This window comes from Capra hircus, unplaced genomic scaffold, assembly GCF_001704415.2.
Source record: "Capra hircus breed San Clemente unplaced genomic scaffold, ASM170441v1, whole genome shotgun sequence".
Taxonomy (NCBI): Eukaryota; Metazoa; Chordata; class Mammalia; order Artiodactyla; family Bovidae; genus Capra; species Capra hircus.
Genome location: NW_017189940.1, coordinates 43,035 through 115,123, shown reverse-complemented (window position 1 = coordinate 115,123; position 72,089 = coordinate 43,035). Strand labels below are relative to the sequence as shown.

Here is a 72,089-nt window from a genome sequence, read left to right as displayed (position 1 = left end):
TCTCATTATTTAATGTTACTATTCTTAAATTTTGATGCAATTCTAATCCAGAGTAAATCACTAAACTCTCTTGGTAAAAAGGCAAATTCTTCCAGACTATTCAATTCTTTCAGGATCACAGCAATACTGTATGTTAGTTTTTGAAATGGGAACTGTAAACAGAGAGATATATTGATGATAGAGTCTATGAATTCTCTGTCCAGACAGGTTTCTATTCGGAGTGAAGGGATGAGCACTAAATACTTTCACAGGGACTGACACTGCAAACCATTCTTTTGTGTTTTTTTTTTTAAAGGGGGAAGCATTTTAGTAAAAAGTATGATCTCCACTCTCAGGTCCTTCTGTTCTCATCACTACTATGAATATCAAGCATCTGGTTGTACTGACACTCTTATTCTCAGGACACAATGTTCTGAATGAAGTGGAGGGTGTTCAGCACTTATAGAAATGTACTGAGATGTTCTCCCTACTAGAGCCCTCTTCGTGTCAGCTGTTTCTCCCATCATGACCATTGGCATTTCTGAGAGCACCCATCAAATTTTATTATGATATAAATTATACATCGTATTTCCTATTAGACTGTGAACTTCCTGAAGGTAGGGATATGTCTTTTAAGTATTACCTTAAGTGTTTTCTAACACAATGCCTCAAACATTGTTATAATGATAATAACAACTCATTGTGCCCTTACTATGTGTTATTGTTCAGCCGCTAAGTTGTGTCCAACTCTTTGTGACCCCATGGACTGCAGCACGCCAGGCTCCTTTGTCCATCACTATCTCCCAGAGTCTGCTCAAACTCATGTCCATTGAGTTGATGATGCCATCCAACCATCTTATCCTCTGTCACCCACTGCTCCTCTTGCCCTCAATCTTTCCCAGCATCAGAATCTTTTCCAATGAGTCAGTTCTTTGCATCAAGTGGCCAAAGTATTGGAGCTTCAGCTTCAGCATCAGTTTTTCCAATGAATATTCAGGGTTGATTTCCTTTAGGATTCACTGGTTTGATCTCCTTGCTGTTCAAGGAACTCTCAAGAGTCTTCTCCAACACTACAATTCAAAAGCATTGATTCTTCAGTGTTCAGCCTTCTTTATGGTCCAACTCTCACATCCATACATGACTGACTACTGGAAAAACCATAGCTTTAACAAGACAGACCTTTGTCGTCAAAGTGATGTCTCTGCTTTTTAATATGCTGTCTAGGTTTGTCATAGCTTTTCTTCGAAGGAGCAAGTGTCTTTTAATTTTGTGGCTGCAGTCACCATCCACAGTGATTTTGGAGCACAAGAAAATAAGCCCTTATTATGTACCAGGTCCTGCATTCTAAGCACTTTATGTGCTTAGATTAACTCAACTGATTTGTCACAGTGACCCTATGTGGGAAGGACTATCCTGATTTTACAAATGAGGAAACAACAGGTTGAGTAACTTGTCCAAGACTATACAGGTAACTTAGGTACAGACACAGGATTAGAACCTAAGCAGTCCAGCTCCAGAGTAATGCTCTTAACCTCTAAATAGCACACTCTGCTCCCTAGAGTAGATGTTCAATAATTTTCAAGAGAAATATTTGAGTTTTCTCTAAACACATTTTCAACTCAAACATATAAATGAACTGGTCTTTCAAAGATACTGCCCTGGGACGCTTCTATTGCTCAAAACCTTTTGTAATTCCTTCTTTGGAATTGTTTTCAAAGCTAGTTTATGAATTTCAGAAGAAAAGTAATCAATACATTGTGATCACTGGTCATTTTAACTAAAGACATTGTCATTCAGTATGATGAATACCTTATTTTCCCAACAAATAACAAAGATACACTGATCCAAGCAGGGCTTGCTCTGTTCTTGAGGCTTACCTGCCCTTAAAAACCAAACAACCCCAGGATCACACAAAACTGTCCTCAGAAAGAGAAAAAGGGGCTTAGGAGGTGGGCAAGTACTGCTCACCATGGGTGGGCTCAGTGCTTAAAGAAGATGAGAGATGGAGGAAAGTGCTATGGATACCCAAGTTGCATGCGGAGGCAAGAGTTTGAAGGCTCTCTTCTCTGTAATGCTCATTGGCCAGGTGGCCTAACCCTAATTTTGCGAAACCTTTGAAGAATGCAAGATAAGGGACACATAATGAGGAAGCTCAAGTGAGGTATGCGATGCTGCCTAGGAAGAACAGGCCTTTCTGGGATTTGAGAGTGAAACCATCATGAGTCAGAGGACACAATGGGCACTGAGGAGACAGGACCACCTGCTCAGCAAAGAGCACCAAAGGCAAACTTGATCTATTTCACAGGTCTGTCTAGAGCTGGGCCCAATGAGCTCAAAAAGTAAGGGGCAAGAGATGGTAGGATGGAAAAAATATTTGCTCATGTACCATTTATTTATCCATTGAGCACATGAAATGTTTAAAGAAATGTGAGAGACAGCTGGAGGAGCTGCAGAAAAGAAAGTAATACAGTTCCTGCCCTCAAGCAGTCTGTAATCCCAAGGGACTCCAGGGCTGTGCAGAACTTCTGTCTTGTTGCTAAGATATAGAACAGTGAGAGATGTCTTCTCTAGACTTGCCACATCCTCGCTCTAGCACTACCATCCCTGGGGGTGGAAGGTGACAGAAATCTTCTCTGGAAAGTTCCCTCTCAGTCTTACAACTCTACTTAAGAGGCTGAGAATCAGTGGGGTTTTTTGTTGGCTTTTGTTTGTTTTGGCCGTACCACACTTCTTGCAAGACCTTAGTTCCCCAGCCCAGGATTGAACCCATGCCTTAGGCAGTGAACGTACACAGTCCTAACCACTGGATCACTAGGGAAATCCCAGAACCTGCGTTTTCAAGCATGGCCTCAGAATCCTTTAGCTTTTACAAAGGATGTAGGAATAGTCTTTCAAAAGATTTCCCTATGTGTTCCTAGTTCATTGGAAAATTTATTATTTTTTTAATATAAATATTTATTTTAATTGGAGGCTAATTACTTTACAATATTGTATTGGTGTTGCCATACATCAACATGATTTATGTGTCAACTTGACTGACCTAAGGGGTGCTCAGATTAAACATCATTTCTGGGTGTGTCTATGAGGGTGTTTCTGGATGAGATTAACATTTGAATTGGTGGACTCAGGAAAGGAGACTGACCTCCCCAATGTGGGCATCATCAAATCCATCAAGGGCCTGAATAGAACACCAGGTAGAAGGAGGCACTCATCCCTTTTGCTTCTTGTATGCTTGACTGAGCTGGGACATTGATCTTCTGCCCCTGTACTGAGATTCACAGCACTGGCTTCCCTGCTTCTCAGGCCTTCGGACTTGGACTGGAATTCATCCATTCTCTAAGAATTATACCACTGGCTTTCCTGAGCCTCCAGTTTGCAGACAGCAGATCTTGTGACTTCTTACTTCCCTAATATTGTGAACCAATTCCTCATTATATTATATACACACACATATCTATCTATCTATCTTATTGGTTCTATTTTTCTGGACTAATAGAATTTGCCTGACTAATACATTTGCCTATTGTATAAGGTAGTGTCATTCAAACTTTTTTTTCTTATTAGGAGTTGAATTCATTTTGTAAACACATTTCACAGAGAAAATCCGCACTTAAAACATAAAACAGAACAACTCTGACTAAGGTAAGGTCTAAAGCCTCCACTTCTCAGCTCTTTCATCTATTACTGATAATAACTTTCAGCAAGCTAGGAATACAAAGGAACTTCATCAACCTGATAAAGAGCATCTATGAAGAACCTATACCTACCATCATACTTAATATTGAAAGACTGAGTTCTTCCCCTATAAGAAGATCAGTAATAAATCAAGATGTCTAGTGTCACTGTTTATATTAGCACTGACTAGAGGTTCTGGTCAAAGCATTTGGGCAAGAAAAGATGTGCAAAACTTGTATGCTGAAAACGATAAAGCTTTGCTGGGAGAAACTACAGAAAATCTAAAAAGTGCTTTATACCTTATTTATGGGTTAGAAGACTCAATATTGTTCAGACAACAATTCTTCCCATATTGATTTATAGATTTAATACAATCCCTTTCAAATTCCCAGTAGGAACTTTTATAGAAAATGACAAGTTGATTTGAAAATTCATATGTAAATGAAAATGACTGAGAACTGTCAAAGCAACTTTGAGGAAAGAACACATTCAGACGGTTTACACTACCTGATTTTAAGGTGTATTACAGGGACTTCCCAGAGTTTACTCAAACTCGTGTCCATTGAGTCAATGATGCCATCCAACCATCTCATCTTCTGTCACCCCCTTTTCCTCCTGCTTCAATCTTTCTTTTATGGACATCCATAGGCAAAGGTATTAAATATAATAATAAAACGAGACCTAAACCTCATACCTTACATATAAATTGACTCAAACTGGATCACAGATTTAAATATAAAATTATAAAATTTTAGAAGAAAACATAGCAGAAAATATTCATGACCTAGGGTTAGGCGAAGAGTTCTTACACATTACACTAAAAGCACAACACATAAAAGAAAAAAAATCAACAAATTGAACTTCCTCAAAATGAAAAACTTTTGCTCTGTGAAATACCCTGTTAGGAAGATAAAAAGACAAGCTATGGACTGGGAAAATATATTTGTAAATCACATCTCGAACAAAGGATTTGTATACAGAATATGTCAAGAACTTTTAAAACTCAACTGTGCCTTCACAAGAAATTGCAAAAAACAGCCAGAAAATACTACAGACAGGTTGCATGTACTGACCATCTAGCGTCCCTCATTAGTGATATTTTCCATAATTAGAGTCATTGTCAAAACAAGACAATTAATTGGCACAATACAATTAAGTAGAGGCACAGTTATTTCCAAATAAAAATTACAAATTGATACTCAATTAAATTATTAGAAAATTTTGACATATGTTTGGAACAACTTGACCTGGTGAATCTATATTTTCAACTGTAAATTTTATGAACTCTAAGTATAGATCAAATATTCCTGGTGAAATTTATCCTCCACATTGAAATGTGCTGTAAGTATAAAAGACACACCAGATTTCAAAGACTTCATATAAAAATATCTCATTAATTTTACAGTGATCATATACTGAAATGAAAGCAGATCAGATTGATATACACGATACATCATTAAAATTAATTTCACCATTTTAAAAACTTTTTTAACGTGGCTACTAGAAAATTAAAAACTAGTATTCACATTATATTTCTATTGGATAGTATTTCTCTAAGGTATCACAGAGGTAAAAACTGCAGGGAGCAGCTATCACCCTGGAGCTTTGGGGGTGTGGGAAGAGAAGAGTTTGTAATTACTAGAACTTGGGAGAAGGGCTCCCTGGAGCTAAACCTCAGGCTTCTGAAAAGGAGATACTTGCCAACTGGTGCCAAGATGTCTGAGTTTGGAGGAAGGTGCCCGTGTTGCTGGAACCAAGACTTCTGAAGAGAGGGGACAGATTGTTGGTAGTGTCTCTGAGAAGACATGATGAGGCAGATTCTTCCAAGTGTTGGAAAAACTGCAACCAGATTCAGCTGATGCTACAGGAAGGCACTGCTGTTTGCAGGGTGAAACACACAAGGCCTCAGTGATACAGGAACCACAAACAGACAGGAAAATCCACTGTAAGCAAATAGGCAGGAAGTCTCTACCTTCTCCAGCTTTGCGGTCTCTTTCTACTGCCCCCTATTGGCAGAACCTAACAAAGCTACAGTTTTTCCAGTAGTCAAGAAGGGATGTGAGAGTTGGACCATAAAGAAGACTGAGCGCTGAAGAATTGATGGTTTTGAACTGTGGTGTTGGAGAAGACTCTTGAGAGTCCCTTGGACTGCAAGGAGATCCAATACAGTCAATCCTAAAGGGAATCAGTCCTGTATAGTCATTGGAAGAACTGATGCTCAAGCTGAAGCTCCAATACTTTGGCCACCTGATGCAAAGAGCTGACTCATTTGAAAAGACCCTGATGCTGAGAAAGACTGAGGGCAGGAGGAGAAGGGGGCAACAGAGGATGAGATGGCTGGATGGCATCACTGACTCAATGGGCATGAATTTAAACAAACTCTGGGAGATAGTGATGGACAAGGAAGCCTGGCGTCCATGAGGTCTCAAAGAGTCAGACACAACTGAGCAACTGAACAACAACAACATAGAGTTGGCCAACAAAGCAGAAATGTGGCTTGTGGTGCCTTACTGCTGGCATTACAAAGCAGAGTTTGGAGTTGAGATAAGAACTTGGTTACTACCACAGTACAACTTCGACAAAGTCACTTAGCTAGCCTCCAAATATCTGTATTGTCCTTCCATCATTCCTGAGATGTGACTGGGAAGTGACTCCACAGACAAGAACTACCATTTCTCAGTTCCCTTTGCATTTAGGTGGGGCCTTCCTGACAAGTCCCTGCCAATGGAATGCTGGTGGAAGGGGTGTGGGTGACAATTAGGCCAATCCAAAAAGCTCACCTCCCTTCTCTACTCTTTCTGTTTTTCCCATCTACTGGCTGGTTGTCAGCATCCAGGGTGACCTTGGATGCTGTATGTTGAAACGACAAAGTTAATGTTACCTTCAGTTCAGTCACTCAGTCGTGTCAGACTCTTTGCGACCCCATGAATCGCAGCACACCAGGCCTCCCTGTCCATCACCAACTCCCAGAGTTCACTCAAACTTACATGCATCGAGTCAGTGATGCCATCCAGCCATCTCATCCTCTGCCGTCCTCTTCTCCTCCTGTCCCCAATCCCTCCCAGCATCAGAGTCTTTTCCAATGAGTCAACTCTTTGCATGAGGTGGCCGAAGTACTGGAGTTTCAGCTTTAGCATCAGTCCTTCCAATGAACACCCAGGGCTGATCTCCTTTAGAATGGACTGGTTGGATCTCCTTGCAGTCCAAGGGACTCTCAAGAGTCCTCTCCAACACCACAGTTCAAAAGCATTAATTCTTGGGCACTCAGGTTTCTTCACAGTCCAACTCTCACATCCATACATGACCACTGGAAAAACCATAGCCTTGTTACCTTAATGGATACATAATTCTGCAGACACTCTTACTTTGGCACATAGGTAGAAATGGGCATAGTATCCCTAGTTGTCATGAGGTCACCAAGGAGGCATTTAAAAATTTTTTTAATTAGGGGATAATTGCTTTACAATGTTGTGTTAGTTTCTGCTATACAACACCATGAATCAGCTATAAGTATACATATATCCCCTCCCTCTTCAGCCTCCCTCCTACCCACCCCCCATCCCACCCCTCTAGGTCATCACAGAGCACTGAGCTGAGCTTGCCAAGGAGGTTTTTAAATCTACCAGCATGGAATTCACAAATGCTTATCAAAACTCTACTCCCATATATATCCATTTCCATATAAGAAGAAATATTTCTTTTACCTTTTGAACTTAAAGATTATTTAGCTGGGAAAATGCATACTCTTCTCAAGAGTTTTAGAGAATTTATTCATGTATTCTAAATTGGAGAGTACTTAGCATTGATAATGCTTCTGGTATTATATTGCAATTATGTTATAACAGCATACTATTAAACTTGTTAGAAAATCTGAATAATTTTATGTAAAATGCACATTCAGGATGAGGGGATGAGGGTGAATTCTAGCACCTCTCTTCACCACAACAAAAGTGTTTTGTTTTTCAAATGATTCATATGCCAAATTATTAACATGGGTTCATCTTCAGTCTCTGATTAAAGTCATATGTTAACATGCATTTGAACTCCCACCAACCCCTTCATTTAACCCAGGTGTAAAAGGTGGGATTTCGCTATGGGAATGGCCCTTGGGCACCAGTGTTATGGTGCACCAGTGCTGTTGTGGCTCAGTCCCTAAGTTGTGTCCTACTTTTTGTGACCCCATGGACTGCAGCACACCAGGCCTCCCTGTCCATCACCAACTCCTGGAGCTTACTCAGACTCATGTCCATTGAGTTGGTGATGTCATCCAACCATCTCATTCTCTGTGGTCCCCTTCTCCTCTCACCCTCAATCTTTGCCAGCATCAAGATCTTTTCCAATGAGTCAGCTCTTCACATCAGGTGGCCAGTGTATTGGAGCTTCAGCTTGAGCATCAGTCCTTCCAGTGAATATTCAGGGTTGATTTCCTTTAGGATTGACTGGTTTGATCTTGCTGTCCAAAGGACTCTCAAGAGTCTTCTCCAGCAACACAATTTGAAAGCATCAATTCTTTGGCGCTCAACCTTCTTTATGGCCCAACTCTCACATCTGTACATGACTACTGGAAAAACCATAGCTTTGACTACACGGACTTTTGTCAGCAAAGTGATGTCTCTGCTTTCTAATACCTTGCCTAGCTATCTCATAGATTTCCTTCCAAGGGAGCAAGCATCCTGTAATTTCAGGGCTGCAGTCACCGTCTGCAGTGATTGGAGGCCAACAAAATCTGTCACTGCTTCCACCTTTTCCCCTTCTATTTGTCATGAAGTGATAGGAGCAGATGCCATTGTCACGTAAATTATAATCAGAATTCTCTCAGATATGCAGACTAGATTCAAGGAGATGGAGAAGGACTTCCCTGGTGGTGCAGCAGGTGCGGGTTTAATCCCTAGATGCGGAGTGAAGATCCCACAAGCCTTCCATCCAAAAAACCCAAAGAACATAAAACAGAAGCAATATTGTGTGCTGTGCTCAGTTGTGTCCAACTCTTTGCAAACTTACGGACTGTAGCCTGCTAGGCTCCTCTGTCCATGGGGTTCTCCAGGCAAGAATATTGGAGTGGGTTGCCATGCCTTCCTCCAGGGGATCTTCCCAACCCAGGGATTGAACCCAGGTCTTCCACATTGCAGGCAGATTCTTTACTGACTGACCCACCAGACCATTGGCCTAAACTGGGCTCATTTCAGCAAGATGCTGATCTAGAAACCTTGGGCTAATGCTACCAGTTTCTCAGTGTGATGGAGTCCTCACTGAGGCCACATCTGGAAAACATCCATCAGTGAAGCCCACCTTAGGGCCTTTGTATTTGCTATTGCCATTGTCATGATATACCCATGACTGGCTTATATTTTCACTGCCAGTTCCTCTGGACTTTCCCAATCTTTGTTTTTTTAAAGATAATTAATTAATTTTTATTTTTGATTGCACTAGGTTTTCATTGCTGTGCTCAGGCTTTCTCTAGTTGTGGTGAGCAGGGGCTGCTTTTTATTGTGGTGCTCAGGAAGACTATAAAAATGGTCCACATTAAAAAAAATCTTAAAAAACAGGAGATGGAGGAAAGAGGACTTTTTGAGCTAGTCAAAGAGAACACTTGCTTTAAAACCTTCCATGCATTACAAGAGGAAGCCTGGAACTTCCACAACAATGTCATAAGATTGCCCTAAATTCCTTTTTAGATGGTTATAAAGTTTAGAATTTCTACTTTCAGATTTTGAAATAGCATGAAGAAACTGGTTAAATATGTTTCTAGAAAGACAATCAGCAACCTCTCATGATATTCATGTTGAGTGTTGGCTAAAGAGGCCAGAGAAAATGGAAAGAGGATCTATACCAGTGTCTTCATGGAGTAGCCCAAAGGTCTTCCAGAACTGTACAACTCTGTTTTGGAAGATAATGAAAATGTCTCTGTCTTTCTCCTTCTCACCACTAGTGCCATGGACAGGCTCTCTTGTATAGACCTGAATTCCCACTCTGCTCATTGATCCCCTGGAGTGCGGATCTTCTCCACGCCAGCTCACTTTCCTTTCACTTGCTTTCTCTCTGCGAGACCTCACTTCAGAAATACTTACTGATTTAAAGGGATATTGCCACTTTTTTCAGTGTTATCAACTCCCAGTTCCTTCTTCCAAGTGAGGCTGAAAAGGAGTGATACATATTTCATACGTACTGCTGCTGCTGCTAAGCCCCTTCAGTTGTGTCCGACTCTGTGTGACCCCATAGATGGCAGCCCACAAGGCTCCTCTGTCCCTGAGATTCTTCAGGCAAGAACACTGGAGTGGGTTGCCATTTCCTTCTCAATGCATGAAAGTGAAAAGTGAAAGTAAAGTCCCTCAGTCATGTCCCACCCTTCACGACCGATAGACTGCAGCCTACCAGGCTCCTCCGCCCATGGGATTTTCCAGGCAAGAGTACTGGAGTGGGTTGCCACTGCCTTCTCCGTCACACGTACTAGAGATCTATGAACCTCTAGTTCTAGGGGTCAGAGTGGATTAAGGCACACAAAAAGATTAAGCTACCTGTACCTGAGATCAGCTGCCAACCTCCAAAGCACTGCCCTCACTAGTTCTCCACTATTCCTGAAATTCTCACCAATTCTCCCTCTTAAAGGGCCTGCCAAAGGAATCCAACTAGGTTTTCAGGCTCTGAAAACAAAGCAGTGAAGTAGTTCACTTTTGGCTTTAGCACAGTTCCTGCTCAATAACTGAGGAGTGATTTAACCTCTCTGAACTTTGGCTTCTTCATTTGTTAAAAAGAATCCTTTCTCTTCAGTGCACCTGACACCTATTTCTTGGAGTCTCTGAGCAGCTGGCATTTATTATTAAATAACATGCAAGATGGCAAGGCTGAAAGTGGTCTCTCTTCCTGTGGTATCTACATTTTCATAGTAATATCTCAGTAACTTATATCTGATGGATATTTGTAAGTTTCCACTGAATCCTCCCACCAGCTCTATGTGATAGTCTGATTACATATCTATCTCTAATTAACTGTCAAGGAAATGGTCTAAAATGGGTTTATATGACCTGCCCACCATTACGGGACAAACTGGTGGTAGAACCAGAATGAGGGACCGTATCTCCTCATGTCTGGCCCAGCGCACTTTTCTAGAGATGAACATTTCTGATCTCTGTGTTTCTGGACCCTCCAGGATTTATTTCTGATCATTTGGACAGAAAAAGAGAGGGGAATCCCAGGTTTTGCTCTAAGCATAAAACTGCTAGCCTCACCTCTAGTTTATTACATGCTCTGTGGTCTCTGACTCATGCCCAACGCCTTTTCCTCAACTTGGGAAGCCCCTGCCATCAGAAATCTACCAACCCTTCACCATCTGCCTGGAGACCTTCTTTGGGCAGCCTGCCCTGACCAAATCCACACTCCAGGCATTATTCCCTTAGCACCTAAGAATCCAGAATCCTCAGTTAGTTGCACATTTTTTTGTGTTAATGGGTGAGGTTCTTCTAAAAAAGAGAAAAATGATAGTGTAACAATCAGAGATTTAATCAAACTGTAAGATTTTAGGTTATGACCAGGATTAATACTGATGAAATAAAAATTCACATTTTAAGGCAAATCAAGAAAAGCATAAACATAAAATTTTTCTCCACCTTCTGACCTCCTCCCTCACATCTAGTGTGCATTATGCACCAACCAGATCTCCCCAGTGGCAGAAATACCTGTTCAACAGTAAAGAACAATGTTCTCCTGGTGTGGGCAAGATCACTTCTTAGGAGACCAGCATTCCTTCTTAATCTTGTAAGGGGTCATGATGACATATTACTTGATAACTCCTTTAGGAGATAATATTCCTTCTTAATGCTGGCAAAATCACTTTTTAGGAGACCAACATTCCTTCTTAATCTTGTAAGGGGTCATGATGACATATTACTCGATAACTTCTTTAGGGGATAATATTCCTTCTTAACACCGTAAGGGGTCACACTAACCCAGTACTTAATAGGTACACATCCGAATTATGTAAACCATCAATACATCTGATGTATAACCCTTCGTCTCAAAAATGGATATAACTGTTCTTTGACCTCTAATGGGCAGAACAGTTCTCAGAGTTCTCTGAGAGAGACTGTCTCCCAGGTTATAATCCTCAGGTTGGCTTAAAATTTTCCATTCTGTTCATAGATTGACTATTGGATTTTTTCATCAACAATTCAAATCTCCGGGATACTGGGAAGGAAATTTACATAGTAATTTCAGAAGCCAAAAAGGTCAGAGATTTGACAAGAATGGATAGCCCTGGGAAGTTCTGAATCTCTTGGTCTTTTTCATTTTAATTTTTTAGCTGTACTGGGTTTTCATTGCTGCACGCGGGCTTTCTCTAGCTGCCGTAAGGGCTACTCTCTAGTTGTGGTGTGCAGGCTTCTCATTGCGGTGGCTTCTCTTGATACTGAACACGGGCTCTAGAGCATGCAGGCTTCACTAGTTGTAGTGCTTGGGCTTAGCTGCCCTGCAGCATGTGGGATCTTCCAGGACCAGAGATCAAATCCATATCCCCTGCACTGGCAGGCAGATTCTTATCTACTGGCCCATCAGGGAACTCCTGAAGCCTTTTCTAAGAAAAGGAAATGAAATGGAGTTCTCTTTTCAGTTTGAAAGATGATGAGATGACTTAGGATAACAAGACTCACTTCAAGGTGATGAGCTATCCTATCTGAGCTTTAGCTACAATAAAACTGATGGTTGCAAGGACCAGAATGGTATGCTTGTTCATTATATGACTGGAGAGTTCCAGGGCTATCTATCCTTTGGAGGTAAAACTCATAAATTCCCTAGCAAAGAGAGATGGCACATTCTGTTTTAACTACAGGGGAGCAATTCTGAAGTCGTACACACAAGATATACTTCAGATATCTATGTCAGTCTACTGATTTCCATAATAGTTCAACAAATATTTCTCAAATGTTTATTTTTCAGGCACTGTGCCAGTTGCTAGAGATGCAGAGATAATAACTATTTGTAATAGTTAAGCATTACCAAAAGTTTTTCTTTTTTTTTTAAGCTATGTCAGACCCTGTGCTAGGTGCTTTAGAGATATCATCTCACTTCAATTTTTCCATTGCCCCGTTAGGTATTCTTATTCTCAATTTACAGATAAGGAAAAGGAAGCATAGAAAGGTTGAGTAAGGTTAGACAGCTTAGTACAGAGCAGAGGTGGGACTCAACCCCAGGTACGGCTAATTCCAAACTTCATGATCTAACCCTACACCATACTTCAGAGACTATTAAGCGTTAAGGTCCTGATGGCAAAGCCGCAGGCACATACTCAAAGAAAGAACGTCAAACTACTATGCTAAATGCTGAGATAGAGGTATGTATATGGTGCTATGAAAATACAGAGCATTGCTTATGGATTTCTATACACACAGAGTCTGGAGCCAGACACCCTGGGTTTGAAGTGTGACTTGCCACTCATCAATTATGTGAACTTGGACAAGTTAAACCTTCATCTACCTCAGTTTCCTTATCTAAAAAGAGGGATAATAATAGAACCTAATTCACAGAGTTGTTTTGAGGTTGAAAAGTGCTGAGAATAGTTCCTGGCATATATAAGTGCTATTCAAATGTTAAATGCATTTGTGCATGCTAAGTCACTTCAGTTGTGTCCGGCTCTGTGCTTAACTCCATTAGGTTCCAGGGAAGACTTCTTAAAAGGGCTAATTGCCTGAATTGAGTCATAGAGGATGAGTGAGAATTAGCCAGGTGAAGGAAAGTGCGAAGGTGGGCTAGGCAGGTGGGGAGAGCATCCTGGGTGGGGCTTCACTACACGTGGCTTGGTAATTCTAGACTAGAGTGTAAAGTACAGAAAAGAAAGTGGTAGAGGGTTGTCTGACAAGGCCTTGCATGTCACTTGAAAGAGTTTGGACTTGATTTTATAGGCAACAGGGAACCATGAAAGGGAAGGGTTTTATGCAGGGGAACAATATGGACAGATGTCCACGGGAGGACAGATTTGTTATATAGCCTGAAATTTACCTTGAAAAAACTCAGCACAGGGACGTCCCTGGTGATCCAGAGGTTAAGACTGCGCTTCCACTGCAGGGGCTGTAGGCTTGATCCCTGGTTGGTGAAATAAGATCCCACATGCCATGCAGCCAAAAAACAAAACAAACAAAATAACAACAACAAAAACCTCAGCACAGACAATGCAAGATACACACACACCTATACATGTACATCAACATATAGATAAACTCTAGGGACAGTTACTGTCTGAAGCACCTCAAAGAGGAACACATTCTAGCAGTGCTTAGTTTGTATCTGAAGGACTCTAATTATGAGTTCATGCTCCAGAAGCAGCTACTGGAAAGCTTCAACCACTCTACCTAAATCTACACTAGAGGGTTTGCTCATTACATACAGGATGGTGGAAATAAACTTTCAGTTGTTAAATAAATAGTGTTCCAGATTTATGGACTGTTGCTTTTGTCTGCCCTTGCATCAAGGGGGCCTAAAACACTGGTACTTCCAAGTGGCATTCTAGGTCTAGAAATCCATTCGGTCCTGGCTCCTGACACTTGATGGATGAGTCTGCTGCCTGATTTGGCCAGAAGTTTAGCTAAAATGCTATTACTGGAGAATTGCTCAATGTGCTTCAAATGAACCTTTCCTGCATGGGGCTTCCTGGAGCTTATGAGGACAGGTTGCAGGGCTATGCCCAACTGCTAATAAATGTGTGCTTGGCAGAATTGGGTCGAAGTCCTGTTTTCAGTGGAACATACCACCTGGTATGGATGAAGGGGGATGAAGACTACAACCCACAGATAATTCTAGACATTGGAAACTACCGATATTCACTGAAAAGTACCTGATGGTGCTAGAGGCTAAACTGGCCTAGATCAGTTTGCAATAGAATTAAATGAGGGCAAGAATGGAGGCAGGGAGACAAGTTAGGAGGAGGCTGCTGCAAGTGGTTCAATCAACAGATGATGAAGATCTCAACTAGGGCAGTGAGTAAGAAGAAAAGAGAATGGAGTTTAGAAATATTTCAGAGGTAAAATCTGGAAGTCTTGGTGAGCCATTGGATGGTAAGGTCCAGGAACAATTTGCGATAACCTCCAAGTTTCTTTGTTATTATTATTATTAAAGGATAATTCCTTTACAATGTTGTGTTAGTTTATGCCTTACAACAAAGTAAATCAGCTATTAGTATACATATATCCCCTACTTCTTAAGTCTCCCTCCCACCCACCCCTTCCCACCCCTCTATAGGTTTCTTGTTTGAGTTATTGGGTAGACATTAGTGACATTCACTGATGAAGGGGCATTATAATAACCAGAGGAAGAGAAAGTCTGGGTAAGGGCAGGGGCAAGCATTTTATTTATGCTCTGCATATGGTGAGCTTAACATCCACATGGAGATGTCCAGTAAGCATTTGGATACTATAAGCCTGAAGCTCAGGGGAAAGTGAGGGCTGGAAATATAGATGGGAAGTCATCAGCACACAAGGCCTAGAGAATACTTTAAGAGTGGATGGATCTTCAGGTACCATAACACAAAATCAGTAAATGATGTTTAAAAAGTGTTTGATAAGAAAACAGTAGAATGTGGAAAACAACACCAGTGCTGCTTAGAAAAGCAAACACTGAATTACCATATGATCCAATAATTCCATTTCTGGAGATATAGATATGTCCCAAAGAAATGCCAGCAGAGGCTCAAACAGATATTATACACTTGAGTTCATAGCAGCACATTCATAATAGCCAAAGATAGAAATAGATCAAATGTCCATCAATGAATGAAAAGATAAATAAAATATGATGTTTTATGTATACAAAATAGAATATGTTTCAACCTTTAAAAAGGAATGAAATTCTGATATATATTACAACATAGACAACCCTGGAAGACATTTGCTAAGTGAAATAAGTGTGACAACAGAGGACAAATATTGTATGATTCCATTTATATGATGTACCTAGAATAAAATTTATAGTGACATGACCTAGAAGAGTCATTACCAGGGGCTGGGCAGGAAGGGAATGAGAAGTTACTGTTTACTGGATACAGAAGTTCAGTTTGAGAGAATGAAAAACTTCTGTAGATGGCTCGTGGTGATGTCTGTACCACAACGCAACTGTAGTTAATGCTACTGTACACATAAATTAGTCGAAATGGTAAATCTGTGCAATGTATATTTTACTGGAATAAAAATAAAGAAACAGTGGGATAATCATATTATTTTCAATGACTGAGGTAAACACCATAAGGAATACTTCAAAGAGATATTGCTTTTGGGAAGCATGAAAGGGATGGGCATAGGGTCTTCTGCTTATCACTTTGTATAAGCCTTTTGTATAAGCCTTTGGTATGCTTTTTTTTAAAAAAAACTATATGCATTGAATAAAAGCATTTTAAACTGAAAAGAGTGGAGGAGATCACTCAGGGTGAGGTTGAGGAAGTGGTGGAAGAGATTGTTGTTGTTGTTCAATCGCTAAGTCATGTCTGATTCTTTGAGACCTCATGGATCCCAGCACACCAGGCTCCTTTATCCTCCGCTATCTCCTGGAGTTTGTCCAAGTTCAGGCCCATTGAGTTGGTGTTGCCATCCAACCATTTCGTCCTCTGTGGTCCCCTTCTCCTCCTGCCTTCAATCTTTCCCAGCATCAGGGTCTTTTCCAGTGAGTCGGCTCTTCACATCAGGTGGCCAAAGTATTGAAGTTTGAGCTTCAGCTTAAGCATCAGTCCTTCCAATGAATATTCAGGGTTGATTTCCTTTAGGATTGTCTGATTTGATCTCCTTGCAGTCCAAGGGACTCTCAAGAGTCTTCTCCAGCACCACAAAAGAAGAGGTACATTAAGATAAAAGTGGCAAGAAACAAAACCCCACTAAAATAAGATAGTGAGACGAGAGAGTCATTACAAGGATCCAGGGAGTCATGTGGCAATGTAGTACAGCCAGCACCACAGCCCCTCATGGAGAGTCAGAACTCCCCTGGGTGCCCTCTCCCACGCTTCCTCTCCTCACTCCCGTCTCCCTCCTATTCCTCTCACCATGCTTCCCCTCTCTTCTCCTCTGCACTCCTCCCTGTTTCAGGATCTCTCCCCTGTTTCTCAGGCAGAATTGCCTTTATTTCTCATGCTGCCTCCTCTGCCCAGAAGTGTCTTCTAGTCACTCATCCACTCACACAGTCACAACCATAGGGTCAGCCTCTGAGCCGGTGTGACCTCTCAGCCGAGTTCCCTACCGTCTGCTTCCTCTATCTCACTGCATTCTGAGGGAGAGAGAATGGACTCCCACAGGTACGGTATCCACCTCCCATTAGAGAGCCATCACTAGACCTATTGACTGTGTCGGGGGCTTTACCATCCCTTCCTGAGAGATGATGGGTTGGGAAGTACTGCAGTAAAGGAGATGTAAACTGGGTGTGAACCCAAGATATAACTACTGTAACTACTATCGATTAAGACCCTTGAGGGACAGAGGAGTAGAAGAATCCAAAGAAAAGTCAGGAAAAAGAGTTTCAGGCAGACAAATACAGTGAGAAATGCTGCAGAGCAAATCCTGTAAAATAAAGACTTAAAAGGTACCTGTTGAGTTTGGGCACTGGGGTTAACGAAAAGGAAGGACTTAGAACATCAAATACAAGCCATTCTTTCAAGAAGCTTGGCTGGCAAGGCTTGGAGGGCAGGGAGACATAGGTTGAAAAGATTTTTGCTTGTTTTTATTCAAACAAAACAGAGGTTTTGTTGCAGTTACAAGTACAGCAGGGTATACGGGAAGAGCAGAGATTTGTAAAGAGATGGACAGGTGACACGGTGGGTGTTGAGCTGGAGAAGGGATGAGTTATTCGCTGAGACAGGTAGAACAGCCTAAGAATTGCAGTAACATTTTACAGAAAACCCAAATGAAAGTTTTGGCCAACCCAACAGAAGACAAGCAGGCCAAGGACAGTACCTAGTACCTAGGGGAATGCCAACACAACACAAACGAGGGTCAACTCCAGATCTGATGGTCCAGGGTGAATGTTTAGTTTGGGTCTAGGTTTCCCTACCATCATACAGCTCTGTACCACTCCTTAACCTAATTGGCCTTGTGCCCCAGGAGTGCCTAATAATAACTTTTACAAACTATAATTAGAAAGGCAAGTATGGAGCACTAAAATCATATATCGCATTCCAGAAAGAGGACAGAAATGGGAATTATGACCCACCTTCCCTCTCTGGGTCTCTGTTTCCCCACCATGAAAGGGAAGGGCTGGGACTTCCCTGGTGGTTCAGTGGTTAAGATTCTGAGCTACCACTGCAGGGGGTCAATTCCTGGTAGGGGAACTGAGATCCCACATAATAATGAAAGCGAGTGAAAATGAAAGCGAGTTGCTCAGTCATGTCTGATTATTTGCGACCCCATGGACTATACAGTTCATGGAATTCTCCAGGCCAGAATACTGGAGTAGGTAGCCTTTCCCTTCTCCAACGGATCTTCCCAACCCAGGGATTGAACCCAGGTCTCTTGCATTGCAGGCAGTTTCTTTACCAACTGAGCTATGAGGGAAGAGCGGCAAAAAACAAACAAACAAAAAAACACACATAAACAAGTGAAGGGCTGGTCTCAGTTGTTTCTATGGTTCCTCTGGGGCTGGAACACTGATTCTTTGACTTCTGGCTTATCTCTGCTTTTCTTGTAGCTGTATTAATATTCTCCTACATTCATACAAATGGGGGAAGCTGACCACATTCTTTTACAAGCTAATGATAACAGGGATGACAGAGGATGAGATGGCTGGATGGCATCACTGACTCGATGGACGTGAGTCTGAGTGAACTCCGGGAGTTGGTGATGGACAGGGAGGCCTTGCGTGCTGTGATTCATGGGGTCGCAAAGAGTCGGACACGACTGAGCGACTGAACTGAACTGAACTGATAACAGGGAAAAAAAATCCAAGGAACCTGAACAATCACAAAATACCATCAGTAAAAGAAAAGGAGAGTCAAAAGGAAAAAAAATTTGATTGGCTTCTTGCTACTAATGTCAGTGCCCAGCTGTGCAACAGTAAGGCTGTGTTCCCTGGAGATCAAATCAATGGCTCAAAAGTGGAAAACAAACCACCTTTTTTCTCTGGTCAAATCAAGACTTTCTACTCCAATATAAAATAAAATTAAAAATAAGTAAAAATAGAGAATAACTAAAAAAGAAATCAAGACTTATTCCCTGTCCCTGCTAACTTTTGAGGACACAATGCATATGTTCCTCTCTCTGTAACATCCTTCACAGTTGTCATAAGCGTTAAGAATATTTTAACATATATAAAAGAATAGATGCTTAACTATTATTCTAACTCACCAGTTATTCTCACCAAACTTTCAGAACTTCATGGGCGGGGGAGATTAGACTAGGGACCGTATGCCCTGTCCACCTTCTTCCATGCTGCCTGCTTGCGACAATTTACTAGTGTCAACGCCTGGGTTCCTCACTCCTATTCTGAAGTTTAAAAATACTTTGAGTGGGATTACAAAGAAAGATCATGCTGCCATTTCCACAAAAAGATGGTACAACTGATTTGTGTATACATCAGATCCTTTCAGTTCTTTTCCCAGGGTCAAGGATGGGATTATTCAGTCTTGTCTACACCCTCAACCCTCTTGTGACCAGATGGCTTTTAATTGTGTCCAGGTGGCCAGGGAGAGAGGTAAAAGTGGTGGTCAAGAAATTCACTTATTCATTTAGATCAGACCCAGGCCCATGAATCAATCACAGGTGCGTGGACCCACACAGGAAGGTAGTTTAGCCAAATATTTCACTGTAAGGCCCGTGTCACCTGCTCCACCACCCAGGCCACATGTACACACAGGCTGAGTCCCCCAAATTCAGTACTAAACATCATAGGCAAAGGCTCCAGTCTGGAGCATGGGTCAAGTTCTCAGTTTCTGCTTCAATCTGTGAAGCTGAGTCAGTCCCCTGAGTAGGGCACAGGGGACAGTACACTGCCTTCTGTTTCATGTACCAGGGCAGGTAGAGGCAGGAAGATGGTAATGGCTCAGCTGCCAGCCTTTTCAGCAGATGGTATCACCACCATGAGATAATTAGTACACAGTCCCACAGTGGGGCTGGGAATAGAGAATGAACAACTGAAATTGAAAATCAGATGAACAGAAATGTAGGGGCGATTGCTGCCCAGCTGTAAATGTTCATGCCTCAACATGAAAGGCTCCAATTGCATCAGCTCTAAAGACACAGAGCTTTTTCCATTGGCATTTGGGTCTCAAAAACTTAACTAGCTTCCTTTTGTTGAGTCGCTAAGTCTTGTCTGACTCTTTGAGACCCCGTGGACTGTAGCCCACCAGGCTCCTCTGTCCATGAGATTTCCCAGGCAAGAATGCTGGAGTGGGTTGTGATTTTAGTCTCCAGGAGATCTTCCTGACCCAGGGGTCAAACCTGCACCTCCTGCATTGGCAGGCGGATTCTTTACCACTGAGTCACCAGGGACGCCCAACTAGCTTCCTAGGTCTACTTCATCTCTGCTCTTTCTCAGAAAGCACTGTCTCTGTGATTCTTTCTTTGCAAAGGTTTGAACCATCTTGCAACTCAGTTCTCCTGCTGCCTGGGCAGCCCCTCAGCACACCTGCCTAGAGCCCCCGGTGCCATGGCCAGAAGCCCTTAGGAAGGAGCCTGCACTTGCCCCAGCACTTCCACCCTCTGCCTGTGTGCTGCTTTGCTTATTTGACCAAGGGCTGCCTTGAATGCTACCGAGATGATAAACTGTGCTTTTGACTATTCCTTTGTTGTTTTAAACATCCTTTTGATGCACTGAGAGCCACTTATATATACATAAAATAAGCAGCCCTCTGTTTTATGAACCGTTAGATTGAAAATGTGTCAGCTCAAGTGCAGTCTACCAATTTAGTGATTGTTGGTCTATGACTAATCAACAGAAATGAGCTGTGTTACTGGCAGATGCGCCAACAGTTACTTCATTAGTTGTACATGTCTGCGTGGAGCAAGAGGTTGTAAAATAACAGCAGTGAAGAAGACCAAGGCCCCAGCTAACCCCAGGCTAAGGCGGCCCTGGCTTCCTAAATAGGTGTGCAAGGGTCGTCCTACTGCCCTCAGTTCGGGGTAAGTCTGACCACTCGAGGCTGACTCCCCTCCCTCACAGGAAATGACTTGGTTTACCCTCCACCTAGAGTCTCTGATTCTTGGCCATCGAGTTGCTTTTATTAATACAGGCAGGACTTTCAGAGTGACCTGCCTTTGGGGAGAAGGGGAAAAGACTATAAACACAAAAGAAGGGAAACTGAATAAAAAAGGAAAGCCCTCCCGCAGTTGGAAGGTGGCTTCCTCCTCGCACTGGCTAAGTACCCTGGATTCATAAACACTCTTATTGAATTGGGTTTCAGAGCTTCAACTTCGTGTTGACTTAGTAGACAGATAAGACAGAAGCAAACACAGCATCTAGCAATCTGACTCCAGAGTGGGGCCACCAGGCCATGGCCTGGCTGTACTGAGGACACAGGCAATGTTTGTTCTCAGCATGTCCCACTGCCTCTTTGACACATTACCCCCACCCCTTTTCAGCCCACTTCCCTGGGTCCCAGTGTCTCCTGCTGTTAATGCAAGTTCGTGCACCTGACAGTGAGGTTAAACAAACTGAAAAGGTGGAGTTTGGAATAGGGAAAGGTTTACTGCAGGGCCATGCCAGGAGGCAGGTAGCTCCTGCCCTAAAAAGCCTCGAGCTCTCTGAAGGGTTTCTGCAAAGCATTTTTAAGTCAGGTGGGGCAGGGTATCGACAGGTACGTGATCAACTCACACAGGATTCTCTGATGGCAAGGGAAGAGGGTAGTGTCACAGGGGTTAAGTCCTTAGGCTCTGGGAGGCCTGGGGCTATGTGCTCCTGGTCATCAAGTAGTTAATATTTTCAATTTGGTGGGGGATTTTCACATCTGCATGAAAAGGAGTAGGTCAAGACTGTATACTGTCACCCTGCTTATTTAACTTACATGCAGAGTACATCTAGACAAACGCTGGGCTGGAAGAAGCACAATTTGGAATCAAGATTACCGGGAGAAATATCAATAACCTCAGATATGCAGATGACACCACCCTTATGGCAGAAGGTGAAGAGGAACTAAAAAGCCTCTTGATGAAAGTGAAAGAGAGTGAAAAAGTTGGCTTAAAGCTCACATTCAGAAAACGAAGATCATGGCATCTGGTCCCATCACTTCATGCGAAATAGATGGGGAAACAGTGGAAACAGTGGCAGACTTTATTTTGGGGGGCTCCAAAATCATGGCAGATGGTGACTGCAGCCATGAAATTAAAAGACGCTTACTCCTTGGAAGGAAAGTTATGACCAATCTAGATAGCATATTAAAAAGCAGAAACATTACTTTGCCAACATAGTTCCGTCTAGTCAAGGCTATGGTTTTTCCAGTGGTCATGTATGGATGTGAGAGTTGGACTGTGAACAAAGCTGAGCGCCAAAGAATTGATGCTTTTGAACTGTGGTGCTGGAGAAGACTCTTGAGAGTCCCTTGGACTGCAAGGAGATCCAACCAGTCCATTCTAAAGGAGATCAGTCCTGGGTGTTCATTGGAAGGACTGAGGCTGAAGCTGAAACTCCAATACTTTGGCCGCCTCATGCAAAGAGTTGACTCATTGGAAAAGACCCTGATGCCGGGAGGGGTTGAGGGCAGGAAGAGAAGGGGACGACAGAGGATGAGATGGCTGGATGGTATCACCGACTCTATGGACATGAGTTTGAGTAAACTCCGGGAGTTGGTGACGGACAGGGAGGCCTGGTGTGCTGTGATTCATGGGGTCGCAAAGAGTCGGACATGACTGAGCGACTGAACTGAACTGAACTTTCACATCTGCAAAACAACTCAGGAAATTTGCATCAAATCCTATCATCTAGGTAATTCAGAGAGGAGCTAAAGCAGAGGACATGGGGGAAGAGCTCTCCTGGGAAGGCCTCATAAAGCCCTGCTTGTTACACCACTGCCACTTGGCCTTGCAGAGTCATCTGACCTCACCTCTAATTTAAGCTGGGGTCCCAGCCCTTAGCACTGAGCTCCACTCCAAATCTGGCCTCTGCCTCAGGTCTGAAGGTTTTGTTTCAGCCCTTCAGGGCCCAACTTCATAACGGGATATCCTCCTATGTGACATGTTTGCATTTTTAAAAGAGAGGTCTTCTGGAACTCCTTACCCTAAATGAGTGATTCTAATGGTAGAAGTTTCTGGTATGACAAATCTTTAGTAAAAGACATTTGGGGTTCCTCAGAAGGGCAGTTCAAGAATTTCTTAAAATGTCACCTTAGGGATTTCCCTGGCAGTCCAGTGGTTGAGACTCCATGATTTCACTGCAGGGGATGTGGGTGCGATCAGGAGGTATGGGTGTGATCTGTGGGTGGGTGGGTGGGGGGATGTTACTTTCTAGACAATTGTACTCATTCTTTTGTGTGAAGCTGGCTCGAGAATCAACAGGAAGGCTCCTGGGCAGGAGGCATATATCTAGAAGTCCAGTGGCCACTACTGTCCTGGTAGGTTTCTTAAGTGGTGAGAGAAGTGGTTTGAGAACAGTTCAGGCAGTCAGGGGTGCTGCTTGCTGGTTTTAGAACTCTATGATGCTTGTTTAGAAATTATTATCTACTTCTTGCCTCTCTGCTTTTTTTTATCAGCAGAAACAGACGAAGAATTGGATAAGAAAAACCTTGGTAACTGTCAGTCATTTTACCAAAGGTGATTTCATTGCACACAGATTATATTGTTGCTACACTATTACAAAGCCTGCTTAGAAAACTAATTAATGAAATTGGGGAGTAATTCTTAAGTAAAAAAGGATCTTAAATGAACTACTGATAGATACACCAATGTGATGAATCCTAAAGACATGATGCAGAGAGAAGCCAGTTTTAAAGTTCTCTACTTTATGATTCCATTTCTATGACTTTCTCAAAGAGAGAAAACTACAGTGATGGAAAACACACCAGTGGTCGCCAGGGTTGGGGGGGTGTAAGTACAAAGGGGCAACATGAGGGAGTTTGGGGGGAATCCTGATATAGGGTTTCTCTGGTGGCTCAGATAGTAAAGAATCTGCCTGCAATGCAGGAGACCCAGGTTTGACCCCTGGGTCGGGAAGATCCCATGGAGAAGTGAATGGTTACCCACTCCAGTATTCTTGCCTCAGAACTTAAACCTTAAGGAAGGTCAAGGTTTTTAACCTGGCCAATTTAGTAATTTCGATATTAAATCATAAAACCAAAGCAAACTTCCAAATGATCTCTTTTGCAGACAAAAAATTTGTGAGGACTTTTTTTTAAGCCAACTTGACAAGATTAAATTTGAGTCACTAAAGAAAAAAAAACTAATATTAAGGGGAAATGTGCTTTCCCCATTGTTTGTTTAGTCCTCTGTGAAATCAAGTTTCTCTTTCATCAAAGCAAGTGATAAGTTCAAGATGTTCCAGGTCTAAAGAACAAGCAGGAAAACAGCTTTTAGGAAAAGATCATAAAAACCCTCTAAGCTCCTCTTAAGGAAGATGTTGAATCTAACGGTGGTGCATCCGTTTGGAGCCCTTGGCCGAGCAATGGAATGGGGTTTGCAGCCAATCGTCCACAGCCTCTCATTCCCCCTCAGCGTTTCTCAATGGTCTGAGCCTTCTGGTTACCCAGGGTTAGGGGTGACAGCTGTTCACCATACAGACTTAACAGGCCCATTCAGATCTCAGACATTGACTGTATGAAGAACGATCAGACTGGTGATTCCTGTTTTGGAAGGGCCAAGGTGTGGATTTTAGAGATACCCTATTTTGATTTTCTAGTGTGGTTCTCTGAGATGAAGATTTATATAGCAAATGTTTGTTATTTCATGAAAGTGATTTTCAATTAAATTTGGTTATTGAGAATTTCCAGAAGGTGAACAATACCTCTTTGGATTATTACAGGCTCCCAAAGGGGCTGTATCCCCAAGGTGGAGGAGTCACTGTTCTTTATAACTATCTACTCTGTAGTCAGATGGCCAACCAGTTTCATGCCCACAAATGAGCCAGATTCCATAGTTCAGCTTCTGGCAAAATATTCAAGGCCCCAATTATTTTTCTTTTTGAAAAAAACTGAACTTTGTATTTTGAGATCATTGTAGAGTCACATGCAATTGTAAGAAATAATGCAGTGATATACCATGTATACTTTACCCAGTTTCCCAAAGTGGGAACATTTTATAAAACTGTAGTACAATACCACAACCATGGCACCAATACTGTCCATGAACCATTGATCTTCCCTAGATATCCCCAGCTTTACCTGTAATCATTTGTTTGTATATGTCTGTGGATTGAGTTGTTTGCAATTCTATCACATGTGTAGGTTCAAGAATCCACCAATAAGATCAGAACTGTATGATCACAAGGATCCTTCCAGCTGCTCCCTATGCATTCATACTTACCTTCTATCTGCCCCATTTTCTAACCCCTGTGGCACCCACTAACTGTCCTCCATCACTATACATTTGTCATTTCATTAGTCTTATATAAACAACTTTTTATGCATGTAACTTTTTAAGATGTATTTTTCTCACTGAGGAGGATTCCTGGGAGATTCATCCAAGTTATTACATGAACGGATACCCTATTTCTTTTTATTGCTGAGTAGTATTCCATGGCATGTATGTCCTACAGTTTATTTAAACATTAATATGTTGAATACACGTATGAATGATCCAGTTTCTCTGCACCCTCTCCAGCATTTGGTGTCAATATTTTTTATTTTAGCTGTTCTGATAGGTGTGTCCATCTAGTCAAAGCTATGGTTATTCCAGTAGTCATGTACTGATGTGAGAGTTGGACCATAAAAAAGGCTGAGCGCCAAAGAATTGATGCTTTTGAACTGTGGTGTTGGAGAAGACTCTTGAGAGTCCTTTGGACTGCAAGGAGATCAAACCAGTCAGTCATAAAGGAAATCAGTCCAGAATAATCATTGAAAGGAATGATCCTGAAGCTGAAGCTCCAATACTTTGGCCACCTGGTGGGAAGAACTGACTCATTGGAAAAGACTCTGATGCAGGGAAAGATTGAAGGCAGGAGGAGAAGGGGATGACAGAGGATGAGATGGTTGGATGGCATCACCGACCCAATGGACATGAGTTTGAGCAAGCTTTGGGAATTGGTGAGGGACAGGGAAGCCTGGCGTGCTGCAGTCCATGGGATGGCAAAGAGTCGGACACAACTGAGTAACTGAACTGAACTGATAGGTGTGTAGTAATATCTCACTATGGTTGTGATTTGCACTTTCCTGATGACTAATGAGGACTTCCCTGGTGGCTCAGAGGTTAAAGTGACTAATGATGTTGAATATATTTTCATGTGTTATGTGTCATCTGTATATCCTCTTTAGTGCAAAGTTTGTTTATATCTTCTGCTCATTTTCTAAGAGGATTGTTTGATTTTTGAGAGTTCTTTATATATTCTGGATAAAAATCCTTTTCACAGATGTATAGAACAGTCTTTTGGACTCTGTGGGAGAGGGTGAGGGTGGGATGGTTTGGAAGAATGGCATTGAAACATGTATATTATCATATGTGAAATGGATCGCCAGTCCAGGTTTGATGCATGAGACAGAGTGCTTAGGGCTGGTGCACTGGGATGACCCAGAGGGATGGGATGGGGAGGGAGGTGGGAGGGGGGTTCAGGATGGGGAACACATGTGCACCTGTTGCAGATTCATGTCAATGTATGGCAAAACCAATTCAATATTGTAATTAGCCTCCAAAAAATAAATAAATTTAAAAAATAATTTTCAGATAGTACTTTGCAAATAATTTCTCTAGTTTGTAGCTCATATTTATAGGATCTTTCATAGAACAAAACTTTGTTATTTTGATGAAATACAATTAATAGTTTTTCCTTTTATGGATCATGCTTGTGGTATTGAGTCTAAGAACACTTTGTTGAGCCCTAGACCATGAAGATTTTCTCCTGTGGCTTTTGTTCTACAAGTTTTATAGTTTTACACTTTAAGTCTGTGATCCATGTTGAATTAATCTTTATATACAGTGTGATGTTTGGTCAAAATTCATTTATTTTGCCCATGGATGTCAATTGTTCCTGCGCTATTTGTTTAAAAGGCTATCCTTCCTCCACTGAACTGATTTTACAACTTTCAAAAATCAATTGAACAAATCTGTGTGGGTGTGTTTCTGGGTTCTCTATTCTGTTCCATTTATCTGTGTGTTTACCTTCCACTTTTATCATACTGGCTTAATTACTGTAGCTATATAGTAAGCCTTTACATTGGTTTATTCTTTATAAAAATCATTTTTAGCTACTCTAGGTTCTTTGCTATTGGGGGGGGGAGCGTTGCACAAAGTGGCTTGTGCGATCTCAGTACCCTGGTCAGGTACTGAACCCAAATTACGGCAGTAAAAGCACGGAATCTTAACCACTAGGCAATCAAGGAATTTCTTCCATATAAATTTTATAATAAGCCTATCTCTGTCTACAAAAATCCTTGCTGGGGTTCTGATAGAGATTTCATTAACCTATAAATCAATTTGGGGAGAACCAACATCTTTAGTATGTTGAATCTTCCAGTCCACGAACACAGTCAATCTCAAGTTCCTTCACTAGTATTTTGTAATTTTCAGCATACAAATCCTGTACGAGCTTTGTTAAGTTTATGCCTAAATATTGATATCTCATTTTCTTTGGAGCAATTGTAAATGGTGTTATTTTAGATTTCCAGTTATTATATAGAAATGCAATTGATTTTTGTGTTAGTTTTATATCATATGGCCTTGCTGAGTTCAATTATTAGTTCTAGAAGGTTTTTTTAAGATTTCTTGTGATTTATTGTGCAGATGGTCAAATTTTCTGTGAGACAATTTTCCTTGATTATTTCTAATCTGTATTTTTAAAATTTCTTTTTCTTATCTTGTTATACTTTCCAGAACTTCCAGCACAATGTTGACTAGAAATGATAAGAACAGACATGCTTCCCTCATTCCAATCTTGAGAGGGAAAGCATTCAGTATTTCACCGTTAAGTATAATGTTAGCTGTTATGTTTAGATGTTCTTTATGAAGTTAAGGAAGTTCCCCTCTACTCCTAGTATACTGAGGGTTTTTATCATGAATAAGTGTTGAATTTTATCAAATGTGTTTTTCTTTGCTAATTGATATGGGCATACAGATGGGGATTCCCTGGTGGCTCAGGAGGTAAAGAATCCTCCTGCAATGCAGGAGACCTGGGTTCAATCCCTGGTTCAGGAAGATGCCCTGGAGAAGGGAAGGACAACCCACCCCAGTATTCTTGCCTGGAGAATACCATGGCAGAGGAGCCTGGTGGGCTACAGTTCATGGGGTTGCAAAGAGTCAGATATATATGGTAGCCTATGTTGACTGATTTTTTTCAAGTTTTTATATGTTGATTTTAAAAATATTGAACCAGATTTGCATACCTTAATAAATCTCACTTGGTCATGGTGTATAATTCTTTTATACATTGTTGATTTCATTTTGCTAATGTTTTGTTGAACATTTTTCTAAGTTCATGAGATATTTCTCTATAGCTTTCTCCCTTTTCTGTACTGTCTTTGATTTTGGTATGCTTCTGGGACTCTGATATGGATCTTTTGTAATTTCCCACAGGTTTCAGAGGCTCTATTTTTTTTCCAGTCTATTTTTTCCTGTGTTGCTCAGATTGAGTAAATTCTATTGGTGTATCCTCAAGTTCACTGATTCTATCCTCTGTCATCTCCACTACACTATTGAGCCTAACCAGCAAGTTTTTAATTTCTGCTATTGTATCCTTCAGTTTTATAATTGCTGTTTCTTTTTTATAACTTGTTGTTTCTTTGCTCTGACTTCATCTTTTTTTTTCCTTCATTTTTTACAAGAGACATGGCAATTGCTTATTGAAGCATTTTTGTGGTGCTGCATTAAAATCCTTGTCAGATAATTCTCAGTATGGTACTGGCACAAAAACAGAAATATAGACCAATGGAACAAGATAGAAAGCCCAGAAATAAACCCATGCACCTATGGGTACCTTATTTTTTACAAAGGAGGCAAGAATATACAATGGGGCAAAGAGAGCCTCTTCAATAAATGGTGCTGGGAAAACTGGACAGCTACATGTAAAAGAATGAAATCAGAACACTTCCTAACACCATATACAAAGATAAACTCAAAATGGATTAAAGACCTAAATGTAAGACCAGAAACTATAAAACCCTTAGAGGAAAACAGGCAGAACACTCGATGACATAAATCAAAGCAAGATCCTCTATGACCCACCTCCTAGAGTAATGGAAATAAAAACAAAAGTAAACAAGTGGGACCTGATTAGACTTAAAAGCTTTTGCACAGCAAAGGAAAGTATAAGCAAGGTGAAAAGACAACCCTCAGAATGGGACAAAATAATGGCTAATGAAACAACTGACAAAGGATTAATTTCCAAAATATACAAGCAGCTCGTACAACTCAATACCAGAAAAACAAACAACCCAATCAAAAAGTGGGAAAAAGACCTAAACTGACATTTTTCCAAAAAAGACATACAGATGTCTAACAAACACATGAAAAGATGCTTTACATCACTCATTAGAGAAATGCAAATCAAAACTACAATGAGATATCACCTCATACCAGTCAGAATGGCCATCATCAAAAAGTCTACAAAAAATAAATGCTGGAGAGGGTGTGGAGGAAAGGGACCCCTTTTGCACTGTTGGTGGAAATGTAAACTGACACAGCCACTATGGAAGATGGTATGGAGATTCCTTAAAAAACTAGGAATAAAACCACCATATGACCCAGTAATCCCACTCCTAGGCATACACCCTGAGGAAACCAAAATTGAAAAAGACACATGTATCTCACTGTTCATTGCAGTACTATTTACAATAGCTAGAACATGGAAGCAACCTAACTGTCCATCAACAGATGAATGGATAAAGAAGTTGTGGTATATATACACAATGGAATATTACTCAGAAATAGAAAGGAATGCATTCGAGTCAATTCTAGTGAGGTGGATGAAGCTAGACCTATTATACAGAGTGAAGTGAGTCAGAAAGAGAAAGATAAATATTGTATTCTAACACACATATACAGAATCTAGAAAAATGGTACTGAAGAATTTGTTTGCAGGGCAGCATGGAGAAACAGACAAAGAGAATAGACTTACAGACATGGGGAGAGGTGGAGAAGGCAATGGCACCCCACTCCAGTACTCTTGCCTGGAAAATCCCATGGACGGAGGAGCCTGGTAGGCTGCAGTCCATGAGGTTGCTAAGAGTTGGGCATGACTGAGTGACTTCACTTTCACTTTTCACTTTCATGCATTGGAGAAGGAAATGGCAACCCACTCCAGTGTTCTTGCCTGGAGAATCCCAGGGACGGGGGAGCCTGGTGGGCTGCCGTCTATGGGGTTACACAGAGTTGGACACGACTGAAGCGACTTAGCAGCAGACTTAGCAGCATGGGGAGAGGGGAGGGGAGGGTGAGATTATGGAAAGAGAAACATGGAAACTTACATTACCATATGTAAAATAGATAGCCAAAGGGAATTTGCTGTATGGCTCAGGAAACTCAAACAGGGTCTCTGTATCAACCTAGAGGGGTGGGATGGGGAGAGAGATGGGAGGGGGTTTCAAAAGGGAGCGGACAAATGTATACCTATGGCTGATTCATGTTGAGGTTTGACAGAAAACAACAAAATTCTGTAAAGCAATTATCATTCAATAAAAAAATAAATCCTTGTCAGATAATTCTAACATCTGATTCATCTTGATAGTGATGTCGGTTGATTGTCTTTTCTCACTCTAGTTGTGATTCTATGGTTCTTGGTATGATGGGTGATTTTTCATTGTATTCTGGACATTTGGCTACTATGTTAGGAGACAATTTAAATCTTTTATTTTAGTGGACAATATTTAGTTTTAGCACACAATTCCTAACCTACTTTTGTAGGCTGCAGTTTCAATGACAATTTACTTTTCAGAGCCTCTGTGGTGCAATTTTGTTTGGCTTGGTTAACATGGTGCTGACGGGGCCCTCACTGGTACCTGCTGGTGCTGCCTGAGGGAGCAGAAGGTGCTTCACTAGGCTGGGCTGCCCCATGTCTCTAGCTGGAGGAGGTGAGTCTCTAGTCTTTAAAAACAGCACATCTTACCTGGCTTTGCTTATTCTGGTGGTAACTCCCCCACCCCTTGCCAGTGCTGTATGCCTGGTATATCTTTTGGGGAGAGGGGAATCCTTAAGATCATAAGGACAAAAGGCTTCCTGAGCCAGACTGCTTGTTGCAATAGCATTTCCCCTTGATGGTGCCCTGTTTGCACAGTATCTTTTCGTGGGCTAGGGGAGTCTCTGGCCTGGTGGGAAAGGAAAGCACTTCTGATTGCTTATTGTCAGTGGGGCTCCCTGCTACATTTCCTTGCTGGAGTTGCCATGCTCACTTGGTATTGTCAGCAGGACTCCCATTCAATCCAGAGGAGCCTACCTGAGCAACCATCTGTTGCTAGGTTGGGAGCTGGGAAATGCTGGGCCTGTGTTGCCTTCTGTTGGGTGGTAAGTCATAAGGCTACCACGGTGTTCCTCCAGTCCTGGAATTTCCAGCCACTCTGCCTTCCTCTTTACCTCTTTTAGAATTCTTTGGTTGCCTCTTGAATTATTTCTAGGATTCATAATTATACTCAGCTGAGAGGAACAGGGAGCAGTGAGTCTACGCCATCTTGTCCAGACTGAAAGTAGAAGTCCAATTTCACATTGGTTTCTGCTGCTGCTTCTCCTAGGAATGACTCTGGCTTTCATCTGCCACCCTTCTCGTGGTAAAGAGATGTTCAGGAGGCTTTGCTTCGGGTAATATAACAAGTTCTCAGTTCAGGAGGGTTTTTTCTGTTTATGTCTGTGGTCTGTTTGTTTTTTAGAAGAAAGGCTGGCAGAGACCAGCCCTGAAGCAGCAACTGTGTTACCATAGGGAAACACTCTTGATTGGAGGCTGAGTCAGCTGTGGATCTGTCTGGCCTACATGACACTCCAGTGGCCCTGTACTCACACATCATATTTTGAGGAGTCAGAACAACCAAAATTTGGCATTAATATTTCCAGACAGGATGTAGGCAGAAAATCCGAAAATAAGATTTTAAAATATTCTCCTTTCTCTGCAGCAAACCTTGGCATATCAGTGTGCAGTGTACTCTGTGCAGCACTGATCTTCAAGGAAAACAAGAGGCCACTGGAGAAGACTGCCTGTTCCAGTACACTGAATCGTGATCCCCCAGAGATGTCCACGTCCTAATCATTGGGATCTGTGAAGATGTTACCTTACATGGACTTTGCAGGTGTGATTAAGTTAAGGATTTAAGATGTGGACATTATCCTGGATTATCCAGGTGGGCCTAATCTATTTACAGAGTCCACATAAGGGAGAAACAGCAGGGTTAGAATTAAAGAAGGCAATGTGAAGCAGGGGTCAGACACCAAGAGAGAGGTTTGAAGATGCTATGTGCTGGCTTTGAAGATGGAGGAAGGGGCCATGAGCCAAGGAATGCCCGTGGCTTCTGGAAGCTGAAAAATGGATGATTTTAGACTTCTGATCTCCAGAAGTGTAAGATAATAAATTTATGTTGTCTTAAGCCATGAAGTTACAGTAGCAACAGGAAGTAATACACTGACGGAGGGCAAGGAAGGATCATGATGGGGGTGGAAGGTCAGAGAGTACTGTAGACTAGTAGCAACATGGCTGCTGTTTAAATGTTTGCTGCATAAGTTTCACGTTTAAAACTCCAGTCTGAGAGGAGACTGATTCAAAGTCTAGACCACGGCTGAAAATTAGAACTTTTTATGATGATGGGAAGGTTCTGTATCTGCACTCTCCAATACAATAGCCATTATTAGGCACATGTGACTACTGAGAACCTGAAATGTGGCTAGGGCTAATGAGGAAATGAATTTTTAATCTGATTTACTTAATTAACTTACATTTAAATTTCAAAAGTTTCATGTAGCTAATGGCTACTTGTATTGGACTAAGCAGGTCTCTACCATTAAAAAGAGTGTGGATAAGGTAAATACAAACTTATTTGTTCAATTCTTCAATGCAAGAAAACTAGCTTGCCAAAAACAGCTTTTATCAAATTAAAGAAGCACCAACACTTCTCTGGAGATCAGATTTCTCATAACCTCTGCCATAATACAAGCACAAACCTAGAAGAGGAAAAATCATCTAAACAGCCTATCAAACTGCTATCATAAAATCTATGAACTTCACAGGAGATATATGAGGTCAGCCCTTGGTGAAACATCTGTACATTGGAAGAACCTAGAATATACTGGTCTCAGCCTCTGACACAAAAAGAGTAAAGCTGGAAACTAAACAAGACAGAATTTCAAAAGCACAGAAATCTGGGACCCATTTAATAGGGAAAGACATATTACTACATGCCTCAGAGGTCCGGGGCAAAAGCAGATGGTCATAATGGCCACTCTGAGTCACAAAGCAAGGTTATATTATGTTCTGAGCCATCTGTTTAAGAAGGTAAACAGTGAATGATGCAATTAAAAAAAGAAAGAAAACCTCAACAAAGAAAATGGGTAAATGCAAAATAAAACAAAAAACTATGTTTCCAGCGTCATGCAAAACCCCTACTTTTTTTCTTAAACTTTTTATATTGTACTGGAGTATAGCTGATTAACAACATTGTGATAGTTTCCGGTGAGTGTCAAAGGGACTCAGCCATACATATACATGTATCCATTCTCTTCCAAACCCCTCTCCCATCCAGGCTGCCACATAATACTGAGCAGAGTCCCATGTGCTATACAGTCAGTACTTGCTGGTTATCCATTTTGAGTACAGCAGTGTGTACATGTCCATCCCAAACTCTCTAACTATCCCCCCTCTTTCTCCTGGTAACCATACGTTCATTCTCTAAGTCTGTGAGTCTCTGTTTTGTAGGTTTATTTGTTTCATTGCTTTTTAGATTCCATGTGTAAGTGATATCATATAATTTCTGTGTCTGACTTACTTCACTCTGTATGGCAATTTCTAGGTCCATCCATGTTGTTGAAAATGGCATTTGTTGTGTTCTTTTTTATGGCTGAATACTATTCCACCACCCCCTGCCACACACACACCCCACATCTTTTTCATCCATTCCCCCACTGATGGACATTTAGGTTGCTTCCGTGTTTGGCTATTGTCAACAGTGCTGCAATGAACATGGGCAGAACCCCTACTTTTAAGGTACCGACCACTGTGCTATGTCACCCATTCCAGCTCTTTGTCACTGTGGCTGTCACCATCACGATATGCACCAGGGTTGGTAACTCACTTCAAGCATTCTCTCACCATTACCACAATACCATTCTCACCTTATCCTTCTGCTTTAACAACTTCCAAATCTGGATCAATGCAATCAGCCACCACTGCTCTTTCTGTGTCCATGCTGCTGAGCCCTGGGGGAGGAAAGAGCACAGTGGTACAGGACAGGATCATCTTGAAAAGGATGGTCTCTGTGGAATATTGCATGGTGGTTATATATGCAAGAAATCTATAAGTGCTGATATAGACAAATATTCAAGGCACCTTAAATTAAAAAGCAAGTGATATCACACCCTGAGTATGGCAATCATCAAAAAGATAGATAACAAATGTCGGTGAAGATGTGGAGAACCTGCAGTCCTCTTGGGTTGCTGGTGGGAATGTAAAATGGTGCAGCCACTTTGAAAATGTGTGGCAGTTTCTCAAAATTTCAAACCTAGAGATACTGTATGATCCAGTATTAGGGAAATTAAATGAACATTCTTGTATAGGCTTCAGAGACAAAGCAGAGCAGGCCTCTGACCTTGCTTTTAACCTGCCTGGACACTGCCCTGACTGGGAGTGACTGGGAGTGACTGCCTGCTATGAGTGCAAGACTTGCAGCACCATAGATAAAATGGGGGAGGCATCTTGAGAATGTTGAGAACCTGGAGGGGGGGCCTGGCCAACCAAGCCCCAGGCTTAGCAGTTCAGTTCAGTTCAGTTGCTCAGTGTGTCCAACTCTTTGTGACCCCATGGACTGCAAAACGCCAGGCTTCCCTGTCCATCGCCAACTCCCACAGCTTACTCAAACTCATGCCCATGGAGTCGGTGACGCCATCCAACCATCTCATCTTCTGTCATCCACTTCTCCTCCTGCCTTCAATCTTTCCCAGCATCAAGGTCTCTTCCAGTGAGTCAGTTCTTCGCATCAGGTGGCCAAAGTATTAAAGTTTCAGCTTTAGCATCAGTCCTTCCAATGAATATTCAGGATTGATTTCGTTTAGGATTGACTGGTTGGATCTCCTTGCAGTCCAAGGGACTCTCGAGTCTTCTCCAACACCACAGTTCAAAAGCATCAATTCTTCAGTGCTCAGCTTTCTTTATAGAAATGTTGCTATAGGCTTAGCAACATTCCAAGTTTTACAAGACAAAACAAACAGCATTAACAGGAAACTAGGCTTGCAATTTGGTCACAGATTGATAATGATATCAGTTTGCATCCATCCTAGGATTATAAGTGGGAACCCTGAACTACAATCTTTGACGTCTCACCCACGGAGTGGACACACTGCCTGGGACTCTTTTCCCAATCGGGACTCCAGATGTGCTGTGACACAGGACTTTAAGTCTGGATGCTGATCAAAATCCAATTTTGTGATGTATTCTCTGCTCTTTCTAGTTCTCTTTTCTTTTAATGCTAGTATGTTGAAAGTAAGCTAGATAATTCTCTAATAAATATCTGTATTATTTATTTGTATATAATGAGTGGCTTATTTTGTTAACAACTCCTTTGAACCTGAGACAAAAGTTAAAACTTTCAGCAAAACACCAACGATTCCACTCCTTGGTATATATTCAAGAGATATGAAAATAAACGTCCACACAAAAGCTTGAAATTGAATGTTCATAACAGTATTATTCATGACAGCTAGCAATATGTGAACCGTGAACTTCCAGATGTTCAAGCTGGTTTTAGAAAAGGCAGAGGAACCAGAGATCAAATTGCCAACATCTGCTGGATCATCAAAAAGCAAGAGAGTTCCAGAAAAACATCTATTTCTGCTTTATTGACTATGCCAAAGCCTTTGACTGTGTGGATCACAATAAACTGTGGAAAATTCTGAAAGAGATGGGAATATCAGACCACCTGACCTGCCTCTTGAGAAACCTGTATGCAGGTCAGGAAGCAACAGAACTGGACATGGAACAACAGACTGGTTCCAAATAGGAAAAGGAGTACGTCAAGGCTGTATATTGTCACCCTACTTATTTAACTTATATGCAGAGTACATCATGAGAAATACTGAGCTGGACGAAGCACAAGCTGGAATCAAGACTGTTGGGAGAAATATCAATAACCTCAGATATGCAGATGACACCGCCCTTACGGCAGAAAGTGAAGAGGAACTAAAGAGCCTCTTGATGATAGTGAAAGAGGAGAGTGAAAAAGTTGGCTTTAGCTCAACATTCAGAAAACGAAGATCATGGCATCTGGTCCCATCACTTCATGGGAAATAGATGAGGAAACAGTGGAAACAGTGTCAGACTTTATTTTTTGGGGCTCCAAAATCACGGCAGATGGTGACTGCAGCCATGAAATTAAAAGACGCTTACTCCTTGGAAGAAAAGTTATGACCAACCTAGAGAGCATATTAAAAAGCAGAGATATTACTTTGCCAACAAAGGTCCATCTAGTCAAGGCTATGGTTTTTCCAGTGACCATGTATGGATGTGAGAGTTGGACTGTGAAGAAAGCTGAGCGCCAAAGAATTGATGGTTTTGAACTGTGGTGTTGGAGAAGACTCTTGAGAGTCCCTTGGACTGCAAGGAGATCCAACCAGTCCATTCTGAAGGAGATTAGTCCTGGGTGTTCATTGGAGGGACTGATGCTAAAGCTGAAACTCCAATACTTTGGCCACGAAGAGTTGACTCATTGGAGAGGACTCTGATGCTGGGAGGGATTGGGGGCAGGAGGAGAAGGGGACAACAGAGGATGAGATGGCTGGATGGCATCACTGACTTGATGGACATGAGTTTGGGTGAACTCCAGGAGTTGGTGATGGACAGGGAGGCCTGGCGTGCTACAATTAATGGGGTCGCAAAGAGTCAGACACGACTGAGTGACTGAACTGAACTGAACTGAAAATGTGGAAACCCAGTGTCCACTAACTGATGAACTGGTAAAAAAAAAAAATGTGGTGTACATGTACAATGGAACGTTATTCAGCAGTAAAAAGAATGAAGCTCAGATTCATGCTATAACATAGATAAGGCTCGAAAACATGTGCTAAGAGAAATAGGCCCGTCACAAAAGACCATGGATTACATGCTTCCATTTATAGGCAAGTCCAAAATAGGCTAATCTATAGAGACAGAAAGGAGATTAGTGGTGTCTTCGGGCTGTGGGTGGGCATTGGGGATAAGTGAGTAACAGTTAAAGGGCTCAGGGTTTCGTTTTGAGGTGATGAACATGTTTCGAAAACTGACTATGAAGGTGGTTGTATATATCCATGAATATACTAAAAACCACTGAATTGTACAGTTCTAAAAACCACTGAATTGTACAGTTTTAATGTGTGAATTGTATGGTGTGCAAAGTACAGCTCAATTCAATAAAGCTGTTATTTTTTTAAAAAAGCAAGTGCTAGAATAATGCATGTACTATGAGTTCATTTACATAAAACCCCAAACTACATATGCATGCAATATAAACATTTGTGAATGTATGTAAATATATAGAAGATGATTTGGAAGGCTCCCCACCCATCTGTTAGCATTGGTTACTTCTGGAGAGGGAAGCAGGACTGCCTTCTGTACTCTCACACTTTCTGGCTTCTCCTCCTACCACCCTAGTTGTTCCTTCAAGTTGCTTTTGTAAGCATCCCTTCCTCTACACATCTCTTTAGAATCTCATTTTACTCTTCAGGCTCTCCTTGAAGTGATCCTAAGATCACACATTTCCCACAGCTTCAACTTCCATCCATATCCCGACCCATTCATTCAGCAAATATTCATTGAGCACCTACCAGGTACTGTACGAGTACCTTTGATCCTTCCTTTCCCTCACCTCCCATCCTTCACCCAGCAAATTCCACCAGTCCCCTCTCCAACAAACATACAGTAAGACCCCTACCTATGAATGAATTCCATTCCGAGAATACATTCGTAAGTCCAGTTTGTTCCTAAGTCCATTTGTTGGACTAAGAGGAAGGAATTTTTACAAAGGCAACTTGAAGGAACAACCAGAGTGTCTGACCCTTAGCAAACAGACAGACAGTGGGGTGCCACTGAGACTGGAAGACAAGGGGAGGAGCAAGCGAGTTCTGGACATATTAAATTTGAGATGTGTGTGTCATCCAACTGGAGATCCTAAGTAGATGGCTGGCTATAGACGTCTAGATAGACCTCAGTGAAGTGGTCAGGGCTAGAGATGGAAGTTTAGAAACTGCACTTATCAATATAGATATAGTATTTAAAGCCCTGGGAATAAATAACCTAGGAAGAAAGTGGAGAATGAGAAAAAAAAGGGCCTGATGCAGAGTTCTGATGTCTCCCATATTTGTATGTCTAGTGCTAACCTCCTTCTTCCATGAGTTCCAAATGCCTTACATAAACCTGATATGGCCCCAAATGATTCCATCGACTTTCTCTTCAAAACTGGTCCTCCTTCTGTATTCATCAGTCAATTCAATCTCCAGTACTTTTCCCCACCTTTCCATCCCCATGACAGTTACTTTCGGTCATCAACCTCATCATCTTCTGCCTGGATGACTACAGTAGTTTCTTAGCTTGGTATCTCTGCCTCTAGTATTTTCCCCCAATTGATGCCAGTAGGGTCCTTCTAAAATGCCCAATCATGGTATTTCCCTACTTAAAACCTTTTGATGATTTTCCATTGTTCAAGATAAAGTACAAATTCTTAAACCTAATGTATAAGGTCTTTTAGGATTTGTTTCCTGCTGACCTTTTCAACCTTATCTTCCATTTATTCCCTCTCCCTTACATCCTAGGCGTACCAATTGATCAACTGCCTTTAGTTCTCTGGACACATCATTCTTATTTATTTCTACAAACATGTACCTACCTGCAATGCACCCCACCACTAACTGTTCTCCAGCTCTATGAAAAGTTTTCAGATTGCCCTCCAAGCCAACTTGGATCTCCTCTTTCTTGATGTCCCCTCAGTATCCTAAGCATGCTTTCATCTTTATTGTCTATATTTTATTATATTTCTATGTCCATGTAGCTTTCTCCCTCTACTAGCCAATAACCTTTAGCAGTGATGGTACTTACTTGTTTTACCAGCACTTAATATGGTGCTGAGCATATAGTTAATTACATCAGCCAATATTTATCAAGTGCTTATTATTCAGTTCAGTTCAGTCACTCAGTCATGTCTGACTCTTTGTGACCCCTTGAATCGCAGCACGCCAGGCCTCCCTGTTCATCACCAACTCCCAGAGTTCACCCAAACTCATGTCCATTGAGTCGGTGATGCCATCCAACCATCTTATCCTCTGTTGTCCCCTTCTCCTCCTGCCCCCAATCCCTCCCAGCATCAGGGTCTTTTCCAATGAGTCAACTCTTCGCAAGAGGTGGCCAAAGTATTGGAGTTTCAGCTTTAGCATCAATCCTTCCAATGAACACCCAGGACTGGTCTCCTTTAGGATGGACTGGTTGGATCTCCTTGTAGTCCAAGGGACTCTCAAGAGTCTTCTCCAGCACCACAGTTCAAAAGTATCAATTCTTCGGCACTCAGCTTTCTTCACAGTTTATTATTAGTGCTAAGTAATTTGATAAGTGCTTTACATGCACTGATTCATTTAATCTTTAAAAAAAATTTTATTGGAGTATAGTTGATTTACAATAATATGTTAATTTCAGGTCTATAGCCAGTCAATCAGTTATACATAGATATATATCCACTCTTTTTTAGATTCTTTTCCCATTAGGCCACTACAGAGTATTGTGTAGATTCTTATTCGTTATCTATTTTATATACAGCAGTGTATGGGGCTTCCCAGGTGGCTCAGTGATAAAGAATCAGTCTGCCAATGCAGGAGTCTTGAGTTCGATACCTAGGTCAGGAAGATCCCCTGGAGAAGGAAATGGCAACCCACTTCAGTATTCTTGCCTGGAGAATCCCATGGAGATTTCAAAAGGAGCCTCATGGGGTCGCAGAAGAGTCAGACATGACTGAGTGAATGAGCACACACATACGCCACCCCAATTCCCCGCTGGTAACCATAATTTTCTACATCTGTGACTCTATTTGTTTTGCAAATAAGTTCATTTATACCACTTTTTTAGATTCCATGTATACTTATTGTCATATTTGTCTCTCTCTGACTTACTTCATCCAGTATGACAATCTCTAGGTCCATCCATGTTGCTGCAAATGGCATTATTTCATTCTTTTTATGGTGGAACAATATTCCATTGTATGATTCATTTAATATGTACGACAACCCTGTGAGGCAGGTACTATTACTATGCTCAACTGAGAAGTAGGAAATAGACACAGAGAGGTTAAGTAACTTTGTCCAAGTCACACAGCTAGTAACTAATGGATACAAGCCCAGTCAGTCTAGCTCCAATATCTGTGCTTGTAATCACTAGTCTCTCAGCAAATAAATGCCTGTTCAATGAATGGAAAATTGGGAACGTGGGACATGTGATTTTTTTTTATGTTATTATTCTGACCTTGACAGTTTCATCTTTTCTTTCATTAAAAAAACTCATTTCATTCAGAGCTCAGACTCAATAAAGCTACAAAATCAAATAACAGATCCTGTGCTATGGAGCTCAAGGGAGCCAATAAGGGCAAACGTCATCATCCTCACACCTCCGGGCACTTAGCAAGTCAGGCTGATTTACTGATGTTCAATGACTAGGGCCAAAGCACAGAAAAATAAGATAGGTCTAAACATCATTACATCTTAACATCAAAACATCCTGACAGTAACCATTTAGTGAGCACGTCACAGATGTCAGGCACTTTGCTCAGAGTTTTACATGAATTACCTCATTCGATCTTTCCAACAGCCTTCTGTGGTTTCTGCACTGTTAGACTCTCCATCTTACAGATGAGAAAATAGGCTCAAAGAGGTTGGGTAACTTCTGCAAGGTTACAAAGTTAGTAAATGGCAAACCAGGATTTATGCCAGGGCTGTCGGCTGTAGTCAGTACTTTACAGCTCTGCAGTGGACTGCTCCATTTGCCTGAGTCAACTGTGACTCTAGGGCTGTGATGCTCCACTGGACAAACACTAACCACATGCAGCTAGGTCAATTTATGTATTTATTTTTTAAATTTTATTGAGGTATAATTTATTTACAATATTGTGTTAATTTCTGCTGTACAGCAAAGGGAGTCATTTATACATACATTATATATATACATACACACACACGCATACATATACACACATTCTTTTTCATATTCTTTTCTATCATGGTTTATCACAGGATATTGAATATAGTTCCCTGTGCTCTACAGTGGGACCTTATTGTTTATCCATCCCATATATAATAGTTTGTATTTGCTAATCCCAAACTCCCAATCCTTCTCTCCCCCACTCCCTTGCCCCTTTGGTAAGCATAAATTTGCTTTCTATGTCCGTGGGTCTATTTTGTAAATAAGTTCATTAGTGTCATTGTTTAGATTTCACATATATTTTGGGGCTCCAAAATCACTGCAGATGGTGACTGCAGCCATGAAATTAAAAGATGCTTACTCCTTGGAAGGAAAGTTATGACCAATCTCGATAGCATATTCAAAAGCAGAGACATTACTTTGCCAACAAAGGTCCATCTAGTCAAGGCTATGGTTTTTCCAGTAGTCATGTATGGATGTGAGAGTTGGACTGTGAAGAAAGCTGAGTGCTGAAGAATTGATGCTTTTGAACTGTGGTGTTGGAGAAGACTCTTGAGAGTCCCTTGGACTGCAAGGAGATCCAACCAGTCCATTCTGAAGGAGATCAGCCCTGGGATTTCTTTGGAGGGAATGATGCTGAAGCTGGAACTCTAGTACTTTGGCCACCTCATGGGAAGAGTTGACTCACTGGGAAAGACTCTGATGCTGGGAGGGATTGGGGGCAGGAGGAGAAGGGGACGACAGAGGATGGGATGGCTGGATGGCATCACTGACTCAATGGACGTGAGTTTGAGTGAATTCCAGGAGTTGGTGATGGACAGGGAGGCCTGGCATGCTGCGATTCATGGGGTCGCAAAGAGTCAGACACGACTGAGTGACTGAACTGAACTGAACTGATAAGTGGTATCATGGTATTTGTCTTCGCGATTTACTTCACTTAGTGTAATAATCTTCTGATTCGTTCAACTGCTGCATATGACATTATTTCCTTCTTTTTATGGTTGAGTAATATTCCACTGTATATATACACCAAATCTTTATCCATTCCTCTGTCAATGGAAATTTAGGTTTATTCCCATGTCTTGGCTTTTGTGAATAGTGCTACTACAAATATAAGGGTGCATGTTATCTTTTCAGATTAGAGTTTTGTCTGGATATATGTCCAGGAGTGAGATTGCTGGATCCGATGGTAATTCTATTTTTAGTCTTCTGAGGAACTGCCATACTGTTTTCCATAGTGGCTGTACTAACCTATACTTTCATCAACAGTGTAGGAGGGTTAGCTTTTCTTTATACCCTCTCCAACATTTATTAGACTTTTTAATGATGGCCATTCTGACTGGTGTGAGGTGACACCTCACGGTAGTTTTGATTTGCATTTCCCTAATAATTAGTGATGATGAGCATCTTTTCATGTAGGTCAATTTAATTAAAATTAACTACAACTAAAAATTCAGTTCCTCAGTCACACCAGCCACATTTTATGTGCTCAAAAGCCACATGTGGCTATTGACCACCATATTAGGAGCACAAAGAAACACTGCCTTCATTACAGAAGGTCTCCTAGGTCAGTAAGGCACCAAAGTGTGCTGCCTATGACAAGACAGGCTCTGCAAGCTTCTTCCAAGTGTTGTGTTCTTTTCTCTACCCTGCCAATCTGGCGCGTCTCACTTCAGAGTCTTGAGGAAACTCTGAGGTATCCTTTAAGGTAATAACTTTCATTATCATCCCTTCCATCATTCACCTCTTCAGTAACATCACCCTTTCTATCCAATGCCCAAAGTTCATCCCAGTTGCCCCCTCCCCTCTCCAGTCATGGGGAGACAGAGGTCCTGTTGTTATTCATTCTCATTTTGCCTCCAATCAACCCAGATGGTCGGGTGGGGGGACAGACACTTCACAGCCACAACTAGGAAAGGTCCCCAGGAAGCAGAGATCCCCAACTGTTGTCTGCAACTATGCCCTGTTTCCTCACCTGCTGCTGGCTCAGCTCTCTGGGGGGAGGGCTCACCCCACCCCTGGCCCAGCTGGCTGCAGAGGTGCAGGATCCTGTGGCCACCATGACTCTAATATTATTTTGGACCTGGTGAAAAAGACCTGTAATCTTTCTCAAACCACATGTTACCCAATGTCAATGAAATCTGATAGGATGCTAGAAGACAGGCTGGTTGTATATCATCTGCTATGCACACAGGGACAAGTTGGGAAGAAAGGAGACAAAGCAGCCAGGAATAGAGGAGCTAAATAAGATCCATTTGATTATCTACAGTCATGGAGAATAGACACGGCAGCTTATTAAAGCCCCTTGATAATCCCAAAGGCACTCTGGAATTCATTACATGACGTAGCCCCACCCTACCTCTGAACCCCAGCAGACTTATCCACCTAATTGATTTTTCTCAGACTGATATTAAAATGGGCATATATTTTCCAAGCTGATTTTGACTCATGGCTAGAGGAAGTGGGCAATGGCATGCAGACTGGGAAGTGTAAAGACAGCTTAAAATGATCAATTTGCCACTAAAATCTCAATGGAGGGTACTCCAGAGTCACCTGTGTACACTGTCCAAAGAAGGATTCTGCCTGTCAAGGCAACTAGAGTTGAGACACCTGAGCCACTTTTCAGAGGCCCAAGCCAGATGTAGGAAATGGTCAAGCTGGATATCTCTTAGTTCATCATGCCACCAGTCACAAAATCAGAGACACCCTGCAGATCTCCAAAAGGTTCTCATGTAGAAGCAAGCTCACTACAGCACATGGTACTTAACAGTGGGGGCTGTACTAGGGAAAGAAAGGGTGGTGGAACTTCCCTGGTGGTTCATCGGTTAAGAATCTGCCTTGCAATGCAGGGGACACAGGTTCGATCCCTGGCTGAGAAACTAATATCCAACATGCTATGAGGCAACTGAGCCCACGCAACACAACTGGAGAGTCCATGCATGGCAAGGGAAGATCTCAAATGACACAGTGGAGATCTCATGCATCACAGCTAAGACCCAACACAGCTCAATAAATGAATTTTTTTTTTTAAGAAGAAAAAAGAAAGGAAGGAAAGGTGGGCAGGCTCTGTCCCCATCCCTGTGATATGTGGGCCATGCTGCCTCTGAAAATACAGTTGTAAAATGGGGACAGCAAGCAACACTCAGGGTTTTTCTCCAGTCATGCTTGAAGTAGGCAGAGCAGAGTGATAACGGAGCAGGGAAAGGATGAGGGCCCAGAAGACAGAGTCACCATTTCTGAGAGCAAGAGTTCTCGCGAGACATTTATTGGTTTCTCTCTTCCCTCTGAAGGGGAGAAAGTAGGTCAACACACTCAAAGAACTGTGACCAGAAACAGTGGGACTGAGAGGGAGCTGCTGGCTGAGCCCTGCCAAGATGAAGCGGTGAGAGACACGCCTTTCATTTTCAGGCACTTGGCTGAGGTCACTCTTGGCCTTGGGAAAAACTTGGGCTGTGGAGCCCTTGGTGTGTATTCTCTGCAGACCCTCAGAGTTGGGTGCAAGGGGAGCCTCACATTTTAAAACCGGTATCTAAATGGTTGGCTGGCATGAGCTGGCAGGCACAGAATGTTTATAAGCAAACTGCCTGCTTTGGCTTTCAGTCAAGGTGGACAAGGCTCGGGGCAGCTTGGCTAAATATAGACAGCACAGGGGGCCCAGGAAGCCAGAGAGCTCAGTTTCATGCCCAGGTCTCTTGGCTAACCTGGGGCAGACTCCCAGAATGTCTTTCTTTCATGGACCGATTTGTTTTTCTTAAGGCAGGAGCACTGAGTAAGTCTTCCCAGGTCTAGAGAAAGGTGGGGGGCGGTGGGTGTCACACTGAGTCTGTTGCATTTTCTGGCCTCATCTTCCCTTAAAAGATCCCAGTTTAGGAAAAATACCAGTTGTGATAAGGAGGCAGGTGGGGTAGCGGATACACGCATAGAAATAGGACAAAGTGGTGATGACCCACTGGCGGCCACATGAAGCCCCCTAAACAAGGTTGTTGGTTAGTCAGAGCCAGAAGGAGGCTGCCTGAGCCCTGGTCTAAGGGTAGAGGTGGTAGAGAAGCATAACAAAGGTGCCAAGTTAGAACTCCTGTTACATAGGGCACAGCTACGAGGCAAGCAGTGTGAGACACAGGAATTCAGGGAGGCAATTTTAGTAGGAAATTTAAAAAGCAGGTCGTTCCTGCGCTTTGTCTCTGCCCATACGCTATTCCTTTCCTCAGCAAGACTCTACTTGTACAGAAGCAAAGAACCCAGACCAAGGTGGGTGCCTGTCCAGTCCAGTGAAGGCAGTGTTCCCAGGAGAAGGGTGGACTAGCCATGGAGCTGGGGAGGCCGAGCCACAGGGAACTCTTTAGTATTTCCTGCCCCAAGGCCCTTGGCCCTACCTTTGCCCCTAGACACTTCTGCCAGAAGTCAGTATATCCTTGGGTGGCAGGAATACCTGGGAGGAGCTGCTATTTTTTCCTGATTATAAAATTGATAAGTGATGGCTGTAGAAAATTAAGAGTATAAAAGAAAATTTAAAGTAGAAAAAAATAATCACTATAATCCTATCACTTAAAGATTATTACTATTAACAGCCAATATGTAAATTTAGAGTATTCAGGCCTGGATGCAGGCTCTGGCTGTACTGCTACTTACAGTGTGACTTTGGGCAAATTACATAACTTTCTGAACCTCAGTTTTCTTATCTGCAAAATGTGAATAATCATAGTACTCACCTCAAAGCACTGCTGTGATGATACAAGAATTCATTTAAAGAGGTATAGTCATCCCTGGCAAATAGTAAGTGATTAATAAATCCTGGCCACCACCACCATCATCATTATTCTATGTGTCAATATTCAAAACCATCCATACTGATGGCTGCATAATATTCCATCGTGTGATGATACTATTTCCTGAGTATTAAACATCTTTGTTGTTTCCAAGATTTTAGTATTACAAAATTGTTGCAAGGTATATTCTTGCATGTAATCTCTGATCATTTCCTTCACATAAATCTCCTAGAATTGAGCTTACTGGGAAAAAGAATATGAACATTTTCAGGTCCTTGTTCCAGACTACAAACTGGGTTTCTACAAAGGTTGTATTCATTTACATTTCTACCAGCATGGCATATAAGTACCTGTGTCTTCATACTTTGGCCGACACTGAGTAATAATATTTTTGAAAAGTCTCTGCCAATTTGATAAGGGAAATAATGTTTTGTTTTAATTTGTAAGACTCTGACTATAAGTGATGATACATATTTTAAACTCTCTGTTAAACTCAGACAGGAACTCACATGTTCCCAGAGACAAAATCCATAAGGAAGTCTTCAGGGATCCTGAAATGAAAACACACAAGGGGTAACTGCATTAAAATAATTTACATTTGAATAGTTGATATACATATTTGTAATTACTTTAAATTATAAAGTGTAATATATAAAACACTGCATATCTTAATAGAGCATTATAAAGTCAATACCTTCTTATTCTCATCTAGGTCAAGAAATAGAACCTTGCCAGCTACCTCAGAAACCTGATATATATCCCATCCCAATCCCTCTTTGCATTCTTTTAGTTTTCTTTTTTAATTTGTACCCAAGTTGCAACCTTAAGCACTAAACTTCAGTTTTACTTTTAAAAAATATATTAAGTCTCTTTTTCTTAGTAACTGACATACTTATAATAAAAGTTACACTGGATTGTATCAGCACATAACTGAAAGAAACAAATGTTTTTTTTTTAAAAAAATGGAGTTTTGATGTTGTCATTTAGTTATCATGTCCAGCTCTTTGCAACCCCCTGGACAGTAGCCTGCCAGGCTCCTCTCTCCATGGGATTTTCCAGGCAAGAATACTGGAGTGGGTAGGCCATTACCTACTCCAGCGGATCTTCCCAGATCAGGGATTGAACCTCTGTCTCCTGCATCTCCCGCACTGGCAGGCAGATTCTTTACCACTGAGCCATCAGGGAAGTCCAAGCAGACGAGTATTTCAGATGAAAGACGATGGTGGTTTGGACCAGACTAGTTGAAAGAATGAGAGGTGGTCACATTTGGGATACACCTCAGAGTGAGAATCAATAGTAATTACAGGGACTTCCCTGGTGGTCCAGTGGCTAAGACTTCACACTCCCAATGCAGGGGGCCTGGGTTTGATCCCTGGTCAGGGAACTAGATCCCACATGCTGCAACTTAGAGTTATGCCGCAACTAAAAATCCTGAGTGCTGCAGCTAAGACCTGGCACATCCAAATGAATAAATAAATATTTTAAAAATAGGAATTATGGATCAACTGTGGATGAGGGGGTGAAAGGAAGAGGAGAATCAAGGATGATGCCCAGGTATGGGGCTTGAGCAATACAGTGAATGACGCTGACAGTTACTGAGATGGGAAAGAGTGGTGGCAGGGTGGGGGGTGTTCAGGTTCAGATTTTGACATGTTCACATGCCAGTGTCTAGGGGACTGGAGGAGACAAGTAGATAGTGATGTGTATCTGAGTGGAGCTCAAAGAAGAGGCCAGGTCTTGTGTAGCCCCACGCTGGGCGCTCTGAGAGGGGACATGAACTGTATCAGACACGGTTGGAAAAAAGAGTTAATACAGAAGGTCTCATGGATCAGTCCTTGTATGTCTCCAAGGGACCCTGGCATCATAACTGACCCCTGACCTATACCCCTGGGACAATGGCCCTCAGCAGGTTCTTTATGTCTCTGATTGACCATGCTGTCCAGAGAAATGGTGTGTGTTGTACCAGCTCAGGAGGTCCTCTCAGGAGCGTTTAAGAAGAGTTATGATGCACCTGGCTTTAAGTACCTTTCATTTGAGACTTGAGTTTTGTTTCATAAATGCCTCAGACCTGGAGACTTGGTGGACTTCCCTGGGCACAGACCTGTCATGAGTGCCCCTGTAGTTTGCTGTGAGTTGTTCCTGTGTGGCCCTGGGTAGGGAAAAATTCAGAAGGTTATCCTCAAGCGATGTGTGTATTTTTCCCGCTGCCTTTCTCTGTATCCTTTGCTGTAAGACCTCAGCTGTGACTAAAACCTGCTGTTGCATCTTGTGAGTCATCCTTCTAGTGAATCACCCAACTTGAAGTAGTTGTTGTTGTTCAGTCGCTAAGTCATGTCAGATACTTTGCGACCCCATGGACTGCAGCATGCCAGGCTTCTATGTCCATCACCAACTCTCAGAGCTTGCACAAACTCATGTCCATTGAGTCAGTGATATCATTCAACCATCTCATCCTCTGTTGCCCCCTTATCCTCTTGCCCTCAATCTTTCCCAGCATCAGGGTCTTTTCAAATGAGTCGGCTGTTTGCATCAGGTGGCCAAAGTATTGGAGCTTTAGCTTCAGCATCAGTGCTTCCAGCGAATATTCAGGGTTGATTTCCTTTAGGATTAACTGGTTGGATCTCCTTGCAGTCCAAGGGACTCTCAAGAGTCTTCTCCAACACCACAGTTCAAAAGCATCAATTCTTCAGTGCTCAGCTTTCTTTATAGTCCAACTCTCACATCCATACCTGATTATTGTAAAAGCCATAGCTTTGACTAAATGAACCTTTGTTGGCAAAGTAACGTCTCTGCTTTTTAATACACTGTCTAGGTTTGTCACAGCTATTCTTCCAAGGAGCAAGCCTCTTTTAATTTTGTGGCTGCAGTCACCATCCACATTGATTTTGGAGTCCAAGAAAATGAAATCTAACACTGTTTCTATATTTTCCCCATCTATTTGCCATTGTGGAGCCCCCAAAGTATAGCCTCTGCCCTCAAGGGGCTTCAGTTTTAGCTGGAGAGAAGAAAGGAAGAAATATGAAGCCACCGTGACCCAAGCAGGAAAATATATACAGCACAGTCTGCCTGAGGAAAGGGACTACATATGTATTCATCTTTGTATCCCCCAAACAGGGCTGGGGAATGGTGAAGTCCTCAGTAAAAGGTTGCTGAACTTCAGGCAAGAGGTGGAACTTGCTGGATGGCGGGGATTTTCAATGAGCTAAGAAGAGAGGAAGGGCATGCCAAATGGAGAAAACAACTTGATGCAGGCCCAAAAGCCAAGAACAGGCAGGGTTTGTTTGTCAAAAGCTGCCTTCTTAGTCTCCCCACTCCACAATCCCTGGCTCAGTTACCAGACAGTAGGCATTTAATAAAGTCGGCCATTTGTCAGGTATCCATGACCAAGCTTGTTGCCACACCCTCTCCAGCCTTCCCTCTCCTTTCTGGGAAGTGCTGAGGATGAGAGGGAAGGGCACAGCTTAGTCCTCCTGCACCCGCTCAAGTCACGTGCAAGAGAGTAAACTGAGGCTGAGATGTTGAGTTCCAAACCTCACTGTGACATAGACATGTAGCTGCGCTGGTCTGCCTGCTGTTCAGCGATAAACTTTCAGATGGGACTACCATATCTGTATTAATCCTGGATTCCACATCAGTTCCAAAATAAAAACTCCCAGAACTCAGGCATCGATAATACAATCTTGCCATACTCCCTGGCCAGCTTTTGAAAGAAAGAGATTCAGAATTTCTTCCCACAAGAGAAGCTCAGGTGAAGGGAGATATGGAGATGGAGGGAAAGAAAAGGTATGCTCAAAATTGGCCCATTTCTGTCTGCACGAACAGGACAGAGAATAGAAGAGTGAGTACTTGGACCTTTGAGATCACTGAATGCAACCACTGCCCCTCCCCCTCAGAGGAGTAAGAGCTCTAAGACCCCACAGCTGATCCAGGACCAGAACCTAGCTTTCCTGATTTCCAGTCCAGGGCTTTACCACATTTGACTGCCCCATTCAGTAGTCCTACTGCCATGAGAATCATCCCCAAACAAGGAGGATGGGGTAAATTGACCAATTAGCAAGCACCCCTTGGTGAAGTGCATTAAGAGGCAGAACAGGAAGGAGGCAAAGGGCTCAGCCAAGGCATCATGCTGGCAAGGGCTAAGGGAGCCACATTTCTGCCTGCTGCATGGGCTCTTCAGCCTCACTCTTCCTGTGCTTTAAGTTGAAGCAATCACGCTCTGTGTCATAGGGTGGGGAGTCAGGCAGTGAGAGGTGTGAACAAAAGACTTTCCTGCCAGCAGAGGTGAGTGCCCAGACTATTAATCAACCAGCAAAAGGAGGTGGGTGATTGCACATGGCTTAAAACTCAACATTCAGAAAACGAAGACCATGGCATCTGGTCCCATCACTTCATGGCAAATGGATGAAACAATGAAAACAGTGACAGACTTTTTATTTTGGGGGCTCCAAAATCACTGCAGATGGTGACTGCAGCCATGAAATTAAAAGAGGCTTGCTCCTTGGAAGAAAAGTTATGAACAACCTAGATAGCATATTAAAAAGCAGAGACATTACTTTGCCAACAAAGGTCCACCTAGTCAAGGCTATGGTTTTTCCAGTGGTCATGTATGGATGTGAGAGTTGGACTGTGAAGAAAGCTGAGAGCCAAAGAATTGATGCTTTTGAACTGTGGTGTTGGAGAAGACTCTTGAGAGTCCCTTGGACTGCAAGAGATCCATCCAGTCCATCCTAAAGGAGATCGGTCCTGAATATTCATTGGAAGGACTGATGCTGAAGCTGAAGCTCCAATAGTTTGGCCACCTGATGAGGAGAGCTGACTCATTTGGAAAGACCCTGATGCTGGGAAAGACTGAAGGCAGGAGGAGAAGGGGACGACAGAGGATGAGATGGTTGGATGGCATCACCAACCCAATGGACATGAGTTTGAGTAAGCTCTGGGAGTTGATGATGGACAGGGAAGCCTAGAGTGCTGCAGTCGATGGGGTCACAAAGAGTTGGACACGACTGAGTGACTGAACTGAACTGATCACAGATGCCTCTGACAGCAGCAGAAAGCCCTGGCCCAACCAGTGTCCCTCCCACCCAAGGCCTGCCAGTTCACAGCAGCTGGGCAGAGAGCTCAAGGCCATGAGAACGGGATAGGCTGCCAGAGTGGAGTCTGCACATTAGCCTCTGCACCCTGCCCAGACTTCTGACTCAGAGGTGGTGACAACGAGGCCGGGCTGGTTCATTGGCATAGTGAACCCAGGCAACAGGCTGGCAGTGAGTCCTTTGAGGCCTGAGGTCACTTCCTGTTTGGTTGGGCCTCCATGCAAGATCACAGGCAGCTCCTAGGCCAATTGCCAAAATGTGAGCAAAAGCCTAGAGGTAGCTGAAGGAGCCTCAGATGAAGTCTGAAATGAGATGCCTCTACTGAGGACCAAATCTGAGAATGAATGAATTTAGGATTCAAATCACATTCTTGCTCAATGCCTGAATCACTCTCATAAAGCAAGACAATTTCAGCTCTGCTCAAGGCTTCCAATCTTACTATCAAAAAGCATTAAATTGTCATTGCAAGAAATAGTTCATAATTCTGGCTTAGGCAAGGTATAGCAGTTAGAAACAACTGGATTTGTACAGATAAACAAATCATATCCTTTAACACCAAAATGTTTAAAGATTATCTCTGATGACATGAAATATACATGTATATATTACATGCTTCCCAGAGTTCTTAATTCACTTGAATCTTTTCCCAGCTAACTCAGGGTAATCAGAATCAACATGCTTTAAGTTGTGCTATTTTGTCAGTATGACTTCCCATCAGTATATCTGAGCTTCTCCCCGCCCATCCCCCACTCCAATATCTCCTCCTGTTGCCTTTAATCTGTACAGCTAAGAACCAGATGACAACATTCTTTAGAGCTATGTTGTAAGCAAGGCACTAGAAAAAGCCTGAGAAATAAAGTTGGTGACTCCAGTGCTATCGCTCTGTGTTTGAGGGAGTTTATGTCTATTTCCTTCTTTCTAGGTTTAGAGCGAAATTCCAGAGGACAGAAGTTGCCAGAAGCCTGACCTGGGGTTAAGTGCTATGCTACTGGATATCTGCCTGGAATCAGGCCAGGCCTCAAAATCCCCTGTCCCCACACCAACTCCCTGGCTCAGACAGCTCTGAGTGACAGTAAATTGGGAAGAATAACCAAGAATAAACATGAAGCTGTGCCAGATTCTTCTTTCAGAGAGCAAAGTGCCCAATACAATACTGTAGAGCAATTATCCTTCAATTAAAAACAAATAGATTGAAAAAAAATAAGAAAGGGAAGTGCCAACAAAGTGGGGGTAACATGGGCTTGGGGAATCTGCTCTAACCTGCAACTGAGGAACATCTCTGCCTTTTCCTCAAAACTGTGGAATGCTGAGGAAATTAAAAAGGTGATATCTTGACCTTAGGCAGATCCAGAGAGAAACCAGATGATATAAAAAAAATGTACTGATCAATTTTTAAGCCTGTGATACCTTACTGCATTCCAGTCCCAAAGTAAGGCAATGCCAAAGAATGTTCAAACTACCACACAATTGCACTCATCTCACACGCTAGCAAAGTAATGCTCAAAATTTTCCAAGCTAGGCTTCAACAGTACATGAACCGAGAACTTCCAGATGTTCAAGCAGAATGTAGAAAAGGCAGAGGAACTGGAGATCAAATTGCCAACGTCTGTTTGATCATAGAAAAAGCAAGAGAGTTCCAGAAAAACATCTACTTCTGCTTTATTGACTATGCTAAAGCCTTTGACTGTGTGGATCACAACAAACTGTGGAAAATTCTTCAAGAGATGGGAATACCAGACCACTTGACCTGCCTCCTGAGAAACCTATATGAAGGTCAAGAAGCAACAGTTAGAACCACACATGGAACAACAGGCTGGTTCCAAATTGGGAAAAGAGTATGTCAAGGCTGTATATTGTCACCTGCTTATTTAACTTATATGCAGAGTATATCAGGCAAAATGCCAGGCTGGATGAATCACAAGCTGGAATCAAAATTGCTGGGAAAAATATCAATAACCTCAGATATGCAGATGACATTACCCTTATGGCAGAAAGTGAAGAGGAACTGAGAAGCCTCTTGATAAAAGTGAAAGAGGAGAGTGAAAAAGTTGGCTTAAAACTCAACATTAAAAAAATGAAGATCATGGCATCTGGTCCCATCATGTCATGGCAAATAGATGGGAAACAATTGAAACAGTGAGAGACTTTCTTTTCTTGCGCCTGAAAATCACTGCAGATGTTGACTGTAGCCATGAAACTAAAAGATGTTTGTTCCTTGGAAGAAAAGCTATGACCAACCTAGGCAGCATATTAAAAAGCAGAGACATTACTTTGCCATCAAAGGTCCGTCTAGTCAAAGCTATGGCTTTCCTAGTAGTCATGTATGGATGTGAGAGTTGGACCATAAAGAAAGCTGAGTGCCAAAGAATTGATGCTTTTGAACTGTGGTGTTGGAGAAGACTCCCAAGAGTCCCTTGGACTGCAACGAGATCCAACCAGTCCATCCTAAAGGAAATCAGTCTTGAATATTCACTGGAAGCACTGATGCTGAAGCTGAAGCTCCAATACTTTGGCCACCTGATGTGAAGAACTGACTCACTGGAAAAGACCCTGATGCTGGGAGGGATCGGGGGCAGGAGGAGAAGGGGATGACAGAGGATGAGATGGTTGGATGGCATCACTGACTCCATAGACATGAGTTTGAGCAGGCTCTGGGAGTTGATGACGGACAGGGAAGCCTGGCATGCTGCAGTCCATGGGGTCGCAAAGAGTCTGACATGACTGAGCAACTGAACTGAACCTTACTGTTAACTGTAAACAGTATTTGTAATTCAGGTCTCTGGAACGTTCTCATCTTATACTGTATAGCTGTAACTTTCTATCCATTGAATACCAACCCCTCCCCCATACCCTCATCTTCCCACCCCCTGGCAACCACCATCCTTACTTTTGACTATTTCAGAGGTCTCATCTAAGAGGAATCTCATGTCGTATTTGTCCTTCTGTGACTGACTTATCTCACTTAGCCTAATGTCTTCTAGGTCCATTCATGTGTCCAAACTCACCAGATTATATATATTAATTATTTGCAGTTTTTGGCATACAATTATACCTCAGTGAAGCTGGAGAAAAAATAACTCAGCCATGGGCTCTACGTTCAAGCAAAACAAAAATGCCCTAATCAGAAGGTAAGCAAAGTGAATTTTGAAGTTTCTTAACCTGCCTCTTGAGAAATCTGTATGCAGGTCAGGAAGCGACGGTTAAAACTGTACATGGAAAAACAGACTGGTTCCAAACAGGAAAAGGAGTACGTCAAGGCTGTATATTATCACCCTGCTTATTTAACTTATATGCAGAGTACATCATGAGAAACACTGGGCTGGATGAAGCACAATCTGGAATCAAGATTGCCAGGAGAAATATCAATAATCTCAGATATGCAGATGACACCACCCTTATGGCAGAAAGTAAAGAACTAAAGAGCCTCTTGATGAAACTGAAAGAGGAGAGTGAAAAAGTTGGCTTAAAGCTCAACATTCAGAAAACTAAGATCATGGCATCTGGTCCCATCACTTCATGGCAAATAGATGGAGAAACAGTGGAAACAGTGTCAGACTTTATTTTTGGGGGCTCCAAAATCACTGCAGATGGCCACCTGATGTGAAGAGCTGACTCACTGGAAAAGACCCTGGTGCTGGGAAAGATTAAGAGCAGGAGGAGAAGGGGACAACAGAGGATGAGATGGTTGGGTGGCATCACTGCCTCAATGGACATGAGTTTGGGTAAACTCCAGGAGTTGGTGATGGACAGGGAGGCCTGGTGTGCTGCGGTCCCTGAGGTTGCAAAGAGTCGGACACGACTGAGCGACTAAACTGAACTAAACTACATCAACACTTGAGATTTTTGATGTCCTTCTTTAAAATCTTGGCAGAAAAGCAACTCATGCAATTTATAATGCAATACCAATGGCCATCATACTTTTTACAATTTAGAAACCATTTCACACTTGACACTTCATTTGATAAGCTGCCAAGAAGGTCATTCTCCCTTGCACCCTCAGCCATCACTTGTTACTTTAAGAAGCAATACTTGAAATTTTCTACTGTCTATAATATTATTGACAGCTAAATCCCTACTGTGTCCACATCCTCTGTAGAAAAGTATGACTACAGGATTCTGCTGGGAGAGCTGGGTCAGGCCCCAAAGACCCAGCTACACACAAAATATGAAAGGAGGGGTGCCTAGATGCTGGGGTCCCTATCTTCTGTGGGCCTCTAAATCCAGAGTCCTGCCTCTGCCAGACCATTAACCCACACATGATGGAAAGCAGTCTCCGTCAGCCTGTCTTAGCATCATTTTTAGCTTACAATGGAGGGAATAATGCAGAATCCATAGGCTAGCAATTCCTTACTTTGGAAACAACAATCAGGATGATGACAACGGAAAAGTTATCACCTCTGCACCTTGATTTGACCATTCTTGAGAGAGAAGTAAGGGCCTTCCATGGTGGTCCAGTAGCTAGGACTCTGCACTCCAAATGCAGGGGGCCCAGGTTTGATCCCTGGTCAGGGAACTAGATCCCACATGCTTCGTCTAAGAGTTTGCATGCCACAAATAATGATCCCGCATCTAACATGCTGCAGTGAAGATCAAAGATCCCACATGCCTTAACTAAGACCCCACAAGGATAAACAGACAGATAGTCTTAGCATTTAATGATGCTATGTTCATTGAACATAGTATTAAACACATTTAAAAAAAAAAAACTAACAACAACAAAAGGAAAGACAGAAGGGATAAAATGTGCCCCTACCTAGTTCCTAGATAGAGATGATAAACACAGTACTACAATGGACTATTTTAGTTTTTAAGGTGAATTACTTTGAAGTCCTTAGAAAGATCACATAAGTCTGTGAGATTCTAACTGGCTCAAAGTTAAATGTCTTTGATCAGTTAAAAAGTTTTATTAGAATTCATACACAACATCTCAAACTGAAGACATGGAAAAGAGAAGGCGGCTTAGGTTTCAACGTTGGAAAAGGGGAGGAAACTTAGTGAGGAGAGTGGCAATCAACAGCAGGAATATGAAACACGAAGGGGAAGACATGAAAATGTCAAAGTGAAGAATTAAAATTCTGTTACTGGGAAAGAAAGAGAGGAATATAAACAACAACCATTGAATGATATTTTCCCATAAAGAAAACACAAAGAAATTTTAAAAAGTGGTTCAATCTGGAATAACTGTGAAACAGTGAAAAACATAAAGGACATAATGCTCATATATATGAAATACATTTAAATGGTAGACTCTAACCCAGGTGAGTGCTGTCCCTGGTCTTAGAAATCTTTTAACCATAATGAGCTTGGCAGTTACTCGAGAAGGTAAGGGGATGTGATTTGTATCTAAGAACTATTTGGGTGAGTCTCGCCCAGATTCAAGCTAATAGGACCCACACAGAATATCACAATGAAGCCAAAGAAGAGAAAGGAAAAGCTCATCATCATGACTCTCTTTCAGATACAGCCATGCCAACCCCTGCCTCATTACATTGCTGACCCTCCTATCCTTCAAAGCCAACCAAGTCATCAGCCACCCAGCTACCCTGTGGATAACTTCCATCGGGTCCAGGGCTCATTCTGCAGAGAGATACAAATGCCAGAAACAAGGAAGATGGGCTGCAACTCTGGCAAATATACACTCCTTAGATTGGTCTACACTGACCCCAGCCACCCCTCTCCACTGGAAGACACTAAAAGCAAGAAGACTCGATTATTTCCTTAGTTTGCCTGCACCTGAGATTCCAAGGGAAAACAACAAGAAAAGAAGCAAACTGTTCCAAGGGCTGGGCAACCAAAGTCACCAAGCACGACAGGATTGATTTTTACACACACACACTCTAATATACTCCAGTGGTTATGGTTCAGCTACACACGATAAGTCAGGTCAGAAGCAGCCAACCACTTTTTAGCTCTCAGGTCCCTTCTGGGAATTTGGTCTTCACTTCTAGAGAGAAATCTGGAAATGGCTCCATTGGTCATCCTCCTCCTGGGAGAAGGGCCACCATAACTAAAGAGAACACGGCATTGGGAGGGGAGTAAGTCCCCTCTCTCAGTGATACTCATGGACCCTGGGGAACTCTGCTCCCTCAATCTCGTCAGAGGGTTTGCTGTAGATTAATTTATGGTGCTTCCACTCTGGGGCCTGAGGACCACTAGAGATAGGGACTGCCTGCCCAACCTTGTGAGAAATTCGGAAAGAGCAGCGTTTCCACTTTCTCACTTAACACTCCCACAGCTCCAGTCAGACCTGGAACCTGGGGCCAGAGTGACAAAGGTGTCTGAGCTGGGAGCCATTCTTACATTCACATGAGTGTGAGTCTTAAGACAGAAGCAGAAGGAGGATGTGAGCTTCATGGTGAGTGATAAGAGAGGACAAGGAAAAGGATTGCAGCTGCCAAAGAGGTGAGCACTACCTGTCCTAAAACTAGCGCTGTCTGTCAGGTTGGAGAGCTGGTTTGGTGTTTGCAGAATTAGGAAATCAACATCACTCATCTATTCCCTGAGAGTGGGGCGGGAAGTTAAGGGTCAGTTGGTCCCCAGAGGATATAGGAGAGACTCTTCACAGCCACCAGATAGACCAGGTATGCTTCTACATGACCCTGGCATTAGACCAGGCAAAGTGATGAGTTCCTGCCACTGAAATATGTGCAGAAGTGATGTGTCAATGCCGGGGTGAAGCAATTGAGGCCTGGGGGCTTCCAGCTGTCTTTTCCTCTCCTACAGTGCCCCTGGAGGTCATGTGTGCCAGATGGCACTACTATAAGATTAAAGAGAGCCAACCAGTCTGAATCAAATCTTATTTATGTGAGCAACGTATGTGTTGTTATTTGTTACTGCATCAGCGTCTGGGGCTTCCCAGGTGGCTCAGTGGTAAAGAGTCCGCCTGCCAATGCAGGAGATGTAGGAGATCCAGGTTTGATTCCAAGATTGACAAGCTCCCTTGAAGCAGGACATGACCACCCACTCCAGTATTCTTGCTTGGAGAATCCCATGGATAGAGGAGCCTGGTGGGTTACACTCCATGGGGTTGCAAAGAGTCAGATATGACTGAATGACTGAGCAGGGGTCCCTGCAGAATCTAGCTTATCCTGACTAATTCAGAAGCCAAAGCAGTAGGCCATCCCCGATGCTGGGGACTTCAGTGCATGAAATTAACCTAGTCACACTCATAAACTCTATGAGGATGACTGTTTCTCACATGTTTTCCAAGACTTTCTTCAATAAAACCTTGTCTCTGAGAAAGGAGGGTTCATCCTGAAACAGTAACTTCAAGTGTAAAGGCCACCTCTCCCAAGACATGTGTCTTCAAAATATCATAAAGCATCTACAACTCCTTCAAAAGCTCATGAAACCTCTACCCAGGCACCTATAATCTCCTGCTGTCTCCCACTGTACTAATATGACCAGACACAAACGCTGGCTTATAGCCTCTATAAACACAACATCCTCATAAATTCAGGTTGCCATAAAAATCAAACAAGAGAAAAGTGAAAAAAAAGAGCCATGACTAAGTTTTTTCTCTATCAAGACCATCACAGTTTCTTGAGAGCCTTGGCTCAGTTCCCTAAAGTTTAGAACAGGAGAAAGAAGAACTTCCCTCATTCACTGTCTCTAAAATGTCTGGATCTTTCTCAGGGAGCCAGTAAGACCAGCAGGAGATAGGAAGTACATGCTTTAACGTTAGAACCAAAAGGACTGGGGACAATTTGGGCTGGGCACTCTTCAAAGTCCTACCTTTCAGAGCATCTACCTACTGAGATGCCAGGGACCTTGTATATAACTGTCTGTTGCAAATGACCACAGTGTGTCTTTAAAAACGTGTCTTTCAAAGCCAGGTCACGTTATCAGTGTGAGTTGGAGAAATTACACACACATCTATTTTTCTGGGGCTGGGATTTGATGGAAATGTTCAACCCCTAAGGAGAAGGCCTGTCTGGTGGTTAGGGGTTGCAGGAAAGCCATGGCTTGGGTTCGTACTCCGCACTGGAATCTGCTTCTGGCAGGAGGAGACAGAGCAGCCCTTACTCCTTGACCCATAAGGCCTCTTCTGAGCATTGCCCAACGCTCCTGTTATACAACATGCAAAATAAATAACCAACCTTAAAAGTCAGGCAGCCAAAGCTCCACTCAATAATAAGTCCTTTTACAAGCTGCTTATCACTTGCCAAAATCAGCTCCAGAGGAACACCAGGAACTCTGAATTCTATTGTTCTTATGAATTACTTGGGGAATATAGATAAGCGTCACTGGCTTTATTGGTTTTCTAAGAGAGAAAAGACCAACATTTTCATCTACCCCTACCCTGTCCTTGATCTCAAAAATGTTAATATAGCACCATCCCACCATCTCCGAGAGACCTCTATGAGAGGTGGGAGTGAGAAAAGGGTCCTGGCCTTTTTTTTAGAAAACGTGTGTCTCTCTGCTTCGCCTGTCACCTGATGGTGGGGGTGACAAAGGGAAGAGAGTGCCAACCTTTTCAGAAAGTCCACTGGGAGTAGGGTGAAGGCAGCACAGAGGCCTGTGGGATGCACTCCTCTGCCCGTGTGGGCCCTCTGGCTTCACGACAGAAGGAAAGAGGAGTTTTGCTCAAGGAAAACTGTTTAAAACTATTTTTGGTGCACTTAGGTTGGCACTGTTGTTGGCCCAAAACAGTTTCTCTCGGTTTCAAACTAGAGGGTGGAACCTCTCATGAAGGGGTCTTATTCAGGAAATCGATGGGAGACGTCTGTTCTAAAACTCATTTCCAATGAACCACAAGAAGGATTTTGATACCTATTTGACATTCTTATTCCAGGATCCACAACCCACAGATTTCAAAGCTCAGGATTTACCTGCTCCAAAAGCCTTGCAAAAGCCTCCAAAGTCGCTCAGTCATGTCTGACTCTTTGCTACCCTATGGACTGCAGCCCATTAGGTTTCTCTGTCCATGGGATTCTCCAGGCAAGAATACTGGAGTTTGTTGCTATATCCTACTCCAGAGGATCTTCCCGACCCAGGGATCAAATCCACATCTCCTGCATCTCCTGCACTGCAGGCAGATTTTGTACCACTGAGCCACCAGGGAAAACCCTAAAAAAACCTTATGACCCTCCCTTTTCCCTTCACTGGTCCCTCTCAAAAAGTTGCTCCCTTCCTCTGCTAGGCTCTATATCTACTGACTTGCTGCCTTCCCCAGCAGAGGGGTTTTCTTAGAGCAGGAACCAAGCCTTACTCATTTCTGCATCTCTATTGTCCAACACAGTCCATAGAACATCAGAGGTGTATATTAAGTCACTTAATTAATAAGATTAGAAATAGATATAGTTAACATTTGAATGTTCAGTAACTGTTTAACTTCCTATATTTGTTTTCTCATTTTCCAGATGAGGAAGCTGAGGCAATAGAGGCTAGCAAGCTAGTAAGTGACTAAGCAATAACACAGACCAAGGCTTCAGTTTCTAGAACCTTCATTCTTAACCACTACACAGAGTGGAACACAGCAATAAATGAGTGATGAAAGGGCCATACACATATGAAACTTAAATATGAACTTGAATTTGATTTAGAATCCTGTTGAGTCACACAAATATGTATTAAGCACCTAGTACTCTGTGCCAAGCTCAGTGCTAACAAAAGGGCGTGGTCTTATTCCTCAAGGAGAAGACAAATAACAAAAGCTTATACTGCTGTACACCTAAAAGTAACACCACATTGTAAATCAACTCTACTCCAATAAAAATATTTTTTAAAGCTTATTGAGCACTTACTACATGCTGGGCACTGTTCTAAGTACTTCACATGTATTAACTGCTTTCATCTTACTACTATTTTATTCAGATGAGACAGAGGAGAAACTGAAGCACAAGCAGATGCAGCCAGGACTTCCCCGGTGGTCCAGTGGCTAAGACTCAATGCTCCCAATGCAGGGGGCCTGGGTTCAATCTCTGGTCAAGAAACTAGATCCCACATGCTGCAACTAAAGATCTCATGTGCTGCAACTAGGACTTGGTACAGCCAAATATATATATATATGTTGCTAAGTCGCTTCAGTTGTGTCCGACTCTGTGCAACCCCACAGACAGAAGCCCACCAGGCTCCCGTCCCTGGGATTCCCCAGGCAAGAACACTGGAGTGGGTTGCCATTTCCTTCTCCAATGCATGAAATTGAAAAGTGAAAGTGAAGTCGCTCAGTCGTGTCCCACTCTTCTCGACCGATGGACTGCAGCCTACCAGGCTCCTCCGCCCATGGGATTTTCCAGGCAAGAGTACTGGAGTGGGTTGCCACTGCCTTTTTTGTCATACGTACTAGAGGTCTATGAACCTCTAGTTCTAGGGGTCAGAGTGGATTAAGGCACACAAAAAGATTAAGCTACCTGTACCTGAGATCAGCTGCCAACCTCCAAAATACTGCCCTCATTGTCAGTCTCCTTTGCCAGTTCCTCATCATCTTCCTAATCTCTGGCTGTCAGAGTGCCCCAGGGCAGGGTCCGTGGTCCCCTCCTCTTAACTATCCTCACTCCTGGAGATTTCATCCATCTCAGAGCTTGAAATACTATCTAGACATCTGTGACTTCAGAACATTTATCTCCTGCCCTAACCACGCCTGTGAATGCCATGCTCTTGTACCCCACAGCTCACTCATCAACTCCACTTAGATGTCTGACTGGCATCTCAAATTCAACACATCCTCAATTTAACTTCTTTTACACTCCCAACCCTGTTTTTCCCACAGTCTTTACCACTGCAGTTAGCGGTAACTCCATCATTTCGGCTACTCAGGATGAAAACCTTGGCATTGTCTCAAACAGAAACACTGTGTTATGTCACTCCAGAGAGCACCAGCCACATTTTAGGCAATGCTATTGGTGTTATGCAACATGGTGACTCTGTTTTCCTTGATTCCTCTTTCACATCCCACATATGATCTGTCAGCAAATCCAACTTCAAGATGCACCTTCAAATTCAACAACTTATCCCAAATTTCACTGATACCAGTCTGGCCCAAGCTTATCTTCTTAGATATAATGTATTATACAGAAAACAATAGTAATCCTTTTAAAACGTGCCAGATCACACCATTCCCACTCAAAATTCCCCAATGCTTCCCATCTCATTTATAGTAAAAATCAAAGTTCTTACAATGGCCTATTAGACCTTGCATTGTCTTTCCCCTTTAGCGCTCATCCCCATCTAACATTGTATCTATCTGTCTTACATATTATCTGTTACCCACCTGAGTCCACATCATGAGTTCCATGAGGTCAGAGACTCAGTAGGTTTTGTTCACAGATGAAGCTCAGCATCTGCAATACTTGACAGAAAGTACATGATTAATATATATCTGTAGATGAAATAAATGGCTGGGGAGAGGGAAGTCTTTACACATGGGCCAGAATCATACCAAAACCCAATATGACAAGTGAATGGCATTTGGGCCAACTGGTGCTGGAACCAAATCAAGTCCCAAGTCGCAAGTTCCTACTTCCTATTGTTTGTATTCCCACTGCTTCAATATTTTGCCTGATGAAGTCTCCTTTCTTTTGCCTCTAAAGAAAAAGAAATTGACCTAGATATAGTAAGGAGTGCCCCCTGGTGGAAGTAGTTCCATCAACACCATGGCAAAGAAAATCATAGAAAACAGGCTTTAAGTTACAAAGGAGATTGCTGGGGACAAAGGAAATTACTAGTATTTCACAGGAAAAGTCCTCACTAGAAACAAGAGAAATTAAAGATTAGATTTTAAGTACACTGGGGAACTTATCAACTTACCTCACTGTTGAACCTCTTTTGTACCTGATGATGAGAAAGAAAATTATTCATTTAAAGTTGAACAACCTAAGTACCTTCCCTCAAGGAATTTAAAATCAGGTAGAGGATATAAGTCATGAATATGAACAAGTACAGGGACTTCCCTGGCAGGGGAACTAAGATCCCACATGCCGTGGCATGGCCCAAAACAAAGCCAAATAAGCACAAAGCAAAGGGTATGATTGTAAAACAGTGAATGAGGTCTAAATAAAACAAATAAACCAAGAGCAATGAGAATCCCTTGGACAGAAAGATCAATTCAGTCAATCCTAAAGGAAATCAACCCTGAATATTCACTGGAAGGACTGATGCTCAAGCTGAAGCTCTAATACTTTGGCCACCTGATGTGAAGAGCTGACTCACTGGAAAAGACCCTGATGCTGGGGAAGATTGAGGGCAGGAGGAGAAGGGGGTGACAGAGGATGAGATGGTTGGATGGCATCACCGATTCAATGGACATGAACTTGGGCAAACTCCAGGAGATGGTGATGGACAGGGAGGCCTGGCATGCTGCAGTCCATGGGGTCACAAAGAGCTGGACACGACTTAGCAACTGAACAATAACAAGATTTATAACTTACCTCAGAAAAAGAAGGATTACTTTGGGCTGAGAAAATCCAGGAAGACAGCTTGGAGTGGGTGGTTCTTGAACTGAGCCTTGAAAAATAGACAAAATTTTGAGTGTATTCCAGGTAAAGATCTAAATGTAGAGAAAGGCGCATCACAAGGAAACCCAAACTAACCAATGGGGCTCTGTAAAGGTCACAGTTTGAGTGAGAACACAGAATTCAAACCCTTTCATAAAAAAAGCAGAGAGAGGGTTTCCCTGGTGGCTTGGTGGTAAAGAATCCGCCTGCCAATGGAGAAGACACGAGATCAATCCGTGGTCCAGGAAGATCCTACACACCATAGACCAGCTAAGCCTGTGCGCCACAACTACTGAGTCTGGGCTCTAGAGCCCAGCAGCCGCGACTAGTGAAGCCTGCGTGCCCTAGAGCCCAAGCAACAAGAGAAGCCACCACAATGAGAAGCCCAAGCAGCACAACTAGAGAGTAGCCAGCGCCTCACTGCAACTACAGAAAAGCAGCAACTAAGACCCAGCACAACCATAAATAAATAAATAAAATCATTGAAGAAAAAGATATAGTCCTAAGTTTAAAAAAAGAGCAGAGAGGGATTCTCAAGAGAAAACTCCTTGGCAGAAGCAAACACAGGAGGGAACCAAAGAAAGCTTCTTTCCTAGTTTTCCCTTGGATGAGAGGAACACTATTGAAAACCATAGAGGAAAAAAAGCTAAAACATAGTTTCCATACTCAAGAATTTAGAATCCAGAAAATAAACAACAACAAAAAGAACCTATATGGATATGCAGGGTCTCCTCTGCTCTACATTTTATCTGAAGATAATGCCCAGAGAACATCCTTTTCAAAGGAGATGGTTCTCCCTTCCATTCCTTCCTGCTCAATGTCCTTCCGGTGGAGATGCCAACAAGTATCCTGAATCCATCCACCCCTCTCGATCTCCACTGCCATCCCGTCTGAGCCATCATCATCTTTCTCCTGGTCTATTGCCACTGTCTCCTGACTGATCCCCCACTTATACTCTGGCTTCCCTATAAGCCACACTGCAGATTGTAGTCAGATCACCTACAGCTATTTGGGGGTGTGGTAAATGACTCCCATTTCACTTACACCTTTTCATTTTGAAACTACAGAAAACAAAAAAAGTTGCAAAATAGCCCAAAGAATCCTCACATATCTTTCACCCAGATTCTCCAAATGTTAACATCTGCCATAATCACAAAATAATACTATTAATATAAATCAAGAAATTAACATTCATATAACACAATTATCGAATCAATAGACTGTATTCAGTTTCCTCCAATTGCCCCAACAATGTCCTTTTTCTGGTCTAGGATCATACCTGTCCCTTTCAGCTCCTTTAATCTGGCATAGTTCCCTAGTCTTTTTGTTTGTTTGTTTTTTGGTGTTTCATTACCATGATATTTTTGAAAAATACAGGCTGTTTCAATTTTGGGTTTCTCTGATGGTTCATCATGACTCAATTTAGACAATTTGTTTTGGCAAGAATACTATAGATGTGACACTGTGTCCTTTTCAGTGCATCCTCTCAAGAGGCATATGATATCAGTTTGTTCCATAACTATTAATCTTAATTGACCATTTGGTTAAGGTGGTGTCTGCCAGGTTTCTCCACAGTGAAGTTACTAGGTTGCCCTTTCTAATGAATAAGCATTTTGTGGGGAGTACCTAAAAAATTAACAGTAGAACTGCCATATGGCCCAGGAATTCACTTCTGAGTATTTATATGAAGAAAACAAAAACACTAATTTAAAAAGATATACACACCCCAATTTTCACTGCAGCCCTATTTATTAAAACAAAAGCCAAGATATGGAAGCAAGCTAAAGGGTTCTTTGATACATGAATGGCTAAAGAAGATATGGTATACACACACACACACACACACACACACACGATGGAGTATTACTCAGCCATAAAAGTTCTCCCATTTGCAGCAATGTGGATGAGCCTGGAGAATATTATGCTAAATGAAATAAGTCAGACAGAGAAAGACAAATTCTGTAAGCTCTCATTCATACGTAGAATCTTAAAAAACAAACAAAATGAAAACAGACTCACAGATACAGAAAACAAATGGGTAGCTACCAGAGGGGAGGAGGGTGGTGGGAGTAAAATAGATGAAGGGAATAAAGAGGTGCAAACCTCCAGTTATAAAATAAATAAGTCATATGAATGTAATATACAGTATAAGGAATATGGTTCATAATACATAATAACTGCATGGGAACAGATGGTTACTAGACTTAACCATGGCGATGATTTCATAAGGCATGCAAATATCAAATCACTATATAGTACAACTGAAATTAACATGATATTTCATGTCAACTATATTTCAATTTGAAAAAAAAAAGAAATCCAATCTAATGAGTAATCTAGAGTCATCTGAAGCTGGGAATACTGACACATGCTAATAAAGCTTAGAAGAGAATGAAGTTTATAAATTAGAACATCAATTTATTAATTTAACTGCAAGATGGGCATTCTCTCCTCCACAGGCTCACCTACTAAGACAGTTTTCTTATGAGCCTAGAACAGGGATCCATAAACTTGTTCTTTTTCAAAGGGCCAGATGGTAATTTTTTTTATTTTGTGGGTCATATACTTATATCTGTCACAACTACTCAATTCTAGCATGGCGAGGCAAAAGCAGTGATAGACAATATGTAAAGTGTTGCAGTAAGACTTTATTTACAAAAATAGCTGTCAGGGCCTATGGATCCTTGGCCTAGAATAAAAGGAGTAGGAGTTACATGATTCAGATGCTTGATCATATCCGGCTTCAGTATCCTGATGCGTCCATCACTGGAGGAGATAAACCTGTATCCACTATCAGATTAGGCTGGTGCTTAGCTGAACATAGTCAACACTGGCCTTGCTAGGCCTTCTTTTTTAATGCCAGCCATTCTACAGAATCCCACCCCATTTTAAAGCCCAGGTTATAAGAAAGCTCTACTTACCAGTAGGGAAATGCCAGGAGCCTCTGTTTATATTCTACAGCTATTTCACAGAGAAAGACTTGACCCTTTGTTAGCTTCTAGGGAGAAGAGCATCCTCCATTCTTACTTGTGTTTCCCTAGGAAAAAAAAAATGACAGATTTGGCAATACTAATACTTAAAGGAGCACTAGCAGGTAAGCGGAGAAGGCAGTGGCACCCCACTCCAGTATTCTTGCCTGGAAAATCCCATGGACGGAGGAGCCTGGTAGGCTGCAGTCCATGGGGTCTCGAAGAGTCAGACACGACTGAGTGACTTCACTTTCACTTTTCACTTTCGTCCATTGGAGAAGGAAATGGCAACCCACTCCAGTGTTCTTGCCTGGAGAATCCCAGGGATGGTGGAGCCTGGTGGGCTGCCGTCTATGGGGTCGCACAGAGTCGGACACGACTGAAGCAACTTAGCAGCAGCAACAGCAGCAGCAGCAGGTAAGCACCATGAAGAGAGATTATGTTTTAAATTAGAAAGAATGTTTTATTTTTACAAAAGCAGTATATATTTGTTCATTGTGGAAAATTAGAAAATAAAAAGATTAGAAACAAGAACAGACTTGTGGACACAGTGGGGGAAGGAGAAGGTGGGATGAATTGAGAGAGTAGCATTGAAACATATATATTACCATAGGTAAAACAGATAGCCAGTGGGTATTTGCTATATGATGCCGGAAGCTCAAACTGCTCCTGAGTGGGTGGGGTGGGGAGGGAGGTGGGCAGGAGGTTCAGGAAGGAGGGGACATATGTATACCTGTGGCTGATTCATATTGCTATATGGCAGAAACCAATACAATATTGTAAACAATTATCCTCCAATTAAAAACAAATAAATTTAAATTAAAAATAACAAACTTTCTATCACCCAGAAATTGTCACTATTAACAGCTAAGAATATATTCTTTCAGATATTTTTCTAAGTATATATAATATATATATGTATTTTCTACCAAAATGACATAACACATGCACACAATGCTTTGTAACTCTATAACTGCTTTTTCTCAATTGTCAACCTCTACCATTCCATGTTAAGAAGCTTCCACTGCAGTGAACCTAAGATCCCACATGCCATGAGGCATAGTCAAAACACAAAGTTTTCATCTCATCTAAGACCCATCCATACTTATATTTGCCTACTTTCCCCCAAAATTCCCTATAAAGCCAGTTCATTCAAATTAAAGATTCAATCTCAGATCACACATTGCAACCTAAATCTCCTTTCATTTAGAATAGTATCCTTCTTCAGGACAAGAACATTGCTTCCTGCTATATCCTCAATAACTCTAACAGTTCTTAGAACACAGTAGCATCTCAAATATATGCATAACTAAATCATTTATAAAAATTTAGGGGATGGGGGTTTTCACCCTAGAGCTTATCTCATCCACCCATCACCCTTTATCTCTATTTTATAGCGAATAAAAATCAAGTCCAGAGAAGTAAAGTGACTTCCCAAGGTCACCCAACAAGTACATGGCAACTGCTTTCTATGTCTGTTTATTCCACTAAACCAGGAGTTGGCAAACTTTTTCTGTGAAGGTCAGATAGTAAATATTTTAGGCTATATGGGCCAAGAAGCAAAATCAAGAATATTATGTAGGTACTTATATAACAACAGAAAAAAATGAATTTCCATAATTGTTCATTGATAAAACCCAAAATATAATAATAATAATTGATAACATGGTTTTGTAATATGGTCTACTAATGAAAAAATGGAATTGAAGAATTACACTTTGTTTCATTATGGTTGAGCTTGGGATGAACAGATACACACTACTATATATCAAATAGATAAACAACAAGGACTTATTGTACAATGCAGGGAACTATATCCAATATCTTGTATGTATTCAATACCTACAATGGAAAAGAATCTGAAAACATATGTATATAACTGAATCACTTTGTTGTACACCTGAAACTAACACAATATTGTAAACCAACTATATTTCAATTTAAAAAAATTAATACTTTCCTCCATCCTCTCCCCAGCCTACGTTAGGTTTCTTCTGCTCCCCACAGCACCCGGTGCTCAACTCCTTCAGAGCATTCAACACACTGTAACTATAATTATCTGTTTCTCTACCTGTCTCCCTGAAGGAACTATATATTAGCTCCTTGCAAAAAGTGACCATGTATTATTCATTTCAGCTCCTTCATTAAAATATTAAAACGGGTATTCATTAAAGTGAAGTGAAACTAGCTAAACCAACTACCACTCAGTCTAGTCAAATTAACATCACAATGAGATACTGACAATAAGACAAAACAAGTGTTGGTGAGGATGTGGAGAAATTTGAACCTTCATACATTTACCAATGGGAATATTAAATGGCAGCCACTTTAGAAAAGTCTGGAAATTTCTAAAGAAGTTAAACATGCAGTTACCTTATGATCCAGAAATACCACTCCTAGACCAGGGAACAAGTGAACATGGTCCTTGCCCTCTCTAGAGGAGAGACAGAAAATGAACCCAAGCTTACTCCGCAGTGTGTTAAGTGTTATAACAAGGGTTTGCTAAGGGTGATATGGCAGCACCGGAGCAGAGCAGTGAAATCAAAAGAACTGAAAACATATGTCGTCATATGTGTTCACAATAGGATTATTCATGATAACCAAAAAGTGGCAATAAATGTCCTCCAGCCAATAGACGGGTAACAAATGTGGTATATCCATACCATGGAATACTATTCAGCTATAAAAAGCAATGAGGTACTGATATATGTTACAACATGGATGAACCTGAAAAACATTATGTTAAGTGAAACAAGTCATTCACAAAAGACTACATATTGTATGATTCCATTCACATGAACAGTTCAGAAAAAGCAACTACAAAGACAGAAGACAGTTTACATGGCTGCTCAGGACTGGAGGTAGGAGGAGAGATCAACTACAAATAGTCTTTTGTGAATTTAGGGGGTGGGGTGATAAAAATGCTCTAAAACTGGACTGTAGTGACAATTACTAAAGTTTACTAAAAACAAGTGTACTCTCAAAATGAGTGAATTTAATGGTATGCAAAATATAAGGCTCTCATACCATTAATCTATTACATTATTTCATTTTTATCTAAATTAACTTTTGTCCTCCATGGCAAGACCTGGTAAGAATTGTGGTGAATGAAATTTCGGATGCATTTTTGTCGAATGGGGCTTTGGGTTGTGCTGACAGAAACAGCAAAGTCAGTATCTCTGAATACTGCACGATGAGGTGTAGAATCCATTTCCGATTCGGTGATCCCAGTGCGTACTCTGGAAAATCCGTGGCCTGCCAGTTTAAGCGTGAGTGTGCCTAGGCCCCTACTCCAAGCAATAAACTGTAGTCAGGTAACAAGTTCATTTCTTGCAACTCTCAAGCCCTGTTCATAAATGGTGAATTGTTCTATTCTAACATATCTGTTAAAATGTTAATGATTTTTCTTTGTTTGGGGGTTTTCTAGCAATTTGGTTAACGCTTACAGGGCCAGGAAGTCCTGTGAGAACAGCTGAAAGATACAAACTCCACTCCCCCAGGCCCGCCTCCTGGGATACTCCAGAGGAGAGCACACCCCTCCGAGGGCAAAAGGATGGAAGGGCACCTCTCCGATCTAAGGGAAAGGTTGGAACCAAGTCCCTCCTTTGCATTACGGGATGGCAAAAACTGCCACAAAGTCAGGGCGAGGTGTCTTCTCCCAGGGCCTCCTGTTACCCGGGAAACTCACGCTGCCGCTCCTCAGGGTCGTCAGGAGGTTACAGCGCCCCGACTTCAGTCGTTTTCACCGGTGCAGTTCCACTGTGTGGCCCGTGCACAGCGAAAGGAGAAGGTGATGGAAGAAGAAAAGCAGCTTGAGTAGGCCCGCAGCCCTCCCGGGTCCAAGCTACGGTCCCCCACACCCGAACGCGCGGCTCCCGGACCACTTGGCCGCCGCCCCTCCTAGCACGTCCGATTGGGTCCTAGCGCCCCCTGGTAGCCGGAAACCAGAAAAACCGGCGCAGCAGGTCCCAGATGGTCGGAGCATGCGCGGGAGGGGGTGGGGTGGCTTCCGGTCTGCAGAGCGGCCAAATCCCAGGCGGGGCTCTCCGACCCCAGGGTAAAGCCGCGATCTCGAAGGGAGCTGATGGTGCTGCGGTTGCTTAGTTGCTCAGTCGTGTCCAACTCTTTGCGACTCCATGAACTGTAGCCTGCCAGGCTCCTCTGTTATATGGGGATTCTTCCCATGGCAATAATACTGGAGTGGGTTGCCATGCCCTCCTCCAGGGGATCTTCGCAACCCAGGGATCAAACCCAGGTCTGCCGCATTGCAGGCGGATTCTTTACCATCTGGGCCACCAGGAATCCCAAGGGAAGGTGACCCAGATCCAAAGTGGAGCAGATGGAGGCTGCTTCCATCACTTCCTTAGTAATTCCCAAAAGGAAAAGGACCCCCAAAGAGGACAGAATAGCCAAATAATCCTGAACCTGGATCCCTTCAGAAAAAAAAAAAAAAAAGAATAGAATAAGGCAGCTTTGTTGAAGTTGTGTTTTCTTGATGTTCTGAAAAAATGAATTAGTGCCAGCTTCACAAGGTGTTTGTGAGAATTAAATAAAATAATCCACCTAAATGGCTTAGCAAACTGTTAAAGCTAGCTATTTAATTAGTATCTCAGGGCTTAGCAAACACCTAATAAGAAGAGTAGGTGTCATCTTTCCCTGGGATTCAGGGGAACAGAAGGATCTTGACACTACAAAATAAACGCATACCTAAGATGAATTGTTCGTAAAATGTTTTATGTATGAGAATTAAAACAGTCCATCCCCACACTCAGCCTGGACACTAAGAAACGAAACCACACAGTATTAGCTACATAAATGTGACTTTGTTAGTCCACTGTCTTCACTGACATTATCTTTCCAGGAAGTTCCTCCCATCAGGAAGCTTCCACAAGCCTCCTAGCCTTATACACCAGAGGGTAGACAGAATGAAAATCACAGTCACAGAAAACTAACCAAACTGATCACATGGATCACAGCCTTGTCCAACGCAATGAAACTATGAGCCATGCCGTGTAGGGTCAACCAAGATGGATGGGTCACAGGTGGAGAGTTCTGACAAAATGTGGACACTGGAGAAGGGAATGTCAAACCACTTCAGTATTCTTGCCTTGAGAACCCCATGAACAGTATGAAAAAGCAAAAAGATATGACAATGAAAGATGAACTCCCCAGGTCAGTAGGTACCCAATATGCCACTGGAGAAGAGTGGAGAAATAGCTCCAGAAAGAATGAAGAGGCTGAGCCAAAGGGAAAGCAACGCCCAGCTGTGGTTGTGACTGGTGATAGAAGTAAAGCCCAATGCTGTAAAGAACAATATTGCATAGGAACCTGGAATGTTGGGTCCATGAATCAAAGAAAATTGGAAGTGGTCAAACAGGAGATGGCGAGAGTGACCTTGACATTTTAGGAATTAGTGAACTAAAATGGCCTGGAATGAGTGAATTTGGTTCAGATGACCATTATATCTACTACTGTGGGCAAGAATCCCTTAGAAGAAATGGAGTAGCCCTCATAGTCAACAAAAGAGTCCAAAATGCAGTACTTGGGTATAACCTCAAAAACAACAGAATGATATCTGTTCATTTCCAAAGCAAACCATTCAATATCACAGTAATCCAAGTCTATGCCCCAACACCTAATGCCCAAGAAGCTGAATTGAATGGTTCTGCAATGACCTACAAGATCTTCTAGAACTAACACCAAAAAAAAAAAAAAAAGATGTCTTTTTCATCATAGGGGACTGGAATGCAAAAGCAGGAAGTCAAGAAACACCTGGAGTAAGAAGCAAGTTTGGCCTTGGAATACAAAATGAAGCAGGGCAAAGGC

General features: G+C 42.2%; 1 long non-coding RNA gene across 4 annotated transcripts; it reads right to left on the bottom strand.

The window, feature by feature from the left end:
• Positions 1-16,390: 16,390 nt before the first annotated feature.
• LOC102171853 lies at positions 16,391-70,191 on the bottom strand. Of its 4 annotated transcripts, none has more exons than XR_001297491.2 (10): positions 69,952-70,191; positions 68,637-68,697; positions 66,216-66,331; positions 63,229-63,304; positions 62,609-62,632; positions 62,073-62,150; positions 47,796-47,919; positions 46,280-46,321; positions 33,978-34,118; positions 16,391-16,436 (listed from the first exon to the last, which is right to left on the bottom strand). It is a non-coding gene; the product is annotated as an uncharacterized LOC102171853 (long non-coding RNA). The 4 variants fall into 4 exon arrangements; XR_001297490.2 differs by having other exon boundaries at positions 33,978-34,061; XR_311233.2 differs by lacking the exon at positions 68,637-68,697 and having other exon boundaries at positions 33,978-34,061.
• Positions 70,192-72,089: the final 1,898 nt, after the last annotated feature.